The following is a 72,089-nucleotide window of genomic DNA, read 5'->3' as shown; positions in this document are numbered from 1 at the left end:
TTCCCGACCACTACAGCGAAATATATCTACGCGCTTCAACTCAGGAATCTTCTAGCACTGTTTCCTCTTAATCGCCGTGTTTCTTCAGAGCACTAAACCACAACAAAGTTTTTTTAGTGTATGAAGAAACTCATCACGTTAAGCTGTGGTACAAAAATAACAACTGAACGAACTAATGAATGTCAAATGTAAGTAGCTGGCGCTAATTAAAGATATACGGAAGTGAATATTTATGCTACACATTTCAACGTTAAAGAGAAACACTCAGTCAAGTCAGACTGAAACGCATGCTTTTAATCTTTATTTTCGTTAATTTCCGTTACCAGTTATCGTAAGATTTTTTTACTACAACGAAAAGGTGAATATATTCCAAAACTGCAAAAAGAAAAAAGAAACTAAAGGTGTTACGGTTGGCGTAGAACACCCCGGGAAAAAAGGATGTTCCACCACCATGCCTCACCGAAACAAAGGATAGATTCCTAATTTGCCATGGTTGTCTCTAGTGGATGACCGGTCTGGCAGGAGCCCGCTGTGCTTACAGGCCCCTTCGTGTGTGTGCACACCTAAGCGGAACGAAGGATGGATGCTTAATTTGCGGTGGTTGTCTCGAGTGGATGCCGGTCTGGCGGACGCGCCACAGTGTTCACAGGCCCCCTTGTGTGTGTGCGTGAAAACCCTTTACGCGAACCATACAAGAACCCCTGGTTGCCACCAGCAGAGGCACGCTCGTGAATACGTCAACTGGGACAACGGATCAGCCGCCTATCCACAACCAGACGCCCTTTCCACGAACTGTCAAGCTCTACAGGAGAACTTCAGCGAACCGACGTCTGAAGGAATGCCTAGAGAGCGTTGCGCATAAGGAGGAAGAGCGTAAGCGCCTAGAAGAAAAAGAAGAGCGTGAGCGCGCAGCACGTGAGGCCAGAGAAGAGCGGGTATCACGTGAGGCCAAAGAAGAGCGCGACCTCGAAATGAAGCGTCAAGAGATTGAGCTCCTGAAAGCTCAAAATGCTGAGAGACCTAGCACAGAGGCACGTGAAACCGAGGGCAGAATGCCAGACTTGATGGCACCCTACGCAGTAGGTGGGGACATAGGTCTTTTTCTGGTGCAATTTCAGCGCATGTGTGAAAAGGCAAAATTCGCGAGAAACACGTGGGCACAACGCTTGCTGACATTACTGCCACGTGAGGTAGCTGATATCATTGCCCGCATGGGGAAAGAAGAAGCAGAGGACTTCGATAAAGTCAAAGCGAATCTGCTTAAAAAGTATAGGTTATCAGCAGAAGCATTCAGGCGAAAATTCAGGGAAGTCGAGAAGACCGAAAGTAAGTCATACTCAGATTTTGCATACACCTTGGAGGTAAACCTGAAGGAATGGCCCAGAGAAGCGGGTGCACTCGGCGACACCGAAAAGACAATGCAGTGCGTTGCTTTAGAATAGTTCTACCACCGGCTGCCAGTAAACATCAAGTATCGGGTTCAGGATAGGCCAGGCGTAGATACTATCACGAGATCGGCCAATCTCACTGAGGATTACGTAACTCGCCGTGCATTCGAAAGCAGCGAAGCTCCTAAGAAGGAGGTGAATAAATACAGACCCGACAAGCCAGAGCGATGATCGAAGTCGAATCAGTGTAAATCAAAGGAAAGGTCAGATTCGGTGAAAAACAGTGACGAGAACAGCAAGGGAAGGGAGGAGTCACCCGAACAGAGGGCAGAAGGGCTAAAGAAAAGGCTTTCGAGGCCAAGAAACCAATAGTTTGCTACTACTGCCAGCAAACATGGCATATCTCCGTGGGACACAAGAATCCCAAACTAGTGTTGATGTCTCTAACTAGTAACGAGGAAAATATGAAATTGCTAGAGCCATACATTCGAGACCTCGTGGTAAACGGCAAACCGTGTAGGGTGCTTCGCGACTCGGCAGCCACTATGGACGTGGTGCATCCATCGTACGCAGAGGATGGCCAGTTCACGGGAGAATGTGCTTGGATAAGGCAAGCCGTAGAGGCCTCCAGTGTTTGTCGCCCGGGCGCTTTTAGACAGGGCATCTGGGCAGTCGCAAAAAACTAAGGGCCGCTTGCTGCAGGAATTTTACTGGCCCGGCAGCTTTCGGGAAGTGTAATCATTCGTAAGAAGCTGCGACACATGTCAACGCATAGGCAAGCCCATGGATAAGGCTAAAGCGCCAATGAAACTTGTTCCCATTATCACGGAGCCGTTTCGCTGGGTCGTAATAGACACAGTGGGACCACTTACTGCAACGCAATCTGGCTATCGGCATATTCTCACTGTACTATGCCCCGCAACGAAATTTCCAGAGGCAATGCCCCTCAAAGAACTAAGCTCGCTGGAGATCGCCAATGCGCTTTTGTCTATCTTCGCGCGACTAGGGTTTCCCGCAGAAATCCACTCAGATCAAGGATCCGTCTTTGCGAGCGCACTGACCTCGAGCTTTCTCGAAACGTGCGGTATTAAAATTATTGATAGCTACCATTGATATATACCAGCCGCAGTCAAACGCGGTAGAGAAAGTCCACTCAGTCATGAAACGGCTTTTGCGAGCCCTTTGTTATGAGCACAAAGCCGATTGGGAGGTTTGCTTGCCTGCAGCAATGTTCGCGCTTCGAACTGCACCGCACGAGTCCACAGGGTTTTCACCTTCAGAGCTTCTTTACGGTCGCTGCCTTCGCTCCTCTCTTCGCATTCTTCCAGAAGCCTGGGAAGGCGGGGCAGACGATCCTTTGGTTGTGGTCTACGTGCTAGAGCTGTTGGACCGACTGCACACTTCTCAAGAATTAACAGGGCAGGAAATACGTAAGGCACAAAGCAATGCTAAGCGATACTGGGACAGGACGGGTCGAACGTGACGCTTTGAAGTCGGTGAAAAGGTAATGATCTTGAAGCCCTCATTGAAAAGCAAACTACATGTTCAATGGGAAGGACCGGCTGACATAATTAAGAAATTATCTGAAACAAACGGCATAATCAGGGTACCGGGAAAACGAAGGACACCACAAGCATAGCACAGCAATCTACTTAAACCCTACCGGCAGAGGGAGTCCATTGTGAACATGTCCCTTAACCGACCTGAGGAGATGCCTATCAGCTTTCTGGAGTTAACATCAGTAACGGGGGTAAAAGCCATTCACGAGACCATTGACAAACTAGTAGAGCAGGCAGAGTTGAATCCCAATAAAAGGGCAGAACTGAGGGAACTCGTGTTTGGATTCAAAGACATATTTTCAGACACCCCTGGCAGGACCACTGCGATCGTTCACGACATCGAGTTAACCTCATCGGACCCAGTTCGTTCGAAAGCTTATCGCGTTTCACCTCGTCAAGGACAAGTCATGGCTGCTGAAGTGAACAAGATGTTAGAGCTAGGTGTAATCAAGCCAGGAGATAGTGATTATACCTCGCCTCTTATTTTGATTGAGGTCTCAGGAAAGGAGCCGCGACCATGTGTCAACTACCGCCGGCTTAAGTAATCTCGAAGGACCAGAACTACCCAATATCTCATATCGAGGAAAGGCTTCAAAGAGTTGGCAGCGCTAATTTCATCTCTACGCTCGATTTAGTCAGGGAGTACTGCCAGGCTCCGTTGACCGAGAGGACAAGCAGGCTTTCGGCATTTATTTCCCCGATGGGAACCTTTCGGCCGAAAGTCCTGAGCTTTGGATTGAAGAATGCTCGCCATTGCTTCTCTAGCCTTACAGACCAGGTGCTACGGTGAATGGAGGATTTTGCACTTCCGTATCTCGATGACATAGCAATATTTTCTTCATCATGGGCGGACCATATGCAACACATACGAACCGTGTTGTGTCGTCTACCTTACTTAACTGTCAAGGCTCCCAAATGCCAATTGGGGCACGCGGAGGTAGCTTATCTAGGTCATGTAATAGGGTAAGTCCATCGTCGGCCTTCCGAAGTTAAACTGACCGCAATAGACAACTTCCCGCAACCACGAACCAAGCGGGACATCAGATCATTCCTTGACTTGGCGGGTTATTACCAAAGATATACCCCGCGGTATTCCGAGATTGCGAGTTCTTTGACGGATGCTCTCACAAAAGCAGAACCACAAAAGGTAAAGTGGGATGACGCAAAAGAAAAGGCTTTTAGTATGCTGAAGAAAGCATTAACGAGTCAGCCAGTGTTGAACGCGCCCGACTACTTTAAGCCATTCATTCTTCAGTGTGATGCCAGTGACAGTGGTATGGGGGTGGTGCTCTGTCAAAACAGAGATGACGAGAACGAACACCCTATGCTGTAGGCCAGTAGAAAGCTTTCAGTTCGTGAGGAAGCATACAGTGCATCAGAAAAAGGATGCGCCTGCGTAGTATGGGTGGTGCAGAAGCTAGCTTGCTATATCGCTGGTTCAGTATTCACCATAAAGACTGACCCCTGTCCCCTCACATGCCTGCAGTCCATGTCTACGAAAAACGGTTGTATTTTGCGCTGGAGCTTGGCTCTTCAACAGAACACCTTCGATATTCGCTACAAGAAGGGTAAGCTTAACGGCAATGCCGACGGTTTGAGTCGTTGCCCCTAGAGTAACGAAAGCCTCATGCTCACTCGGGTTTCCGCGGCATTTTTACGTTGTTATTTTTTTCATACGTTTCTTTATTATCGCGAGTTGTAGTTGATTGTTAGCTGATTTAGTAACGACGTCTTAACGTTTTCAAGAAATGCCTGTTTTTAGTGTTCAGGGGTGAAGGGCGCGCAACAGGATGGGAAAGCAGTAGCGGCTTTTCTTTCTTTTTTGGTGGGGAGGCTGACCTTGGGGGCGCTCGCTGGTTTGTGGTTGTGCGTCCGGCACTGTTCTGGGGTGATTGCCTGCCCAAACAGGAGACGAAAAGTTTCGAGACCTGTTTGCAAGTCCAGTTTCACCGGACCGGACCAGGGAGAAAAGAAACACGAGTGCCACGAGGACTGATGAAGGACTCCCAGGAATCTACCAGCCACGAACTAAGGGTTCGTCACCCGTGAGGGACATTCTGCTACTGAAACCACCCATCCCTCACCCAGTGGCTGCTGGCACCTATGCGTCAGGCCCTTACTCCTCCGCCGGAGATGCTGTTACGGTTGGCGTGTAACACCCCTGGCAAAAAGTATGCTCCACCACCATGCCTCATCGAAACGAAGGATGGATTCCTAATTTGCTATGGCTGTCTCGAGTGGATGACCGGTCTCGCCGGGCCCCGCAGTGCTTACAGGCCCCTTCGTGTGTATGCATGCCGAAGGGACGAAGGATGGATGCCTAATTTGCGGTGGTTGTCTCGATTGGATACCAGTCTGGCGGACGCTCCGCAGTGTTCACAGGCCCCCTTGTGTGTGTGCGTGAAAACCCTTTCCGCGAACCAGACAAGACCCCCGGGCTGTCGCCAGCGGAAGCACGCTCCAGAAGACCTCAACTAGGACAATGCGTCAGTTGCCTTTCCACAACCAGACGCCCTTTCGACGAACTGTCAAGCTCCAGAGGAGAACTTCCGCGAACCAACGTCGCCTAGAAGAAAGGATAAGCGCCTACGATCCCGGACCTGCTGGTTGCCATCTGCGAAGGCGGGCTTGTGAAAGAGCGCCGGGTGAGTGGGTGGCGCCGCAAAGCACCGTGGAACTCAGTGCATACCATGTGACGTTGAGGTGAGCAAGATCCCGTCTACTACTTTAGTGTGCCTACTTAAAAGACCCTGCAATGTACTTTTCACTTTATTAACTTCTTATCATTCACCTACCATTGAATAAACCATGCAAGTTTCGCACTATAACTCGCCTCGTTCTTGCCTGGTCGCCATGGTCTACCGGACGCCTGCAGCCCGCCGACAACGCCACGCTACCCAATAGTAACGTCGGTCGTGCTTCGAAAAAAAAAAGGCGTCGCAACAAGTGATCGGCAGTGGTGGGGTACGCTACCCTGGATATCGCAACAAATGGCACCAATACCTCGGTTGCGGATTATTTTTCTGAGGTGACGCTAAGAAAGCGCAAAAACGTATGCGAAAGAGAAAAAGCTGAGAAAGAAAGTGGCACGAAGGCTCGCCTCGCACCTGATAAGATTCTGATAGACAACAACACGTTTATCTGGGACGAAGAAAAAAATAAAGTCAAGAAAGAAAGCGGGCAATGGAAGGTCAAGTTCGCGTGAAACAGAGTGACAAAGGGAAAGCATATACAGGGATTTCACTTTGATCAATATCAACGTTCGTAGCTTGGTCAACAAAGCCATCGAATCTGAACACCTATTATTGCGCTACAACTCAAACTCAGAATCCTGCCGTTAACAAGTGTTCTTATTGCTCATATGCTATAAACATGTTTTGATATTACTCTTAGCTCTCATCTGTACTACTGTTGCTTTATACATTGTATAACATCATAAGTGTCTTTAGCAGGAGGTCCCGATACAGTCTTCGACTATGGGACCTCCTTATGTATACTACGCACATGTAATTATCTGTATTTTTACTAATAAATAAATAATGAAATGACGAAATGTCTTTGTCGTGAGAGAAACTTGGCTACGTCCCGAAACGAATGATTGTGAACTAATCCCTCAGGGTTATATCATGTTGCGCAAGGACCGTGAGACACGTAGTGAAGGCGGAAGTATTTTTAAAGAGGACTATGAGCTGATCGTTATCGATCAATGTCCTAACACTGAAAGCATTTGGTGTAGAACAGTGTTTCGAGGCGTTTATTTTGTTATCGGAGCTATCTATCGACGCCTAAATGCTTCCCTTCCATTTTTAGGATGTCGGGAAAATTATATGTGCGACAAAATTCCTCTTAGCACCTGTGTTATTATTATTGGAGATCTCAGTTTACCACGAATAGATTGGGCAGACCTTGCAGTGGGCACAACAGATGCTACACATTGTGCAACCTTGTAAAACATCTCTTTCAGTAATGACCTCACGCAAATAGTTCGTGAAAATACTAAAATTACCCCGACTTCGGAATCCTCCTTACGTAACATTGTTATCACTTCAAGCAATGTAACAGAATGTAGTGTTTCCGTCGAAGACGGATTTTCCGATCTTAAATTGGTTTTCCTTTGTGTAACGGAAAACGTCCCGACGAAGAATTCTAAGAGGCCAGCTACCTGTATAAGAGATCGTGTTAACGCAGACAATGTTAGCATTAAGGACTGTCTCGAGATGTCATTGTACTCGTTCTGTGGGGCAACTGCCGTCAACATCTCCTAAAACAAATTGAAGAATACGGTGCACTACTGTCCCGCAGAGTTCGCGCCAAAACGAATCAAGGCAGTAAAAAAAACGCAATCCTTGGATTAACCGCAAAATAATTCACCTTAAACGAAAAATAAAAAAAAACAGAAGTAACAATATAGAAGGGAACAAACTTAGACTTCTTAGCTTTGCCTAACCCTTAAGCATATGCTCGTGACTGCAAAAGAAAACTTTTACTCGCAGACATTATCTCGTTTTATGAGAAGTTCACCGCAGCGTTTTCGGCCTAACCTTGGCCCGTCGCATGAACAAATACAATGTCAATGTTGATGGCAATATAATTAACGACTGTGCAGAAATTGCTGAAAGCCACTATGACTATTTTGATTCTTTCTTCGCTCTACTGGAGCCATCTTTCACCAACCTTGATTAAAATCGCACCGAGGATATGTTGCTTATGCCAGAAATTGTTTTCGCTGAGGAGCGACTACTTGCACTACTGCTTAACATAAAGAAATCGGCCACTATGAAGGTATCCAAAATGAATTTTTAACACGATATGCGGAATGATTATCTAAGTATCTCTAAATCCTTTTCAAGCGTCCCTAGAGCAGCACAGATTGCCATCTGATTGGCTGACCGCCACAGTTGTTGCTATCCATACATCCGGCGATATGTAGACACAGCATCGAAAATTATAGGCCAATTTCAGTAACTTCTACATGCTGCAAGATTATGGATCATGTATTATCAAAAAGCATGTTTAATTACTTTCAAACTGGTGAAATTGTTCTTCCTAGCCAATATGGTTGTAGACAAAAACTGTCGACGACGGCCCAACTCACCGAAACTATACAAGATTTTTCTAGCCTTCTTAACGACAAAGGTCAGCTAGATGCTGGTTGCCTGGATTTCTCGAAAACGTTAGACTGCGTTCCACACCCAGAACTTCTTAATAAACTGCTTAATAATGGCGTTAAGATTGACATTATCAAATGGATTAAATCACATTTAGTAAGAATACAGTTTGTACAAGTAAACGGTGTGAAATCCGGAGTGTTACCTGTAAAGTCAGGAGTGGTTCAGGGATCGGTGCTAGGCCCCGTCATTTTTCTCAGTCTTATAACCTACATTGCAGAGATGAGATTAGCTCCAATATCACGGCCCGCCTTTTTGCAGAAGACTGCTTAATTTATACGACAGTAGCCATCCTCAATGACCAGATCGCCTTACATTCCGCATTAAAGATAATTAGTGACTGATGCGGTAAGTGGAAAATGAAAATGAACTAAAGTCACACTATGTACATAAGTGTAATGAAGATGATTCAAAATATACACTCCTTCGATTACGCGATAGATGGCAAGGTCATAAACCACGTCAATCATATTAAACCCCTCCGAATAACCATATTGAGTGACCTGAACTTGAAAACACGCATAAACAACATATGTTCTTCAGCTGAAAAAAATCTCTGGTACTTGAGGCGGAAGTTAAAACTTGCTCCAGAATAAAGTAAGTTAACTGCATACTTACCGTTTGTTGGTCCCTCATTAGGGTACGCAGGCATCGGGTGGGGTTCATTTAAGAGAAATCTGATAAATCGAATTGAAGAAATTCACGAAAGAGCAGCAAAGTTCAGCGTGTCAAAATATCGTTTAACCGACTCCGAAACTGAAAAGGTCAGGAAATTCAACTTATCTCCACTTTGACAACCCAGAGGATAGCTAGACTGAAATTTCTCTACCTGATTTGTCGTAGCTGGTTTAACCTTCACATTCAACAGCACATAAAACAGCTTTGTCGCGAACGGTCATAAGCAGCCCCCAAGGCCAAATTCAATTCATGTCAACACGAATAGATGCACAGAAGTACCCGTTCGCCCCCGTAGGCGCCGTCGTCACCCCTGTATATTTATTTATGTGCATTTTCTGGTTTGCCTCCTTCTCAAGGTAAGAGTGGCGTTTTGATAATGTAAAATGTTAATGTGGTAACACAGGTGAAATAATTTATATCCTTATTGTCGCTTTAAAGGACTACTCACATGACATTTATGACTTTTCAACTTTTGCTCCAAACGATGGTCATATAGAACACGAAACTCCCGAAAAATCGCGCTCGCGAGCCCCGAAGTATCCTAACCAGTTTAATAGGTTTTCTGTCAAACTGTCAAGGTTGAGAGAAAAGCTATTCTGTTTTTTGTAACTTTTGTGTCAAGTTTTGGTTTAGTTTCCAGAGATGTGTATGTGTCACGATATCGCGACCCATACAATGTGAGCGGCGAACATCGTGATAGTTGGGCAAGGTTGGCGGACCGCTCTGTGGTCTGCAATGGTGCTACACTGCACTGCAACGAAATCAGCATAGTAGACGGCCGAGAGAGCCCGAGAAAAGTGCCAGAACATCACTATAGGTTCCGCTCCCACGTGACCACACTCTGCGTCTCAACGTCAGGACACATACTTCTCCCGAGATTCTAAAGCGAAACTAAGTGCTAGAACCGGTTTTACGGCAATTTATTTATGGCGCTCTGAGGACCGCGAGTACCTTCTCCGTGGTTCCAAGGTTGACGACTTCATTTAAAGCAGGAAACGAAAGAAAAAGAAATGAGAATTCGGAATTTTCGCAATATTCCTTCTTCATTGCATTTAGTTCATGTCGTTGAGAACGAATGAAACGTTATGCAACCTTTATTTGATAGTTTCCCGCAAGAGGTGTCTGCCAAATTTATCTTACACCACTCGATGCCAAGCACTCCTGATCAGATCACCTAAAGACCACATGGATTTAAAAAAATCGCGTTGTATAGAGAGAAAAGGCAAAAAAAAAATAAGCTTGCGTTTAAGCATTCATGGCCGCCGACAGAGGGCGATGAAACAGACGTACAAAAGAATAAAAGCGACTTGACAGGTACTTGCCATCTATTATTATGCTTCTTGATGCTAAAGGAGCCGGCTTTTCTTTTTGTATAATTGCGTACATTAAATATCTCGGAGATGGGTCGCGTCGCCATGACGACGCAGGGAAGGAATATCACCCAGCGTTTTATTCGAGGCACCCGATGCTCCGGCAGTTTTTATACAATTTACTTGGCCGCTTGTTTTGTTTCCCCGTGTAAACTGGTGAATTAATGGGCGTATTGAATAACGACTACTTCAGTGTACTCTAGAGACCTGGAATGAAAAACACATGGTAACGGGCATGGAGATCAAGCCGCGATTTTAAGGCTTTTGCTGCACCATACAATAAAAAAAGCTCCTCGATCCATTTATACTGACTGCCTTGTAAACAGAGTTGTTTCTCGAGTACTAACCTTGAGGCTTCCGCAAGAAGCCAATACCATCGCTTTGCTCGGGACAGCTCAATGGTACGAGCGGCTTTTCTCCTTGGTGAAAGTGTACGAGTCAACACTGTTGTCAAGGGCAACTGAACGGCATTTCCCATCAGCCATGAAGGTCTCGAGAGGCGCAATGTTGAACGTGTCTTTTTTTTTTACTTTTGCTACAGAAGTGGTTCTTTCAGTTCACGTGGTTGGCATCGTGCATTTCATACTACGTTATTCGGTCTTTTGCCTCTATATTGTGTGCACTTCCAACCTCTTGGTTACAAACGACAATTTTGTGTTAGAGTGAACTGACAGGAACGCGGAACATAAAGTATTAATACATGAACTGAAGCGCAAGATGCCCGGCTCCCCCCCCCCCCTCCCCGACAAAAGAGCGCGAGTGACATTTTGTTCTCACGAAGCCACCAGATATTTAGGAGAAAGGTGTATGGGATGGTGTTCAGCCTCCTTGGGCCTGATTAAAGTCCATCCGCATGATTAATATGGCTCGCATAGCTCCCAAACTCTGTCGAGGGAGGCTAGAGGCTAGCTTAGCAGGACTCTTTGAGGAACTGTGAGACGTTGTTTGGGATATCATTGGCCTTAGCGAGAATATAAGAAATGGTGAGGCTTGTACAGTGCTGTGTAACGGCTATGTCCTCTGCTATAGAGGTCTTCCAGATAAGAAACAATATGGGGTAGGATTCCTAATCCATAAGGACATAGAAGGTAACATTGACGGATTATAAAGAATTAATGAGAGGGTAGCAGTAGCCTTAATCAAACTTAATAAGAGGTATAGATTAAAGGTAGTACCAGCCTACGCTCCAACATCCAGTCACGATGATAATGAAGTAGATCAGTTTTATGCAGATATTGCCTTAGTAATGAGAAAAGTGCAAATCCAGTACACTGTACTAATGGGTGACTGCAATGCAAAGTGGGGGAAAAAGCAGGCAGGTGAATAAGCAGTCTGTAAGCAATCCTGTTCCTTTGGTTGGCTAAAGTCCAGTGTCGACCTTATTTCATTGCAAATTAGCTTGGTGAATATTTTATATAATACTGGGAGTAAGCTAATAGGAATATAATTTTTCAGTTCTTTAACGTCTCCGTTTTTGCGGATTACACTCTAAAAAAACAGTTGCACCCTTTGGGGTGTATATTTACCACACAACATTAATCGTCATCTGTCTTGCCTGCATTTTGTTTCTTTAACGCTGCGAGCCCGGTACTTCCAAGTCACGAACTGCATGCGCGTTATCAGCGGGACAGAGCTTTCTCGGCAGGAAAGAAATGAGTGCTGCGTTTTCAAAAAGGGAAATGCGGGCAAGACAGATGACGATTAATTTTGTGCGGTAAATATACACCCTAAAAGGTATAAACTTTTCTTTAGAGTGTAGTATAATGTTTGCATTCTTCATGTTTTCAGGGACCCTTGTAGTCAATAGACACAGAGCCACCAGTTTTCCGAGCATTATATATTTTCCATCTTTGATTAAATCGACTCTTATTCCATCTTCTCCTGCCAATCTTTTACGTGTGAGTGTCTCTCTCTCTCGAGTCCTTGTCTTTATTTTGAGCTGCGTCCTTTTTCCAATGAATAACTAACAAGCCCAAGCTTCCACGCAGCCTCTAGAGTCTCTGAAGGAGTACGTTTACCTAGGTAAATTAATCCCAGGGAACCCTGATTATGAGAAGCAAATTCATAGAGTGAGTGAGTCAGTCAGTCAAGAACTTTATTGAAGTCCTGAGGAGTTTCAAGCCGTTGGAGATCCCACGCGGGGAACTCCTCCGACCGAAACCGTAGGCGACGCCCAAGTCGGGACGGGAACGTGGCGACGCTCCGCCCGTTCTTGGGCCCTCTGGACGGCCTTGAGTTGGAGTTTGAGGTCCGGGCTTTTGAGGGCTTCTTCCCATTCGGGCTCACTGGAGAGAGGGCCCTTTGGTAGCGCGGTACATTTCCATAGCATGTGCGAGAGTGAGCAGTAAAATTGTGGGCAGTCTGGGCAATTTGCCGGGATTTCTAAGTTGTAGTGGCTTAGTAGGCCTCGTGACGGATACGAGTCCGTTTGTAGCATTCGAAACGCGGCCGCCTGCGCGCGTTCGTGTGTGGCGTGCGGGAGGGGGAATTTGGTTCTGCCTTTTCGATAGTGTGAGATGATTTCTTGGTATGTTAGCAGCGAGTCATTAAATTGAATGTCCAGCAACTCGGAGTCCGGGGGACCGTCGCAGCGGGCAAGTTCTCGCGCACGGTCGGGGGCCGTTTCATTGGGGTGAGTGAGTGAAACAACTTTATTTGGTACATTATAGAGGTAAGCAAACTCCACGTCACTTGGCTAGGCCCAGTCGAGGACCATCAGGTGAAACCTGACGGCCCTTTCGCGAAACCTCTGGACTGCCAGGATCTGAGAGGTGTGATCCTGGGCCCTAATTAACTTCATCATTTCCTCTTGGGTAGAGGCGCAGCCCCACAGGACATGTTCGAAGTCCACATAATCACCACACAGAGGGCAGTCCGGGCTTGGGAACCGTTCGGGGTACATTGTGCACAGCGCCGCGGGGCTCGGGTAAATGCTTGTTTGCAGAAGTTTGAGAGTGGCTGCCTGGGCCCTGCACAGCGAGGAGTGCGGCAAAGGTAGGAGTCTTTTTGCCAGATAATTATATTTGCAGATTTCGTTGTACGAGCAGAGAGGCTCGGGTCGCCCAGGAGAGGACGCGTTACCCAGTGCACGGTCAGTGAAACTTCCTGCAGCCGAGTGCGCCTCCTCATTGGGGTTGATCGAGGCACCCTCAATGGTTCCAAGGTGCGCAGGGAACCAGGCCAAAGAGTGATGTTTCATGTCTTTGGCACTTAGGATGATACGTAGGGCCTGGGGAGCCACCATTCCCATCTGAAAGGCCCTGACAGCGGCCTTGGAATCTGAATAAATCGTGTCATGTACACTGTCCGTCAATGCAGGAGCAATAGCAACCTGCTGTGCAACGCTGGAATTACAAGTGCGGATTACAAGTTTGCAGCTAAGGATTTTAGAATCATAGTCGACGACCGCTGAGGAGAAGGCCTCTTCTTGAACGTACGAAGCAGCATCTACGAAGCATGTTCGGTCCTTGTTCAAGCGGGCACTGGCGAGCAGAGCTTTACCCCTGGCTCGTCTTCGTCCTTCGTTGCAGGGGGGATGCATATTTCGTGTCATCCAGTGTATGTAAATCTTGGATCTTACGTCGCTGGGCTGCTTCACAGCGTCGAGACTGATGGTCGTGGGGTTACGTCCCGGCTTGCCAAGTATGGCTCGGGCCGCTGGGGTACCGGAGAGTCTGACAAACTGGGAAAATTCTTGGGCTTCAATGCTTTCTTCGAACGTGTTGTGAATGCCCAAATTGAGGAGGTCTTTTGGGTGCGTTCGGATGGGAAGGCCGAGGGCAAGCTTGAAGACTTTCCTGATTAGGGCATTGATCTTGTTGCGCTCTGATACGAGCCCGTTGCGTGTAGCTCCTGAATAAGCGAGGTGGCATAGCACGAAGGCGTGGATAATCCGGATCAATTTGTCTTTCCTGATTCCGTGGTACCTGTTGGCAATTCTTCGGATCAGGCCGAGGGCGCTTTCGGTCTTGGCACAAATGCGTTTGAGGGCGGCTCCATTGGCCCCGTTCGACTCGAAAAACATTGCTAGGACCCTGATAGTGTTTACCCGCGGTACTCGGGAGTCCTTACTGGTGAATAATGTAATGTGGCTCTCTGTTGCTGGCTTCCAGGACCGGTGTGAGCCATCTCTGGGACTCTTCTTGTAGAGCAAGAGCTCGGATTTAGCGGGCGAGCACCTTAGCCCGGTGGGGATAAGATACCGCTCCGTCACATCGATGGCCTCTTGCAAAGCAACCTCGACCTGACCCTCACATCCGCTAGAGCACCGGATAATGATGTCATCCGCGTAGATCGTGTGGTTAATGTTCGGCATCTTGTTCAAGGCCCTCGACAGGTGGATCAGGGAGATGTTGAACAGCGTCGGGGAAATCACCGCCTCTTGACGTGTTCCCTTTGGCCCAAGGTGTATTTCGTGGGTCAAAAACTCGTCAATCTTGAGTCTTTATCGTCTTTCAGCGTAAGATCTTCCTCCGTTGCCGCGTCCCATATGTCTCTACCCTTTTTCGTATTGGTACAATAGCCCCTACGCCTGATGCTGGTCATTAAAATTCCCCATGACGACTAGAGGCTCACAGCCGGCCAAATGCACGGTCTTATTGAGAATACCACCAGGCCTGGCCCTGTGAACGCTGGGTCTGCAGTAAACATTGAGTATGAAGATACTGTTTCTTCTTAAGCGCTGCTTAGGGGGGTCGACAAGGAGTTCGGCCATGAAGTACTCGATCCCATTGTCCGCGGGACCAAGGTCTCGCTGAAGGCACGTGAACTTTTTACTGACCAAGGTAGCGACCCCCCTTGCTACTTCAGTGGAAGCCACCGTCAGGAAACCGGGAATCTTGAAGGGTGATTATGTGATCGTTTCTTGCAAGGCGATTACTTGGGGTTTGTCTTTTACGCTTTTTAGGTATTGTCGCAGGGCCGGCCGTTTGCTGACGAACCCTGCGCAATTCCACTGCCACATTGTTATGACGTTAGTTCAGTTATCCATATTTGGGCTTGGGGATGGATTGCGAAAGTGCCGCATTCAGAATTGCACCCTCCGTCGGTGAGGCAATGACGCTGTGCAACTTTGGGACTTGTGCTGTAGATGTGCTTGGCAAAGATCCGTGGCTGGTCCTCTCCAGCTAAAGTATTCTAGCGCTGAGGACGACCAGGCCCAGCTGAGGGTGCGCGATCATTTCTGGTACGTGAGAGAGACCTGTCTGTATGTTGGAGATGGCGTTCTTGAGATTAGATAGGAGTTCTACCATCTTGTCTCCCCTTGAGCCATCCAGGGCACGAAGCTTCACTGCAACCGTCTTGAGAGGGGCCTCCACTGTGCCCATGGCCGAAGAGCGTGCGGCAGGCTGAGAAGCTGGCTGTGTGAGCGCCAATCTTCGTATTTCCGCCATCTCGGCGGCTAGCCGACTGATTTCCTGCTTGCAGAGAGCGTTTTCTTTCCTAAGGCTATCATTGGCACGCCTAAGCTCTTCGAGCTCGTTCGTGAGACGCGGGACGTGCGAGTCTTGAGAGTTGGACGCCTGCGTTTGGTTGCCACGGGCTCTATCGGCCCACGTTAGAGAGGACTTGCCTTTACCGCCGTTGGGGGTCTTTAATCGTGACCTGTTGGACGAGCCGCTCCTAGTACGGGACTTGGAGCAGCTTCTTGAGCTGGAGCGCGCTGGTGAAGGCGATGTGAGCCGCGATCTCGAGGTAGAGGGACTTCTGGAGCCCCGTCGGCTTGTAGAGCGGCCTCTCGAGTGCAAGTGTCTTCTGTCCCTAAGGTTGGTGCTGGATGAGGCTTGCGGATCGGAGGATCGAACGATCGACGGCGTGGGGAGCTGTTCTTGCTGCCTGGCACGCTCGAAGCGTCGTCGGCGAACAATGTACGCCATCTTGAATCTATGCTCACACTCTTTACCGGCTGTAAGGTGCGGACCGCCACAGATCTTGCGTTTTGGGATGCATTGATGCTTCTCATCGGGATTTGGCAGGCTGCATCCCCGACAGACGACGTCGCTCGGTGTTGGACAGACATCGGTGCGATGCCCGAGTCTTCCGCATGCGTGGCATACGTCCACTTGCTTTCGATCTAAGGAACATTTCATCAGGAGCGTTCCGTACCTGACAAAATTCGGTACCCGGTGCCCGTCAAAGGCGATGATGATGGTCCCAGTGTGAGCGATTCTCTTGGCTGCTAGTGCAAGAGGGTTGTTCTGGTTAACAATCTTCCCATCCACCGTCACTGGGTCGTCTTGTAACGCCATGCCACGTATGACCCCCTTGCACGTGGAGTGCGGGGCTGTCTCGTACATGCAGAGTCCGTGGATCGTGCCTGAGATTCGGATTTTCTTGATGCGGGCATATCGATCGGCATTCTCCCGTCTGGGAGTGGGTCTTCTTTGAGAAGAACCGGCATTGAGCTTGCCCTAATAATCTTGGTCTTCAGCGCTGCGCCGCTAGACCTGTCGCTATGGGGAGCCAAAGGCGTTGCCATAGCGTTCAGGTTAGCTTCGCGCCATTTGGCGCCAGCTCTTCTAGCACCCGCGGTTTGCCATCCCTGCTCTTGAGTGACTTCCTCAGGGAGAAAATTTTCTCCCTCTACTTGACATTCCATGATGGTAGCGGACGAGTGGCACTGAGCCGCCCCGGAGGCCAAGGCGTGGTCTCCGAAGTGCTCCGAAGTGCTCGTTAGACGTCGCCAACGGATGCACAGGAATGTCCGTAAAATGGTTAAAAGTCACCCAATGTGGCAAAAGGGGTATCCACGTGGTCCTTACAACTTCACGAATAAGATGTGCACCAGTAAACATTGGCACTCGGCGATTAAATACAAGAAAAGCTGGTAAAATGCGGGAACCGAAGAACGCGTCTTGACTCGCCGCCTTCTTCTTCCCCTTTCAGGAAATTCATAGAAGAATAAACGTGTGTTTGATTGCATACGGCAGACATTGCCAGCTTCTGACTGGAAGCTTACCATTATCGCTGAAATGGAAGGTGTAAAATCAGTGCATTTTACCGCTGCTGACATATGGGGCCGACACTTGGAACTGGCGAAGAAGCTTGACAACAAGTTAAGGACCTCGCAAAGATGCGATGGAACGAAGAATGCTACGAATAACGTTAAGAGACAGAAAGAAAGCGGTTATCCGATATTATATTTGTCATTAACTGAAAAAAGTGGAGCTGTGCAGGCCATGTAATGCACAGGCTAGATGAACGCTGGACCATTTGGTTTCCCATCCCTTCTCTTGGTACAAGAGAAGGGAAACGCAGTCGAGGGTGGTAGAAGACTAGGTGGGGCGATGAAATTAGAAAATTTTCGGGCGCATGTTGGAATCGGTTGGCGCAGGACAGAGGTAATTGGAGATAGCAACGAGAGGCATTGGTCCTGCAATGGGTATAAAATAGGCTGCAGCTGCTGCTGCTGCTGATGATGATGATGATGTGTTGCCTTTGTGTTACCACATGTAATGTGATGGGCTAAACATACCTTTGATGTTACCAGATGGCGCTACACTACCGCTTCAGCATTGCCGTCAACTTTTGCAAGACTAAGTCCGCCAGTAGCAAGTAACATTCTTGCATCATCTACAGGTTTAATCTCTGGGCTGTAATTCTTCTTTTTTTCAACGTACACAGGTGTTATGAGCAACGAACACAACACCGGGAACAAAATGGTCTAAAAAAAGCGAAACGCACCAGCAAATTGGTGACTAAGGCCTCCAGATTCCAAGGCTAGTATTGTCAGTTACATTGGAGCTGACTAGACACCACGGATATTTTATAAATCAGACTTCCGTTAACGCGCACTAACTATTTAGGGATGTTTGGCAATACTTCATCGGCAATTGACTTTGGAGCTATCACACTTTGTACACATCATTCAATATTCATGCGGTATCTTTTCGGGCTATATGATAAGCGTCAAACAAGCAGATTTTTGGTAAGGGTGGCCGATTCAGTGTATGTGATTACAACGAAGGCGCCAAATAAAACAACGGACGAAGGTTGTAATCATGTATAACCAACTCGCCCACCAGCACGTGCTCAATGTATGTGCCAAAGTTGCTAGAATGTGAGAACTGCTATGGGAGCCCAAATAATGAAAGGCTTCAGAATGCAGGCTCTATCTGGCGCCCGGCTGCTCCGTCTTGCGCAGTTCAGAGAGAAAGAAACGAAAAACAAGGAAATGGTGGGAGGTTAACCAAACGGAAGTCCGGTTGACTCCCCTACACGAAGGAAAGGGCATTGAAGTGTGCGGCCTACACTGTGCACCTCTAAACACCGGGTTAGTCGATTAGTCCTGGAAAAACCTGAACATTACCACAATTCCTGCACTGTGAAAACGTTTTCTGCAGTGGGCATTTGTTCTTCCAATCCATCTTTTCAGTGACTGTGTCTCAACATTCGCCTGCACCTACGCTAATTGCAGACAGTTGCGAACCGTAAAACTCGGTTCACGGTTATTGAAATGACTGCACACTTCTCTCAGTTTGTGATCAAACAAGTGAACTTACTGTGTTTGTTCATTATAGAAGACGGAAGCAACGTGCTCCTGACTATAGTTGATGCATTCGAAGAATGTAGCGACGTTCCCTTTGCCCCTCTTTCTGTCTGGTCGCTACGTACGGCGCGACGTCGAACTTTGTTCTCACCGAAAGCTATTAACAAAGTGTAAACCTACTGACTCAATAAACACCACTTTCTTTATTGGTGCTAATCAAGTACATTCATTTGGTTCGCGAAAGCGGCGCGCTCGTTTTCTATCCGACATTTGTTTCAATCGAGCACGGCAACAAGAGCACAGACCAGACGCCACCCTCGCCGTCTTTAGTCGTAGCGCTTTGTCCTAGTTGCGCTGACGCGCACGATGCGCGTTCCATCGGTGAACAAGCGGCCACCGGCGCGATGCGCTCGCAAGCGCACTTGATACGCACGTAATGTCGTCCAGCGTCATGGCTCGTCGGACTGACAGCCGTCGCCAGACCCTACATTGCACCTCCTCTCCACCACTTCTTTCTTCTCACACCGTCTTTCTCTCTCTCTCTGCCGATTCCCGCTACATTTCGCTTTCTCCAGGTCGTGCGCTGCCGGTCGACCTTACATTTCTTCATTAACGTCGGGCTACTCGAGTGCGCCGTCCACTTGTCGCAGCTCGCGTGTAAACAAAGGAGCCTCTCAATAAGCGCCGCTTCTTAGAAGTCAGGCGGCGAGGCCTTAGCGCAGAAAGAACTCAGTGTTTGCCAGTTGTTTGGCGAAGAACGCTTCGAGTCAACAGCGTGCAGGTGCCGGGCCTGTAGGCTCTCGAAGGAGGGCCTTTAAACAACCATTCGGTCGCGCCAACGGCGAACACACGCGAGCGACGCGAACAGGTTCGCGGGCCGAAGCAAGGCTCATCGGGCGTGAAGATCGATTTTATTGTTTCCCGGACAGGGTGAAAAGCGCGAAGGCAGAATTGACGCTCCGACGGAAGATGGGCCTAACTAATCGAAGAGAAAGAAAAAAAAGTTCCACTTTGTTCAGAGCGCCTGCGATTTTTCCTTGAACATTTATTTTGTACTCTTGGAACGAGATTGCAGCGGCTGTCTGTCAAGAAAGCCTGTCAATGGTGGATTTCTCTTCCTATCGTGAACTGCTCACACCGAAAACGTAAGTTCGAGAAAAGGCAACGGAAAATATTGCATAGACTTCGTTCTAGTGTGCGAGCTGACGTGATGCGGGAGCTGTCACACAGGGAGTGAAACGTGGCTAGAGAACTGTTTCGAGAGAAATTTTGCGAAATATTGTAATGTAGCACGACACACGTGGATCTGTGGTCTTCAACGTATCGTAGTGTGACAACTTGGAGTGTTCGAATGGACTAAATCTAGAATACGAATCATACAGTGTTTGGTATTGACACGTGTACTTATCTTTATCGGGCGACCACGTTTGGCCGCCTAACAAGTGTTATCGCACAGCGCGGGACGCGCCTGCATGTATCCGAAGTTTCTGGAAAGTTATCGATGCTTCTATCCGGCTATCTGTTGTCGCCGAACCTTGTGTTATCAGATTTCATCGCATGACGCGAATAGTGAGAACTTTGTGGAAGGCACGCGGGTCCCAGCGGTTACTCTGAAACATTCGACGACTGATCTATAAAAGCGGACGCGCTTGACCCGCTGATCAGATTTTCGACGATCGCCGCCTGTGTTCGCCGCTTTCGTTGTGCTTTACGTGTAGCCTGTTTTGTGGGCACAGGTTCGCCCAATAAAAGCTAGTTCTGTCTTTCACAGTACTGCTACTGTGTTCTTTAACGTCACTACCACGTGACAGTATTGATTTGGAGAATTCGCTATTCGAATTCGTCCAATATTCGTTCTATTGAAATGTTATAAGAAAGAGCAGCGGCGGTTGGAGACTACAGGGCGAAAGATCAATGCAAGTTGATGATCTTTCGAGTGATTCTGCTACACGAAAAGCGCGATTGTATTACACACATACGAACCTACCGAGGTATCCCAGTGGCTACATAACGTTTCGTTGTTCAGCTAGAAGGTCGCAGGTTCGATCCCGGCCATGGCGGTCACATTTCGACGGGGTCGAAATGCAAGAATTTTCGTGCACTTCGATTCAGGTGCACGTTAACGAACGCCAGCTGACTCAAATTAATCCGGAGTCATTCAATATGGCGTGCCTGCATAGTGAGATCGTGGTTCTGTCACCGTTAAAACCAATTATTTAAATTAGTTTTCCAGTATCCTACACGAACCAGCTCCTCAGCGAACGCTCAGAGGAGGTCATTTCCATACAACGGTTTCCCGTCGTTAAGGACGCAATAGCAGCCTTAGGTAGCCTACAAGTTTGCTGCCTCAATTTGGGCAAACTAAGGCAGCAAGTGCTTTAGTATTGCAGTTAGCTCCTTCACTACATTTTGTTACGCGCATCTGGCAATGTGTTGTTCGTTTGTTTTATTACTGTCATTATTATACGCGGTGATCATTTTTAAGTTTTACAGAATTCTTAAAAAACAGCTGATTTAGAGTTAACCAAATTGTAGTAGTTGCATTGGTTTATTCAGAAAGGCGGGCATTACTTGCATGAAAAAGGGGAACACATATTCATCGAATTAAGAAAAATTTGCAAAATAACTTCTTAATTAGTTACTGTACGTCACATATGGCAATCTATGAATTGTAGCAGGTGAGGTTGCAAGGAATATCCAATTATAATGAACTTCCAGAATGACACCAGTCTTGACTTATGCACCATCAAACTCATCGTAAAAATGCATTGTTGTTCCACTTAATCTTTTAACCAAAACGGGCTTTTACTCATTGCGGCACGAAAGTAACTGGAATGCCTATGTATTTTGTCCCGCACATTAAAGAATAACACCTCGAAGCTGGCGCCATTCTGGAAGTTCCTTCCAGCTGGACACGCCTTGCTAACTCACCGGCTGCAATTCATAAATTGCAATATGTGCCGCAAAGTAATTACCCAGGAAATCAATTAGTGAATTTTGGATAAATTGTTGAATGTGTAATTTCCATTCCTCTTGGTAATAATGGCCGACGCTTTCAATAATCTAGCTCAAGGACAAGAATTACGCTTACTTGAAACGCCGTAAAACTTTAAAATGAATACCCCATATAGTCTTGACTGAAATTCAGGTTTGCGGAATGAGGCGTATCGAATGACGCGAACGAGCCGTGGGTAGTGACAAGGGCTTCATACTGCCTTTACATTTCGCTGTGTTTGGTTAGAAATTTGAAATATTCGTTGTGCTCCTAAGCCCAACTTCGCCGGTTAGATCACGGCATTGTTGACTGGGTTTCAAAGGGGGCGAAATGGTTAAAAGCTCGCGTTCTTAGACTTTAGGACCACGTTAAAGAACCCCTGCTTGTCAAAATTAATCCGGATTCCTTCACTTTTGCCGAACCTCATAGTGACATCGTTGTTTGGGCATTCAGCACTTCGCTTACTTCTACCTCTTCTTTTGCCTTCTTCCGGGTTCCTCCAAAGTAGCACTTTACAATATATATTCATATTAGATTTTGTATTCGAAGGTCGTTTTTCTACTATAGTCGTCTCGCTTTACATTAGAAAATTTAACTATTTTAATGCCCCTAATGCGAATGATATAGTTATCGCCTTATGTACAGTAAGCTTGACATTCCTAGAAGAGGACGTAAAATGTGGTTAGTTTTATTTTATTTTCTTCTTCGACGTTGCAGAATCTTTTTCCCTTTAAAACGGGAGTGTAACAGTCAACTAGCCTGCTTGAATACATCAGGTATGGCGTGCATGTTATGAATTACGCCAGCATTCATACATCTCCATAATCTTTGTTTTCTTCTTCAAGACTTCTATATTTACCTTGCACCGCTACCTATGCAACTGCTACATGGCGTGCCACCTGGTGCAATAATACGCAAATGCAATGCAAACGCCGCACGTATTGACGCTACGCGGCGCGAATCGCACATTGCAAGGCAAGTGGCACGAGACGATGCCAATGATGATTAGCATCTATTGGCATCCCCTTTCAAACGCGGCGGTCACCTAGAACAGCTTGATCGGGTACACAATGTACATTTTTTCTAGCATTGTTCTAGCGTATATTTTCTAGTATTTTTCTAGCATCTGCTTAAACTCCTTCCTCAAACCTTCTTCAACTGCCTTTTACCGCTACATATGCATTTGCTACATGGCGCTCTACCTGGTGTAATAATACGCTAGTGCAATGCAAAATGTTCACGCATCGACACTACGTAGCGCGCACGTCGCATCTCGTGTGGAATATAGTGTGGAACTATATCGATACTGGAAACAGCAGATCAGGAAGGAAGCGTTTTATGATAACTCAAGAGGCAGTGCCTTACTCTCTGAAGCTAGGTCAGGATGTCTTAGAACGCGGAGCTATAAAAAGAAATTTAACGAAGAAGAAGACACATGTACTGTGTGTGGTGAATCTGTAGAAACAATAGGACACCTCATACAAAAATTTGATGGTATCCTTCCGGATGTTGATGGGGGCACAGTCACGCTTCCCGAGGCACTAGGGTTCAGAGATAACAACAGTCGTGTAAATAAGTATGCGGTGGAAATTAGCAAAAAGCGACTGGAGGATTCGTGGCTCAAAAGCAGAGAGGTAACATAAGGTTAAATGTGTAGGAAGGCTTATTTAAAGAAAATCGCAAATTTTAATAGCTCACAACACAGTTAAACAAAAATAAAAAGCTGACCTTGGTGGCAACTGCCATCACCCCATTTCAAAGGGGACGCTCCTACCTTCCATCCATCCATCCGTGTCTGCTCGCGTGCTATAGGACGCGTTTGTAGGGCATTTTCCCGCTGCAAGCTACAAAGCGATTGTGTGCCTGAGTGGTAGAACAATCTGACTCCCACGCAGCGGCCCTGGGCTCCATTCAGGCAGGAAGTGGGTATTGGTTTTCGCATTCCGAGAGATAGCTGCTACGGGCACCGGACACCGGCAGTGGCGGACACCATCGCCAACCGCAACGGCTACTGGAACGAGCCCATAAAAAGTTACACCGCGAAATGGGAATAGTATTCGCAAAGGATTACGACAATTAACACCTTCATTGGATAGCCTGGCGTTGTGGGGAAGGCGGAATTGACGAAGACCAGCTTCACAACCTAATCTGCAGCGATGTTGTCACCTTCAGAAGAAAAAAGTAAATGTCGCCATTGTGCATGTTTAGCCGAACACTCACCGTCCCGAAATTGTCCCGTCCCGTGCAGCACACGGCGTAAGGCACTTTGGAACGCGCCATTTTAGGGCCAGACAAGTGTGCGGAGACCGTGAGGGAGGAAGTAGGGACTTTACTTAATTTACAACTTTTACAATTTACAATTCCTACTGGCCTGGAGAGCCTGTAGAGTCGGCAGATGTTTTTTTTTCTCTGAAGGCATACATTATTCAGCAAAGATGAACGCAGGCGGAAATGGCTTCTCCGTCACCTTTTCTCCTTACACCCGTGCACAAAAATAAGAATAAATATAAAGCTACGCTACGGTAAAGTTACCAAACTCTCGATTTGAATAGAGAGGCACTTGAAATATGAGTTGGATCTCCTGAAAAGAAGGGCATTATTTAGAAACGTTTTCTTATCAGTGGCCACTCGCTTTCGATTGACGCAATAGTTGGTTCGAAAACTTTCCCATTCTTTTCCGACAGCCAAGAATATGAGGTTCAGATAAATCGATGGAGAAACGTGCGGTTAGGCGATTTCCGTATTCGAAGACGAAAGCAAACAGAAGACTCCATCGCAATCTAAAGCATTAAAACCACAGGAGTGAGATTAGAACGTTAGCCGAGGAGGACCGCTGAAATAAAAACTTGCATAATAGAGTTGCGTACTTTTGACACTGCTGAGTTTAGTTGAGGTGAAACGAACTGCAGGAATAATTTATCGGACGAAAGTTCGCCAGAACCTGCGCCGCGTTGTTGCTTTGTTTCCCTCGCTACTGTCTCATGCGCAAATCGAGCGATGCATCTTGTTTTGCTGCTTCATATTCGTGGAATCAATTCCTGATGCTTTTCCTTCGCGCAGTCTTTTAAGCATAACTAAATAACCAGTACTCTCTCCTTAAAACAACCACTTCAATTTTTCTCTTACACATTACGACAAATTATAATTTACAAGCTATTCTCGCTGCAATGCTCTAAAGTACATGAAGACCACAAGACATGCAACGCTGCACGCAGAGTTACGTTAAATTATGTGAAACGCGAAAAACGTCTTCGAGTTTTCTCTTCGAAGATATATGCGCACATGTTAGGAAACTTTCCAACTGAACAATAAAAGACATGAGACTCATATTAAAAACATGTTGCTAGGTTGGCACAAATTTGTGGGTCCTTGGGTTTAAAGCCTGCTTTTCTTATTTTATAGACAGCCAATGAAGCCATAAATATTTGCGGTATGTGCAACCTATAGCCAATAATAATATGTGCCTAAACCAACTTGAGTTCTCTGGTAAACTCTTTATTTTAGGGGGTAGAATTACTGAGCCCCGAGCGGACAAGAAAGGTCTCTCCTGCACCAGTTTCAAAGTCTGTCTCAAGCAGCGGAATCTATTTGACAAACTAGCTTGGAGAAGGTGCCAGTATTTATACAGGGCCACTAACAAATGGATTGCCTTATTCTGAAACGAAAAAAGTAAATTACCGAAAGAGAACCGGGTTCTAGTCGTCCATCTCACATTGAATGCAATCATTCAAACGGTTTGATTAATGTGGGTCCTGCTCAGATATCTGTGGAATAACCACCGAGACGGACATTGAATACAGCACGGCTAACTGGCAAGTACAACGTCAAGTGATTGTCGTGAAGCTGTCTTATTAGGCGCCTGATAATTAGATGCGAACAAGTTGGGATTTCCCTCAGTGGTAGTTCCACAGAAACGAAAATATATTGTTATATTAGGCAAGTATTCGCATAAACACATGGGCTCTCTTATTTGCCCATTAGTAGATATGAGAATTGGCGGGCCTGAAATAAGTTCAAGCGGAACCGTGAACGACTTAGAATGCGCCGATCCAAAACCAAGTCATCAAGCTAAGTGATCATGCTCCGTGTTTGTTAAGACACGCGGAAAGTTAGTTATCTATTAGAAATTGGCACATTTTTATTACACTTCAGAATTAGCACTTTTATAAAGTAATATGAATGAAGTCGGAGAAACGCTCAATTCAGCAGCACACTGCCATTATTTAGGCCAAAATCGCGTGAGTTCGATACAAGAGATTGACTAAGGTATCCAGACAGAGCGATAATGGGGAGATCTTTTTTTTCTCCTTTTTTCCCAAACGTTACCTCTTCAGACTACCGTTCCTTCACTCTCGATGAGATCGAATTTCACCATGACAATTGTGAATGGCGAAAGACGCCAGCATCTTTAGTAAAAATTAGATTTCATGAGCACAGCCAGTATATTTGACCTCTAAGAGTTGTGTCGAGCATCACAACATATGCTTCAGGAGTACCTTTAACAATGAATAGAGGAGACTAGAATGTGTAAGTCGAGAAAGCCATATGGCACTGATGCAACGACTACGTGTGTTAGACTACACACTTAATAAACAAACACTCGAGTATGACGCTTCAACATCTCTGCCCATGTTAGCATAATGTTGCGTCTAGTTCCTCTTCGTCAATCTCTCCCGTTCTGATGCCGCCAACACATATTAAAGTGTGGCTAACTAATGATGGCTTTCTTGATGATTTAGTCTTCATTCACCTAACCTATCCTTCACACCTATCCTTCACTTCCTCGCTCACCCTGTCTCTTTCTCTCTCTCTCTCTCTCTCTCTCTCTCTCTCTCTCTCTCTCTCATCTTTTATATTCTTTTTTACCATTTCCGGAGCGTAGGGTAGCGAAAAAAGCGCTTTCCTTATTAGCATTCCTGCCTTCTCCTTCTCTTATCTCTCTAACGTGGTTAGACTAGCAGTATGGTACTTTTTCAAAAAAAGAAAAGGCCGTTTCGCTCACAGGCGAACAGCGATCGCAATGTTTGACGTAGCGCTTGGACTTCTCAGACGGTGTTGTAACTCTATGGCGGTACGAGACGTGCACTCCACGGCGCGCGCAAAGCGACTCCTGCTGGGTAGAAGGAACAGCGTCCTGCCAGCTACATACCAGAAGTCACACAGCACAGGTGTGGACGTGTAGCGTGATTACCAAGCGTTTCCACTTGCTTTGTGACTCGGCGTTGCACCCATTCGTGCCTGGAGGTACACAATTACTATCGCAATGAAAGATTAAAAGCGAGACTTCTCGCTTCATAATATTGCACAACCCTAATGCGAAGAGTACCGCAATATGGAGGACGAGAGTAGGCGCTCGTCAGATTCATTCGACGTACCAACTGGACTTGTGATGGAAGCCGACAGGGTGGTAGAGGCATATTGGAGAAATCGTAGCCGTGACTGCGTCGCAGAGCATTTACCGATGATATTTACTATACGTCCAACCGGAAGTCTTATCTGGGACAAACGGTCAGCACAAACCACGGGACAAGTTTCACGGACGTTTTATTACTTTTCTTAAGCAACGCAGAGGGGTAAAGAATACGGCAACAAAGAAAGACATGCTGGGCGTCTAAGAAAAAGTGTGCTGCTCAGAGCAATGACATGTGACACATTGAGTCCGTAACGCTGTACGCCTCACGCAACCTTATATTCGTCGTCCTCTGCTCGACGCGCGTGTTCGCGCATGGACCACAATTTTCTCGAGCGCGATTGCCAGGTTGCGTAGCGAAAAAAAAAATGTAGAATAAAAAAAAAAGAGCAAAAACATAAAGGGTATCTCTGGGCTGAAGCGAAGTAGGGGAAGGATGCAGCTAGGCTCGCGTTGCGCTCCGGTGCTGACCCGAAACGTTGCGAACATGCTCTCCGACCTGCCATTCGATGAGCGCGCAGGTCGCCGGCGTTTCGCTGGCGTGATGTGCTAATCTTCGCGCGCGGGGCTTTGACCACCCCCTTTCCTACCCCCTTCACTATACCCTCCTCTACTCCTTCCGCGCTTCCCTCTCACTAGAGCTCGTCATTCGCGCCGCAGAAACGCCGCGGAAGCCCCCGTCGCTTGTTTTGCGAACAGGCTCGAAGCGTAAACGAACGAGGAAGTTCGACGACGCACGCTTAGTTGCGCAAAGTTTGTTTTCAGTTTGGCACGGCCCCGCGCGCCACTCTTTCGAACGTGCAGGGCAGCGAGAGGGTCGCTCCCATCGGCGGGCCTGCCTAATTGGAGGGCCGCAAGTTGGCATTTAGGCTAGAGAAGCTGGAACAACGTCCGGGGCACCACGGGAGGATGCACCGAGAAGAAACTGTGGCTCTGACGACGGGAAAGGAGAATGAAGAACACCACGCCTTTGCACTACCCGCACGCGCAGCTCGGTCGTTTCGCTGTCACACATTCCCAGCGCCCCCCCTCCCCCCTTCCCACTTCAACTGCTTTTGCCCTAGCCTACACGTCTTTTTTTTTTTTAACACTCACCTTATTTTTTTGCTTCCCTTTGCACACCAAAAGTGGAACCGCGACCGCGATCGCTTTTGTTACCGGCGGAACCAATCGGAGTAACCAGTGGTTATGCGAGACAGCCGTTTCAAAAGTGCGGGATATGAACGCTCACCACGACGTGACGGACGTGGCAGCCGCCGGTCCTCGGCGGTTGTTGACGGTGCACTGCGGTGACTGGGCACCACTTTTTCACACTTAAACAGGTAGAGCTATGCCTTTTTCTTGCTGGCCCCTGCGGGCGCGTATTTTCTGACGCATGAAAGCGAAGCAAAGCCCCTATGTTTCTCTGTTTCTTTCCCCTTATGCATACTGTTGAGTACGTCTCCCGGTCCCGGTAAGCATTCGTGGCCCTGCTTCAGATGGCTGCCGGGCATAGAGGTATCATTTATACTGAATATCACACAGCGTGCTCTCCCTTCCCTTCTCATGCCCTGGCACTTCCGTATTCGCATTTCTTTGTTGCACCGAACAGCCAATGGCTGCCCCGACGCGCCTCCGGATTCGCGTTCCCCTTAAGAAAGTGTTGTTTGTTCTCGTACGTTCTAAACTTGTTTTTGTTTTGTTCATTTGCCAAAGAGGCGCACACGTGTTGTCGAAATCCAGCACAAGGCGAATTACGATGGCAGCCCGCTCTCGTGCAAGCTGGATAGCCTAGCAACAAGCACTGGCTGTGTGGGTGCCTGGCGAATTCAAAGTGTGCATATATTGTCGACGTCCGGGTCAACCTCCTCACTGGGCTCTTCGAGAACTCCGGGCTTACTTTTGAGCTACCTAGCTTTACGGTTAGCGAGGTAAGAATTATCGCATACGTTATGCTTTTATTGCTTTCTTTAGTTCCTCTTGCTCTCACCCCGCTCTACTTATTTGCCAAAAATACATCAGTCTAAGTTTGAGAAAAAAAATTAAACCTGGAAAAAGGAACATTCCACTTTTTATTACTTTTAATCAGGAGAAAGTAGGTCAACGCATTTGTTCTGTAGATACGTTCATGAGCCAAATATGCTTAATTAAGAATACTAGCATAACACCTACCCCGTGACCATGACTTCTCAAGAATCTTGAATAAGGCAATCTGCGACAATAAGAAAATAAGACCCGCTGTGCATAAGCAGAGAAAGCCAAGCTGAATAACTGATTTTGCGAAGGAAACAATATAACTATTTTTACAGCGACAAAGAGGTCTGTTGTGAGACTATCTCGAGCCATGAGCTCTTCAGCTTTTACAGCAAAGCTTGTCATCTCTAGCCCCCGTATAGATTTCCCGTGCGCTTTCCCAGTCAGCGTACCCTTGGCTACTTTGGCCGCACCGGGGACATTGTGCGCGGACAGGAGTGCGAGCAGCCGAGCATTTGGGGGGAGAGGGGAAAGAGTGTGGCGACGGCGCCTGTGCCCGTGGCCTGTGCTCCTGGAATGGCGAAGGGTAGGGGAGAGGGAGAAAGAGTGTGGTGACGGCGCTGTAGCAATGGAGATGGGTAGGTGCGAGAGGGAAGTGTGTAGCGACGCCAACTGTGCTAGTGGCCAGCGCTTCTGTGGTTATAAGGTCACGCTCGTCGGAGGTGCCGGCGAGGCTGCAGCAGCGGTTGCGGCAGACGCATGTGAGGCGCGGTTACCGCGTGGGGGCTTGTGTTGGCGTAGTGTGGTGCCGCATATACATATATATATATATATATATATATATATATATATATATATATATATATATATATATATATATATATATATATATGCAGCCAATCTGTACAGCCTGAAGAACTTCGCTGGTAATCTGTCCCTATATGAATATTGCGACCCCACGAACATTTCTATTGGCCAGCGTGGTGCCAGTAAACTAAACTCGCCTTTTTCTGTGGTTAAATTTAGCTTTGATCAAGTGTAGGATACAGAGCGAACCTGTAATAGCTGTGCTAAATCTGCAAAGACGCATAGTGCGAACATAGGCTTCCTTCAGATCTGACTACAAAGGATGGGTGAATAGCGAAATTATAGTTCTAAAAATTCACCGATGATTACAATACTCCCTAATGTGAAATTTCAGCGAAGAATTTTCATTTCGTGATAGATTGGCTGGTGCGGATAATCTGTATTCTGCGGCACGTTGCAAACGGAGCGAAGTGTGGCTCGACAGCTTCGCTAATCGGGAGATCGCGAGAGGCAGAGCGTGGGTAGCAGCAGCTGCCCCAGACAGGCCTCCACTCATGCAGCGCTTTGTTTCCATATAAGGTATCCGTGGTGTCATCGGTGAACAGATGACTTGCGCTACGTTGGCGCCATCTCGTAGCCATCGTCTGCGCAGAGCCCGTCTTGCGCGGCACTATGCTTTTCTTCTCCCGCTCCCGCCTCTTCCTGAGCTTTGCGCCTCATGGTTGCCCAGCACAATCCTTCTCCACTTTCCTCCTCGCACCCTCTTCAATATCGCCGTCTTTCTACCCCCCTCCTCCGCGCCGGTACTCTCCACGTTTGCTTTGCAAGCTTCGTGTGCTCGTTCGCTTGGTTCCAAAGGACGCCGATGCCAACGCTCGTTAGAGGAACGGGCGCCTAATAGCTGCGCTCTTAAGGTTCCGATTATATGTAGCCAATAAAACGCACAAAAATTGATGTGGCAATGCCTGTCCTAATTAACGGCTGAGTTCCAGTGTATTCGACCGCTTTACTTTCTCTTATTATGAGGGGCCCACAGGTCCTCCACGCTTCCTTCTGCGCACCACCCCCTTCTCTCTTCCCTCTGTCGCGGGGAAGAATGCCAAAAACCATATCTTTTTGCACTCATAGGTCGCGTACGGTGCAATTCAGAGACAATCAGTGATGCATCAGTGGACTTTCGCAAGAAAGACGACGTACCGTAGAGTACTCTTCTCGATCGCTTTTTCCTCTTGCAATTCGCAAATGACAGGCAAACGAAACATCTTGAGAGGTCAAGTAAGGAGTCACGAATTAAAAAAAAGCATGTCTCGTTGTAGATTTTTCCGGCGAAGTTTGGGTATTCTTTACTGAAGTGTAGTGGTCCAAATTGAGGGCAAGACAAGATGCGATGACTTTCTAGCGCTTCTGGTAGCCTACGCTTGGCAATTTTAACTAGAATTTTTCCACTATGAAAGAAACCAATGACCGAGCTTAATTTCCTTGCCTGTCCATGTCACGGTAATCCGCCATTCAGACATCTAATATTGCCACTTGATCAGCGTGCAATTTTACATTTTCGTTAAAACGACCAATCGTAATAATTGAGCACATCAACGCTGCGCCAAATTTGAATCCCCGACGAAGAAAAGCAGACTGGTAAACTTTGTTGGCGGCGTCCAATAGCTCGCACGATCCCCAGCTTCATCAGACGTTCCTTTCACTCACCGGCATTCCTTGAAAACGACTGAAGCAATTTAATAATCATTAGGGGCCAAATTGCTAGACTGCATTGCTCAAAATTCGTGGAGTGCTTAGAATCTTCTTTTTGCGTCTTTTGCACAACAAAGAGCTTTGTCCTGATACCGCACTAGCGACCTTCAATTGTCTGTGCGACGTCTCCATCTCTGGCCGCTTGGATTCCTACTAGTAAAATGATGAGGCCACTGCAGCTGGAATCGAAACCGCTGCCTGTTGCCAAGCAACCGAACGCTGTAGCTGTAAACCGAGAGTGTAAAGAGAGAGTGATGGAGAGAGAGAGAAACATTTATTTATAGAAAGGCAGAGAAGTTGGGCTAAGCAATACCTTGCTCTAGCCTGCTACCCTTCACTGGCGGAAAGATACGGAGAGGAAAAGGGCTCATGAAGGATGATGATGATGTGAGAAGAAGGTACGTATACACAAGTTCAGAACGTTGAGGCATCTGCAAAGGCGTAAGTACCTATCATCTGTCAAAAGAGCTGTCTTTTGCAAACGAATAAGCGCCAATCGAAAAAAAAATTATATGGCAAGTTACGAGCATTTTCTGATTAATATTTCGAAGGTTTTCCAGAATTTCTTCTTGTGTAGTGGGTTGCGGCTCCAGCGTTAAGAAAGTACCCGGGGCTCACGTTCAATTACCGCCACAGTTCTCATGAATGACGAAGGTATTCAGATCACTAGTGTTTAAACGTTAGCCTCCGCTAGACGCGTTGAAACAGCGGATCAATGCCGCATATGATGGCGTTGACACACTTACTGGGATATGAGACACGCGAATTTGTTCACAAAAAATACATTTATTGAGTGGTTATTGATTTGCTGAACGCAAGAACGACTCCTCAGGTTTTATCATGTCCAGCATGGACCAGCGCTAGCCAAATCTATTGACACAGTTTACATCCGACATCGGTTAAAAAGAAATTGGAGGACACCTAATCTTCCCTTTTAAGACTGGAACGCGATAGCATTCAAAGATCTCTGAGTGGTTCTCACGCTTCGCGGTAAGTGCAACTTATGTAACCTTAATCTTTACGAGGAAACGCTGGCGGCGAACGCTATGCACGAAGGCGAGCTTTCTGGCAGAAACGCGGTCTCTTGCGTGGGCCGATCCCAGAGGTTGCGCAACGCGTCTTGCGTGGGCCGATGCAGGAGGTCGTACACAGCCGCGCCAAAAGAAAAAAAGAAGTAGGAACACCATTTTCAGGTTTCTCTCGTAGTTTTGCACTTGTAATGTTTCAGTCTGAGCAGGTTTCCCACGAAAGGCGTGGGCTGTTGATATTTTGTTTCATATCATTTGTTTGTGGGCTGTCATTCTAACAATTCACTCTTGCAAGAATTTAAGACAAAGTATGAGCCACTTTAGTGATAGAACTGTGTGGCAATGTAATCCGCGTATATGGTATGTCATATACTAAGGCATGGTATACGCGTATACCTAAATATACACGGGAATTATCGCTCACCGGGAAGCCGGGGCGGGAAGCCGGCGCTGACACCGGATTTTCTGCGACACGGCGCTTTCAGCGCTTTCGCGTTAATAGAAAAAAATTGTGCAGGTTGTCGCGATAGACTAGCGGCGCTTGCAATAGCTCCACAGCTTAGAACAGCCAGAGTGGTGAGTGAACAAATTAACACGTGCCCAACTATTTCTTTCCTATGGGTAAAAATAAACAGTGGGGTTGTCTCCGTTTGCAGGGGACAGCTACTTCTTTTCACTTCTTTAATAATATATGGCTGAAAAAATATTCTTGCCGTAAACATTCGGGAAACTTACACCCTCGAGGGTGGAATGAACGTTTAAACCCCCTTTTTGCAATCCTTACTTTCCCTGAAAATTTTGTGAATGGTTGCATTCCGTTTGATGAACACCCTCAGTGCCCAACTTCATAAATTTCACTTTGCCAAAAGGGCGTTTTGTGCGATACGCACACTTTAAGAACTTGAGGGCAAAACAATTTGGGCATTTCTCGGGCCCTTCAGTATTTGAAGCAAGTAAAAATACCTAAATATCTGCATCCAGCGCTTTGCGCCATTTCATTGTTAGAGCACGTCATATAGTCACAGTAGGCGATGGATGTCGGGCTGCTTCTTCATCCGTATCCATGGCGGCCCGAGTTATGAATGGGAAAAACATAGTTGTTTGGTTTTATTTTGCATCCTTCCTTTTGCATTTTACCGCTGTCTTCGTTTATGATGTTCCAGCTTGCTGTTGTTTTATAGTTGACCGGCCAGTAGTCGGTGAATCATAGCCAATCGTGGTTCTTCGGTTGCATGCATGTCTTCCCGGTGTTACATCGGGGCCAGTGTAATATTATGCGCCGAAAGTAAGGCTCTTTCATGCAGCATCGGTTGGAATAAACATTCGCAGCTGCATGCAGAGCAATCTACTATCGATAAGAAAATAGAATTTATTTTGGAGGTGGCGCGCCCCGGTCTTAAAGGGCAAAGACACAACTACTTTGTATTGTTCTCTCCTTCTCGCATGTTCCAACTTGAAGCTAGCTTCGCTTTAGTTGTTTGACCTTAGTGCTGATTTGTAGATAAACCGTAGCACCGAAGAGCCTGCCGTCAACCTTTCAGGGAACCTACAGGCGCTACGCTGTATTATTCCCTCTGCTCGTGTCCGCTGAGAGACGAGGCATTCCGACGAGGCAATCTGTAGGCCGGCATTCAGAATGCAGGATGACATGCTCTCTTTGCTTTCTTCGCTTTATTTTTTTTACAAGCATCTCGCAAAACACTTCAGTATTGTTTCGGCGGACTTCCGCATGGCTTGGGTAGTTAAAGAATAAAAGGTGTCACTGTAAAAATAAAACGTAGTCCGCCTTTCTGCGAAACACACATTCGGAGAAGTGTGCAAATCGAAAAACTCACACTTTCATATGAGTGTATGAGCTCGCTTAAGTACCCTTTCTATGAGCGTTAAAGATGTGTGAGTGATATACACGGGAAAACACCCTTACGGGTGCAGTTTTCCTTAGTGTGTAGGTAATATCTAAAAAAAAAACACTAAACACTACACGCGATACTAAAACGAAATATCTCTCTAAAGCAGTTTTCGTCTCAAACAACTCTGTCTTAGGTAGACAGGTCTTAGATGCTCATATGAGATATAATTGCACACAATTCAATAAAATCAGTATTCACCATAAATGCCAGCGTTTTCAAGAAGCTTTCGAGATTTCGTTCTTCTGTGATGCACTTCAGGTGTCCATGGACCTAACACTTTGGGAAGTGGAAGAGATTGTCATGCCAATTAAAAGCAGTCTTCGTTCTAGGCGGTGTATCAGTATAGTGTGCTTGGCGACAGTCGAGTACTAGGCGGTGGATACACCCTCGACATCGTGAACGCATAGCACCTAGGTGATGGTTCATGCACGCATTTTCTCTCGAGAAAACGAAATATCCTTTAATCCTAACATAGGAGATTAGCCCATCGACAGCCTTGACACGGTATTCCAGTCGCCACGTCATCCAAGCAGGTGTCATAGCAGTCGTCACACAAGAATGACGTGATTATTCCACGTTCCTTCCTGCGAAGCATCTGCCTGCCTTTCCCATGAACACCAGCATTATGGAACAATGAGATCAGTGCAGTAAGGGCGCTACAGGGCTTAGCATGCAGCTAAGCCCTGAGGAGACCTGTAATGTAAGCTAAGACATGTAATGAGGAGGGAAGATAACCGATGGTCATTAAGGGTTACGGACTGGATTCCAAGGGAAGGGAAGCGTAGCAGGGGGCGGCAGCAAGTTAGGTGGGCGGATGACATTAAGACGTTTGCACGGACAACATGGCCACAATTAGTACATGACCGGGGTAGTTGGAGAAGTATGGGAGAGGCCTCTGCCCTGCAGTGGGCGTAACTAGGCTGATGATGATGATGATTAAGAAGCCCTGCAGCTAATCCACTATCGCATAGTTCACTGGCCAGCACCGACCCGGAAGGGTTCTATACTCGGACCGAAATGCAACGCTGTGGTCGCGGCAAAGCGAGAGACGAAAACCCTCGGAGCGACAGCTATCGATGCGCACGCAGCTCACCGTTGTCGCCCACGTCTATCCCTCGAGTGCGAAGAGCTCCGCACACCCACCAGCAATGGCAAACCTTTTGGCCCGACGAAAACGCGTCTTTCGCGGGCAGAGCACGGGCTGTGCGGGGATGTTTCGTCCGATCGGCTTAAGGGCGTAACTCTCCCGTGCACGCGCGCGCGGCTGAGGGACCCGCCGCCGCACCCACGGCAGCAGTCAGATTAAGGGGGGCCTCGCCCGCGTATACACCTCGTCCTCGGTCAGTGCCGCGGCCGCTTCTCTGTTTGACTGATTTCACTCGCCGCGAAACCGGTTTGTAAACGAATTACGGGGTTAGGTTAGCTCGGCTTTTGCTACACATATATACTTTGGCCTGTCGCGCGACCAGGGTGGAGCGAGCAGTAGGGGGGCCTGCGCTCAGGCAGCCTCTATTCATCACTGCCACACGAAGAGCGGAGCGCCGCGGATGCTGCTATGCATACACGAGCTCGACGCGCTGAGAGCAGCAGGCAAGGCCGGAAGGAGCTGCAAGGACGCTGCCGCCGCCGCCGCTGAACGGTGCTCGCGTGTGTGGGCATGCACTGGCCGACAACACTGGTCGGCCGAGTATTCGCTGCTTGGTTTTGAGGGCAGCTGCAAAAAGCGTCACCGCGAGCATGCAGAAGATAGGCATAGTATAATAACGCTGCGATGCTGTTTGGCAAACTATTCAGCGACGCGTGTAGGGATCGCATTTGTTTAAAAAAAATGCTCTAGAGACCAATGTGTTGGCGTGGAACGGGAAAGCCTCGAGGCTACGGTGTGTGAGCTTTGTCGTCACACCCATCTCCTAGGTAAAATTCATTTGCGACGTTTTTGAACATGACCCGGAGTCTGGGAGGCCTGTAAAAAACAAGTAGAGGCGCGTTGAAATAATTGTTGCGCTAGCGCATGGCACCCGCTATCAAAGTTACACGAAGCTACGTAGTTGCCGTTTAGGTAGAGAATTTTAAAAAATTCCTCCGGAGTGAGGCGCAACCTAAAACTTTATTTGTCGCGGACTGTGAAAGCGTCTTCGAATTCTGTGAATGGATTATTGAATATTATTACGGGGGCCGGAGGGGATATTGTGATTCGCACCGGTTTAGCGAATATTTTCATTATTCGCCATTTGTTCGAGAACAGATGATAATGGCTCTTCTACTAGAGATACTTTGATATAACTATGTGCGTTTCAGATATGTTTGTGATCTATGCGTGACAAGATAGTCGGCTTCCATGTTGCGCGAAGTGGTCATGGTTCTGGCGGTTTAACATGTCCTAGGTGAACTCGCAGATTAAGCGAGGATGAAGTAGCCCTCATGCAGGCAGTAGCTTCAAGTCTTGCTTTTGTTTCACTTTACAGAATTTTGAAAGTGCCTGAGAGTAGCGCAGTTTTACGTTTGCCAAGCGTTTACCGCTGGTTTGTGATGCGAGCTACACCACACGTAATCTTTTACATTGGAAACATATTTGGTTGTTCGGCGTGGAAGTAAAACGGCGCAGGCGTTCTAAATATCCTTGAAGTATTTATGATGTGCCATGAGAATTTGACACATGCGTTTTCGTGACAATTTGTCGAGCTCTACTGGTGCCTTACTGGAATTCTTTAGCAGCGCTGATAACTACCATGAGCTGTAAACAAGCTCAAAATACACCCGCGTGCGGGTCTTGACGTTGTAATTACTGTACTCGGCGTCAAACTTCGTAGGCGTCAAACTTCGTCAAACTTCAAATCAAATGCCGCTAAAAGAATAGACAACAGTCGAAATATTCTGCGGCGGTATTTTGGTGAGCGGAGCAGTTCCGAATGTGAAGCGCGTTTTGCACACATCCGATTGCTTTTCTTTCGCTAACGACTTGATGCAGCCATGAACACAACGAGGCAGGAAGCGCTGAAAACTTGGTTCGCCGGGCACCTATGTTATTTGTTACTGGTGCTTCGAAAGCTTTAACGAAGCAATACTTGGGCCTCCAGCGCAAGCGCAGTTGTCGGTGAGTGCAGCTGGATAGCTTCCAGGAAGCTGCACTCAGAGGTCAGAGAGCCGAGGTGCCAAACGAGCCTGAGGTTGTTTGGTCTTTATTTTTTATTTTTGCCAAGCGTGCACTAGCACTCGGCGTTGACTGTTTAGCATTCCGCCGTGCTTTCGTCAGCGGTGCCCAATATTGCCTGCCGCGAGAGCTGTTCAAGGGAGAAACAGTGCTCGCTCAACGCACGTGCTTTGACTAGAAAGTTTCTTTCATGCCCTTCCGGCTCGGTACGGCCAATGCTGGAGATTGTGCTTGAACGAGCAAAGACGATAATTGGGGCCAATGAATTTGCCGGCTGCGTGTTCTGCACTTTTGCCATATATTGAGAGGTCGCAGGCACGTATGTCTAACCGCTTACGTCTGCAGAAAATTTGCAAGTCTGCTTAAAAAAAAGGAAGGAAGAAAAGAAAGGTTTGGTACTTTATCACGCAGAATTTATTTTACAGCTTATCTCCCATATAACTGTATGTCAAAATTTATGTGCAAACTTTTTGTCAAGTATGGGCTTTGCCTGCACTCTCAGTTGTCAATGTCGTGCCCTTGCACTGTTTTCAAAATTTTAAAGAATCGCGTTCTTTAGGTTACACTGGAGTCTTTCCACGTAGCAGTGGTGGTTACGGGTGTAGTTCTTTTATGGTGAATGCGATGAGAGCACCAGCATTTATCGTACATTGCCATAGCACGTTTTGCTTGAGACCACGAAAATAAATCGTCATCGCGACGACGCTGGCCAGAATTTAATCATCATATTTCTTATACGTCCAAACAGAACTGTTGTGGAATGAATAACAAAATACAAGCGATCTGGGCTACCACAGCTCCTAGTGGAGGCCACACGGCTGATTTTCGAATTTGAAACAGTTTTGCTTGTCTGTGTACATTCCTGTATTAGCCTTCACATAATAAAATGTTACTGAGGACGTCGGCAGCAGAAAAAGCGCTGATAGTGACATCTTGTGACGTTTTGTCCAACAACAATGCGTTAGAAATGTTCTCATATTAGTAGATATTCTCATGGAACTAATTCAAGAGATAGAACTGCACGCTGAAGATGACGTCGTCGCCGATGCTTTATAGAAGCAGAATAGTATAGCTGGTTACACTCTGGGTGAAATCTGCACCACAAGATGGGGTCACCAATGTACGGCTGCTAACATCTGCGGCTCCAGTATCCCGGTCTTCCGTGATGGGCGATGTGTATAAAGAAAGCTCAAATTTTCTATAATAATGTGGTTTCCGCCACTGCGAACAATCCTTACGTGTGGTGTGACGATTTCTTTCCGTAGAAGAAACAAATAGTGTAGTGCCGCTGTGGAAAAATGCCGTGCTCACGAATTCTGGTTACACATATGCCACAGACAAAGTGAAAACGATCCTGCAGTGCTTCAAGTGGTTGAGGTCTTCGACTTTAAGGACGCGTAATATATAATAACGTTGAAACAAACACAGAGGGGACAACAATCGGTCATTGTTTGACTATATGTTCAACTAATATGGTTGATAATTGAAGTGATTATTATGCTATACTGGCTTTAAAGTAGGCTCCGTGAAGCTAAGATAACAGACCTGATAAAGATAAGCAAATTCTTCGCCACACATCTGAGTGCGCAACGGTGAAGCCTGACATGCAAGACGAATCAGGCGTGATTTCAACTGGCATGTGGCATGTGGACAGTGGGATTCAGCAACGTGCATGTTTACTATATAATCCAGGAATTTCTTATGTAGTCCAACCGAATGCCCTGTAAAATTTGTATCTCTTCTTTTTCATTCTTTGCTTTTCAATAAATTAAGTGTGATTATACCTGCTATTATTGCTTTCTTTCAAACAAGTAAATTCGTGTTTGAACAGCACTTGCCTATTCTGTAGCAGTGCGGAAAATTTATTTGCGCTTATAACCTCGAGTAATGCATACAGTTCTTGATAAATTACCCATAGTGGGAGTGAGTCATGGGTCTCATGGGTAACAAAAAAAAAAGAATACGAGTCCTCGAACGGTGTTCAAGCTATGCATGGGTGCCACATATTGGCGTGACGCTGCATGCAAGGCCAATCCTGTTGGGTAGAAGAAACACCGCCTTAGCAGCTATGATGGGTTTCTTTTCTCGCATGTACGAAATTCTTGATGGAGTTCTATTCCGCCTGTTAAGCCAAGCACTCATGGACTAACGGTTACAGTATCATGGTCCTTTCCTAGAGGTCCTTGGTTGGGAATCAGGCTGTCTGACAGTTTTAGATATCTTTATTTCATTATTAGTATATATATATATATATATATATATATATATATATATATATATATATATATCCACAAAATCATGTCAACGACAATGCCGATGGTGACAATTCACCTGGAGTGTTCATATTGTCGCAACATCGGAAACTCTAGGGACAAACGCACTTTAGTGAGCAGGGACAGTACCCAGAACGGACGGTTTATTACCATGCGCTAGTGAACTCTTGTTAGCTATGTTTCCTTTAAATGCCGATATATCTATTTATAGTCATCGCCCTTTCCGCATTCCAGGCGCAGCAATATGAAATTGGAAAATCAGTTGTGCGGAACCCCGCAAGGGGAAGGACGGTTCTTGAATGGGATAATGGTCATCGAACCAACTATAGCGTGAAGCTTCAAAGTAAGTCCATGCAGCTTTCTCACAAACAAAGCTTTACAATTAAAGAAATTGCCCTTTTCTGTAGGTCAAACTGAGGATCTAGGTTGCACAAGATGTATGCAAAGCTCGCTTTCTAAGAAACCCATATATGTTTTTTTTTTTGTGGTATCATGTTAGAGTCGGGTGGATGAGTACTGATAATAAATTTAAATCGTGCACTGAATAAGAAATTACATAGAAAATGGCACTAGGGACATAGAAATGTCCCTAGTGCTGTCAGGCAAGGAAAGAGGCTGTGGGGCAAGGCTGTCAGACAAAACAACAATGGAAATAGTAAAAAAAAAATCTCTTCCAAAGTATACATTGGCAAAATATAATATATAATGTGACGGACAAAAGGTTTTTCTTTAGAGAATACGTAAACGTAAGCGGTGCAAAGATAATAATAACTTCGGAATAGTCGACCAGAGTGCTTGCCATCATTTGCTTTGCCATCATTTCATTTCTCGTGCTTTCACCTCACACAGTGCCCCGATCCTCTGCTGTGTGATACGTAGTATCTAATAGCAAACATTCTGTTTAACGCGAGTTTTCCTAATACTGTACAATATAAAGCGGTCTAATGAATAAGCATGTGGCTCTTAAACAACAACAAATATATTCTGCCTTAAACACTCGTTCTTTTCTCGGTGTTTATTAGTTAATATAACTACAATCGAACTGCCATAGACAAGCTTTCTTATCAAATACATTTATGAAACACTCCGTCAAGGCCGGTGCTCCCTAGAAAATTGACAGGAACAGAGCAAGCGCTGATGTTCTTGTGAACTCTTTTTTTTCGAGTTCCTCTCTCCCGAGAGGAGGTGACGTGGCTACATTTGAGGAAAGGCGGTAGCTAGTGTATATGCTAATCCTGGCGAGGATAAACAGTTATACCGCGTTAAAAGATGGGACCTGTCATCTCGAGCGCAACTGTAGTACGGTAGCGTCTTCTAAAAGCCACGGCATGACAGTATGCATTTCCCGAGTGCGTTAACCTCATAAACATGAGTTTCTTTCTTCATATATTTGCGACAAGCGATAGCTGCAGAGCGAAAAGAACGTATTAGTAAAAAAAAAAAAAGAAATACAAGGAGGCAGGCGTGTTCCCCCTACCCCTGTTTGATGGATGCGCTAGCTGGTGTAATTTCCACACCGCAGATGCCTTGGCTCGCTCGGCGAACCAACAACCGGCAGCCATGCGGTCGAACATGCAACGGACGTTGAACTTTTACGGCCCTCAGAAACTGTTAAAGTCGGTAATGTATACATGAAAGCACAGTTTTCTTAGCCGCGCAGATAGGATAACATCCGGGCTCCTCTTCTTGCACACCACGTGTACAGTGCTGTAACTATAGCACGCTTGCAAAAACATGGCGACATTGCATTCAAACAAATACTCGCATGCGCTCTCGAGATGCGAGCGGGCGCGAAGCTTGGGTTCGGGGCCTCCGAAACGAGAAAGCCTACGATTCTTGACACTGCCACCGTTCCATGTCCGTGAAACGCGCTCGTATAGAAGAGAACGCCGGCAGCCACTTGGAGTGATTTATGCGGCTAATTCACGTAGACATGTTGACAGGAAGCATTAGGGGGCGCTTAAGCAGATGCACAGCGCGGCGCGCATTCGTCGGCGCTTAATTATTCACAATTCTCTGCCCGCCCTCTCGCCAGCATCTCGAGCTGCCACTTACAGCGGAATGCCCGCGTTCATCTGCTCCAATTCTCTTTCTCCCCGGCCACGCTACGCACAGCGCGTCGGCGGCTGCCCCGCAGGGCAACATTACTTACAACGGTACATTTCAGCTGCAAATTAAAAGCCTGCTTGTTAGGCCTCTGTTTTTCCCTCTAGCTTCCGCAATACTCTCGCAAATATTGTACAAACGTTGCATCCCTTAAGTGTGTGTACCGTAAGGTCCGTCGTAGCAACGCCATAATTAGACGAATCGTATAAGCAATCATCGAAAGATACCCAATAATATTTTTTTTCCTTTTTAGAATGAGAACAGTTCAACACTAAGTACAGATATATTAAAAGGACACGGTGCACGTTAACCATCAGTAATATAAATATCATTTAATTTTTATCATCTATCGTGTAGGCGCCTTCTAGTTTAATGATATTGAAGTACGAGTGTATGGGCGTAAGCTCATCGCAGAGCTTGTGCTAAATATACACGGTGCATGCAACTTCGGTAATGAAATAATAATGCTTCGAATTGATAAAGAAGATTAAAGGCCGCGAACCCATGAGGTTGGGCAATCTCATTAGCATGAAAGACTCCGAAACTGCCGGCATTAATCATGCGCAGTAACGTGCTTTCATAAGCTATGCCAGCACTTCTGCGCCTACAAGAAAACATCTTTCTTTTTGGACATATCACAGGGATGTAACCTGACAGCGTACAAATGCACTTGTGGAAGACAAATGAGATATCAGCGCACAATCGATCAAGAAAGTTTGTTACTGTCATATGTTTTCTTTATCAGTTTTTTTCTTGTTTCATTCAATGTGGGCCGCCGAATGCTGGGAAAATGCGAAACACTTGTGCAACTAGTGCGTTCAGGTCGGTTGTGTGTTTTGTTGTTTTCTCCGTTGAACAAGCCCCATTAAACTTGAGTAAGTTGTATTTTTCTCTTCGCTTAAGTGCACTAGCTGTGAGTGCAACATATTGCAGAGAAAACTGAACACAACGCATACATTAATTACTCGCAATCTACACTGTCACTTCCTCAAGCGAAGCCGATTAATACCAAATAATCACCGTGAAGGCCAAGCCCTGGCGCCCTGCTACTTGTGTACGCCCGCGAATTTCAAACTGTGTCGACAGGCCGTGATTATCTAGAGCGTAAGTAGGCATGCAGAATCGAAATTAAAAAATACAGAAGGGAAATCCTATTACTATGACAAAATAAGACAAAGTTAAATAATGCATTTTCTACAATGTGCAGGGCAAAACGCATTACGCTAGGTTACTTAATGTTTAACGTCATAGTCTCCATGCTTGTGTACAGGATCAGTCTAGCTTCATTACATGAAGGCATAGATATGAAAGTGCTGATATGCGACTATTTTTTTAACTTTTCCCACTTAGCAATCGATGACGTTTTCTATGGATTTCGTCTTTATATGTTCTTTATAGAAGCCTTTCAACTCCATACTCCCTATGTGAAATTGAAGAACAGTAGCAAGTCATCAGAAACTATGCGGTGCTTCGCAACTGCCTTAAATTATTCTCGCACTGCTCGGCATTGTCATACATTTTCTTCAGAGTAGATTCAGTCAGTTATAATTATAAAGAAGTCGCAGGTCGCCGTTGTGAATTGAAACTGAATATGCCACCCTTGGCGCCGCCTCAACGAGCGTCGGTTGCTTGGTGATGCAAGATTTCATGGGAAACACTAAAACGATCACAATTTCGCGATTAAGTTTTTCTGGTTAATCTGCTTGCAAAATTGGATAACAGGAGAATGGACAACATTTCTGTTATGGTGATCTTACATTTCGGAATCTTGGGTTTCGGATGCTCATCACTGAATGTGTTCGGCCGGAGTAAGATGTACTTCTGGTACTTCTTCACGGCAATCCTGTGCTGCTTGAACACGTCCGAAAGCTTTCGGCTGTCTGAAAGAAAAACAGGAAAAGTCAAATCAAATAAATGTAGAGATCCAAGGTGTGAAACACCGGAGTCTACAAAAATGACTCCGAAAAGTCATCAAGAAGGGTTTCAAGCTTTAAAGCACGCCCACAAGTTTTCGGCACCTAGCTTCTATGTCGGGCCACAAAGCCAACAAAAATCGAAAATTTTTGTGGAAATCAACCAGATTGACTGTCACATTGGACATTGGGAGTGACCGAAACGCACTGAACCGAGGGCCTGAGGCCTGTATTGAAGTAGCGCTCCGGTGGTTTACGCTCGAATATATGGTTTTTGACGTGATTCACTGCGGTGAAGCTAAGATGAAAAATATTCCGACTGCTGCATTTAGGTAGGTTTTACTGTAAAAAAAACACCACAGTTTTTTTCCCCAGATTTAAATATATTGTTGCACCTAAGCTGATTTCGTAAACTGTACTTTATTAATACCCACGGAACTACGCAGATGCTCTATGTACTTAACAGCTGTTACCCATTTGTGGAAATGTCCGCCACCAACTATATACAACGGTGGATGGGAGGACCAAAGACAGAGACAAGTTTAAGCACAGCCCACAGCCTCCAACGGCACCACGCAGGGAAAATGGACGTAAATTTATATACGGTAAGTACTTTACTATTACCGTTACCATGGGTCCCTACGCAAATTGATGAAAGGCGCTGTCATTGACAAATACCCAGGGAGAAGAGCAAGCCTGGGACAAACTCGAGATAGTTCCTGCCATAATGCAAGGGTCGGCTAAAGTACTTCTTAAAGAACGCCTAATGTTTGATTTTCCTTCTTCTTTTAAGCAGTCTTACAAACAAGATCTGCGAAATATTGCGCAAATCGGCCTCTTCTGTCACGTTACCTGAAGAAGGCGACATTACTCGAGCGACGTATCGCAACATTCCGATAGTTAACTCACCAATTTCTAATAGTTATGATAACTAACGTTAAGGTTATACATATTTAGACCAGGCTTTCATTACTAACTCGCTAACTTTCTCTCTTATTGTAGAATAAGTACATGAGCTTACATATTGCAACTCAGGCAGAGATGCTGGACTGAACTAGTAGCTATAGCTTCTGACAGGGCAGGCTAACGCCTCTAATACATTCAAGTCGAATTATTTGTAGAGCACGGATGTTCTACTAAACCTCAACATGCTTCGCACTTTTACAGCGCACCGGAAACGCGGTTACGTGCCAGCATCAATGACTCCAATAACTTTTGGTAGTGTTGTCGGCAAAGAAAAAGCCCTGCTGTTATTTGTGAAGTTCTTGGTCATCAGTTTTCGCATTGCCAGCTGAACCTGTTACCGCATACCACACATAGGCTACTGCATAAGTATAGTTTTCTCGCTCCGCTGTTTTGTCTAGGGCGTGGGGCACAGAATGCACAAAAGAAATTCCAACGTGCAGACTCGGTCTCATGGAAGTTCGTTTCCGTAGTATTTAGTGGCTGCACCTGAAAGTTTAGCACATGTGAAACTTCAGCGCATAATGCGCCAAAACTCACTGGAAGCTCAAAAGCACGATGAAAACGAGGGTAGCCCCCCCCCCCCCCCGATGATTGCGATACTAACTAACGCGAAATTTGACCTCAGATTTGTACGTGTTTTCATTTCGCGATATATTGGCGGGCGCGGACAATCCGGTGCGGCACGCGGAAACAAAATGAAGTGTGGCGCGACTGCCTGGCTAAACGGGGGCACGCGAAAGGCAGCGCGTGGATGTCACCTGCGCGCGATTCAGAGCAACCACCGCAGACAGACCTCCACTCACGCAGTGCTTTGTTTCGTTGCGCTCGCCGCATGCCTTATCGATGGCGCCATCGGTGAACAGATGTCGCGCGCTACTCTGGCGCTATCTCGGAGCGATCATTGCTGCAGAGAACGCCATAGACGCTAGCGGTAAAGCACGTGCTGTGCGCCGCCGGCGCTAAAACGCAGCTGCAGCAGGGTGGCCGCACCACCTGGCGGAGAGCCGCTGCGGCAGTCACGTGACAACATCAAAATCTGGCCTCATCTCTGTAAGTGCCAGATGTCGCGCGCTTTTTCCTCCGTCTGTTAACAGGTTGGCGCTGTGTTTACGTTCTTCGTCCATCGTTCTGAACACGAGTCATATCTTACGAAGATGACGACGTCGTTGCTTCCGATCATAATGATGTTAGTGCGCTTTCTTCTGTTGCGGCGTAGCCGGGTACCGAAGTCAAGTAGAATGAGGTACTGAGTGTCGTCACCGCGTCCTTTTATTCATGGTCCGTCTTGTCGTACAGAATCGAATATGACGGACTGTGCCCCATAACCTTTTCATCAGGATGTTTCGGATTAAACTCGCCATTGTAAAAAAAAAACAATCTCAAACCGTGTTAGTTAAAACCAGTGCGAAGGAGACCAATCCAAGCAAACAAAAAGAAAGCAGCAGTCCGGCTGAGACCACATACGAGAACGCATCGAGCGGTCGGGCAGGCCCGCATGACACCAGTTTCCTGCGCACACGTCACTGAATGGGCCGCTCTCATTGGTCTCTCTTAGCCCGCCGTGGCGACGTAGTGGTTTTGGTGTCACGCTGGTAAGCCCGAGGTCGCGGTATGAAATCTCTGCCGCGGCGGCCGCATTTTGATAGGGGCGAAATGCAAAAAACACCAGCAGTACCGTGCATTGGGTGCGCAGTATAGAAGCCCAGGTGGTCTAAATTATTGTGGAGCGTCCCTCACCCCCTTCCTCTATATCAAAACTAAATGCTGGGCGAGTTGCTGTGGCTCCACCTTAACAAAAAAAAAAAGCAGCGCGAAATTGACGCAGAGGAGGAATACGTAAATCAGGAGTATGTACTGGTTCCATTGCTGCGCCTCTTTTCAGTAACATATTTCCGGTTTATTTCAACATAAAACTACTACTAATAAAAAAGACATCCGTGACCTGGTTGTTAAGGTTGTGCGATATATTGATGATATTCTTGTTATTTTGAATACCTTCGAAGTATAAAGAAGAGTCGCTGATGTGTTAAAGGTGTTCAGGGAACGTGGTGAAGGCCTCAGCTTCACACGTGAGCTGCCTGTTCAAAAAGAGCTACGATTTCTGGACCTACAGGTATTATTTTATGCAGCAGACCACGTTTGCTGAGAAGATGCAACATAGTTTTGAGATACAAGGAGCCAGACTAAATGAAGCAGAGTAGAACGTTACCGCTGTTATCACAAGAACTTGTGAAAAGGGGGCAATACCAGTTATAGGTAATCCAAAAAAAGAGTAACAGCGGACGATGATCCTGCGTGGAGAAATAGCTTAGTAGCGCTTCCTTGTGTGCATAGCGCGGCACACCGGCTAAAAAATTTGGCAAGCAGGTATAAGGTTGATGATGTTTTCCGTGCCAGCCATAAGCTTGGTCAGTTTTGTCCAGCCGTCCCTCAAAAAGATGATTGAAGTGACTTGTCACAAACGTGGAAGATGCGGCGTCAAACATAAGGAGAAGTACATGGATTGTAAAATTAACGTTATCTATAGAATACGGAGCTCTTGTGGAAAGGAATGGGGATGGTTGCTTGGGCTAGTTGGTAATTCATGACAAAATCGACGTACAGTGCAAAGGACACGGACTGCGAGAGACGACATACACTGTGCTTACTGGAAGTCAGCGCAGTGTATATGTCGTTTCTCGCAGTTCTTGCGCATTGCGCTGTACGCCGTTTTTATCTTGTGGAAAGGTTTACATAGGGCAAACTAGTCGATGTTTAAACATCATGATCCAGCAGCATGCGCTCTACGTGAAGAATGGCGCCGGTTCACATTGGGCGGCTCACTGCCGCACAGGTTGTTGTAAACCCCTCTCTCATAGAACTGAGATTTTGCACCGGCATAGTGCTCCAAAAACAGGATAAATTGTGGAAGCCTTTTACACGCTTTTGTAAGGTGGCAGATGTACCAGTCAACCTTCGATAGCTACGTGACAGACAGCTAGTGCCATACCTACGGGAGTGTCTGCAAACCAGCTCTTGATTAACCAGCCACGGCGTTACGACTTGTTTGCAAGTTTCTTTTCCCTGCACACGTCAGATGGTTTCTGTTCTCCTGTCTTTGTGGTTTTCTACTTATTCTGCTGTGCTGGAAATAAAATGTTAGTTGCGAGTCAGCGCCTATGCTTGTCGTTAATTTGCTCGTCTACACTTTTTCGCGTTGGTTCTTTTGTTAAGATCCGCCACTAGGGCGTGCCTCATAATTATAGTGCGGTTATAGCATGTAAAAACCCAGAATATAATCTCTCATTGACCTCCCCCGTTCGCGGTTGGCGTCTTTCATCTCCCGCTCCACGTTCTTTCTTTCATACTTCGCTGTTGCGCTCGTTCGCTCGATTACGCCAACGCCGATGCCGACGCTCGCAGCAGGAACGGGCTACTAAGAGCTGCGCTCTAACTAGAAGTGATGGCAACCTGGCACACACTTGGCGAGCCTGTTGATTTCACCACTCTGCGAGGACAAATTACGACTTTTTAGCAGCATCCAGAACCCGCCGCGCATAGTGTTGTGTTCTCGTTCGGCGTATGCGCAATAATCTGCCTAAGCGCTGCAAAGCTTTCACCTGTAAAGCCAACGAGCTACTGAGCACTACTGGAAGGAAACCGACACTGCGTTGCTCGTAATGTTGGGAATGCGCGCTGCCCACCGTCCGAATTCCCGCGACGGTGCTGGAGAGCAAGTGGAACTGCGACAGGTCTGCGCGCCGTCGCATTCACGCGAGAGTAAACGAGACACATTCATAAAGCTACGGTACACGCTGGTTCGCAACTGCTCTTCAGAGCAGGATTTCAATACAGATACTCGGTGCCGGAATTTCTTTCGCACTCTCGGCGAGCATAATACGTGCTCAGCAAAGGGCACTAAGAAATTTATGTTTTACACAGTCTACCTTATCTGGAATATTGGATTCAGCTGTAGAAAAATTTGTCGATACATGTTAGTAAAGATAACTGCAGTATTCCCTAGCTAAAGGCTTTCACGCCGCAGTAGCCTCAGAGCGAAATGCAAAAATGTTCGGGTACTTACATTTAGGCGCACTTTAAAGGACCCCACACTGTCAACGCTAATATGCAGCGCCCCACTACGGCATACCTCATAATCGCACCATGGTTTCGGCTTGTAAAAGCCCAGAACTGAACTTCAGTTAAAACCTCAGTTACGCACTGGGGGACCTAATTGAACCTAATTGAACCTAGGCTCGTAATGTTTTTAAATATTCACCCATTTGTGCTTTTCACTTTCTCTTTTTCCCTGGCACACTTGTGCGAAGATACACGTGCCCGTCACTCAAAACTAATCACGTACGTAGCGCAAAGTTGGGCAGCCGTGTGACTCGTTCCTAAATTCCATGCGATGAGCATGCGTAGACACATGGAGAGCTCACCAGTACTCACGGATTCCCCCTGCTCTGGTTCACTGTCCTCGGTGACACCACACGATAACCGCGGAGTGTGGGCCGCCGCCTGGCCACGACGACGTAGTTTGCGTTCGCGCCGAACGCGGCATGCCGCCCAGCGCATCTGCCGATGGTGCTACGCAGCCCAAAGAGGATGCGCATCTGCAGTTACCTCCATTTCAAATTTCTAAGTGCACATAGAGGAAATATGCCTATATATATACCGGTCCCACGCACTGTTGGAATGGATGTAAGCGAAGCTTTCCATGCTGTTTGCTTTGATTGACGATAATTACTGGCGATGCTGACGGCGAGTGCGTAATTTCTTCAGCACTTAGTCCAATACCAGAGCGGTGAGGCGGTGTTAAACGTTACCTTGCGTGCACCGCTGATATTTGTCTGCGAAGTATACAGGACATGCAGAAAACGTGTCTGCTTGAGGCGTTGTTGCGTGCTATTGTTCATAATCTCTGAGGGAATTGAGCGTCATCACTGCCTCACATGACAATCACATCGTGGCAGAAGCGTCAGACTTTATTTGAATTATGGGGCTGTACGTTCCAAAACCACGATCGGATTATGAGGCACGCCACCGTGCCGGACTCCGGATTAATTTTGAATCCCTGGTGTTGTTTAACGTGCACCTAAATCTATGCGCACTATTGTTTTTGTGTTTCGTTCCCGTCGAAATGCTGCCGCCCAGGTCGTCGTTGAATCCGCGACCTCGAGTATTCTCATAGTCATTCAGCTACCGCGGTGGGCACAGAAGTATTGATTAGACGTGCGACCAGTTCCGTAGTGTCACATAGACCCTACGGCGTTTTAATGGGGCTTTGCGCCTGCAGGCCCCTCTTGACAACTTTGCACGCTGTTCTTTTACCAGAAATAGCGCAAGCGTAGCGTACCGCAACTTCAGTTTGCCCGCAACCACTGTTTCTTTGCCGTTTCACGTCGTATTTTCCCTCTACCACCCTCTCCCCCTATATCGGAACTGCGAAAGTGCCAAGACGGTTGTTCACTCATTTTGCTGTTGCGTCGGTTGCACCCATTCTCCGCCTCCTCTTCCTCCTTATTTCTACAGTTCTATCCGCGTCCTCTCTGGAATTGCACGTTAGTAGACAGGTAAGCGCTGCAGTTTCCGCAGTTGTATTCAGGGGAGTCGCTGATGAATACAGTTGTCGATGATGATGATGACGATCTAATGGCAGCCCCTTTGAAACGGGGCCGGAGTAAAATAGCCACCTAGTCTGCTTGATTTAATGAGGTATGCTATACATGCTTTTTATCTAGCATGTTTGTGTACATGTCCTTAATCTTTATTTTTCAGTATTTACCCTGTACCACTAGCTAGCCATGACTGTAAGAGATCCGGTCGTGTCAATCTCTTCCCTAATTTTATTCCTCGAATACTCTGAACGTATCCTGCTTTTCTCGACTGCTGACCAGTTGATGCTTGCGGGCTTATAAGAGGCTAATGTGGTGACATTCAAGGAGTTCCAGAGGTCATTGCGCACATACCACGCGATGGAAAGGTCCAAACTAGTTTCTCGCGTCGACTTCACCCCCTGACATGCTCCTGCCATGTATATACATGCTCTGAACCAACCCCCACCGCGGTGGGCTAGGAAACAGCAGCAGCAGGAGCGCAAAGTCGACGGTAGAGGCCAGGAAAGCTTCGCTTTATAAATTGGAAGTTTTGGCCGAAGGTTATAACGACATTGCGATAGCATTACACAAAGTGTAGTGCTCGTAGTTCTATGGTATGGTATGAATAACTTTATTTAGGTCCTGAGGGATCAGTCTGGGACTGATGCGGGCCGCTCCCACGTCGGTACAGAGAGGCCGAGCCCCTCTGCCGTCACACGGGCCCTCTGGACAGCCCTGAGTTGGTCCGCCAGCCCTTCACTGTGCAGCATCCGCTGCCACCACTGTTCACCTCGAGAACCATCACCGGCCAACGCCAAGCAGCGCCAAAGCATGTGTTCTAAATCGAGCAAACCTCCACACTTACTACAATAGAGTGAAACCCCGCAGTCCGGATTAATGTTATTCATGATGACCGGGTTAGGGTAGAGCAGTGCTAGTTGAAGTAAACATTCGCTCACGAGCTAAACAATCGTGCTTTTGTGCGCACAAACACAAACATGAACAATGTTCCCTCCAGGATCTCATACAAACACTTATCGTCACTGCACAGCTATCATGAGGAGCGCCATCGGCGAGGAGCACGGAAGTTCCATGCTGCCTCAACCCTTCACCATTCAGTGACGCACCTTAAGAACTCCGCAGATCACGCGCCCTCAAACACCAGGAACGTGGGAAGACAGCGCGCGTAAAGCCATGAGCTTTCGCGGCTTGCCCTTGTGTGTTTACTCTTCACACTGGAGGCTGCAGTATACATCAAGTGACTTCTAACACAAGGCGCGCGGGCTGCGTATGCGCTCCGCCGCGCAGATAGAGCGGCTCGATCACGTGATCGACCTTGAATGCGCGGGAAAAAAGCGCGCATGAAGCCGCCAGCTTTCTCGTGTTCACCCTGGAACTTTGAGAAGATTATGTGACCTCAAACGCACATTTCGTGCGTAGAGCGAGCAAGCCGCGCACTTGCTGCCATACCCCTGACAACACAGCGGTGCCACTGGCAAGAACTTGCCTCGAGTGACTGTATAATTGGCGTCGCAGTAAGAGAAAGAACACTATAGTTTTGCACGACGAGTCAAGAAATCCAGACGCCGTGTAACTGCTCTAGCTTACGATGTTACATGTGTGCCACAAATGCAAAGGTTAGGTGATCGAATGCTAGTGTGCATCTTCAACACTGTTAATTATATGCGCGGTCTCCTCATATGTGGAACGTATTTTTACAAACGAAAGGAACAGGAGAGTGAATGGAAGCGCGAAGAAAAGAGGAATTTCGACATGCGGTGGAGAATAGCTCTGTATATCGCTTTCTTGCAGCAGCTTGCGATTCGAACCGTCTTGATTAAAATCTATTGAATACATCACAGTTCCCCAGCGACTTTGTGTACGCGTGCACAACAGTATCATGAGAATTCTCATGCGCTGTTTGTAGACGAAGAATATGTCAGTCCGTCCCAGGTAGCGTAGTTAAAAGGACGTGCAATTTCAACATTTGTCATTCTATCTTTATAACCCAGTGTTATTATCTAGGCGGGTCCCACAAACATTTCAACGCAAGTGCTGAGTGCCAGTTAGAGGATCCAAAATAAATAACACTTTACACTCAACAAAATAAGTACCGATTACGGAAATCAAAGCAAGATGATGAAGCCGATACCGAACGGATAAATACGACCCACCAATGCGTGCAGTCATCCAATCCTGCTAGGCGTGTCACAAATGCATGGTTGAAGAGACACGTTTACCTCCCTCTTTGTCAGATGTATGCATGCAGCACCTTGCCTAATATAATATATGCTCGTCGGCCGGATCTTGAGATGCACGATGAACGAAGTGATCTCACTGACGTGCTCCAGGTGTGAACCACCGCATCAGTTGAACTATTTTGTTCCGACGTTCAATTTTCTCTCAGTATATCCACGCACTGTTTCAGTTGTTTCGAGGATAAATGAATTGATAACTGAATAGGCTTCACATCCTCGTTTTCTCCAACCTGCCGCTACAGCCCGATGGCTTTGGAGTCGCGCTGCTCAGCTCGAGGTCGCGGGTGCGATTGTGGTCGCCGGCCGCTGCCGCATTTCGATAGAGGCGAAATGTAAGAAGGCGCCCGCGTATTTCAATTTATGCCCACTCTAGAGAGCCCTTCGTGCATGTCACAATTATTCCGGAGACTCCCCGTGCGATGTGTCTCATAGGACATCGTGGTTGTGGCACTTAAGACCCTAGAATTTAGATTTAATATGATTTCTTATGCAGATACACAGAAAAAAATAACCTATATCATCATCAGCCTAGTTACGCCCACTGCAGGGCAAAGGCCTCTCCCATACTTCTCCAACTACCCCGGTCATGTACTAATTGTGGCCATGTTGTCCCTGCAAACGTCTTAATGTCATCCGCCCACCTAACTTTCTGCCGCCCCCTGCTACGCATCCCTTCCCTTGGAATCCAGTCCGTAACCCTTAGTGACCATCGGTTATCTTCCCTCCTCATTACATGTCCGGCCCATGCCCATTTCTTTTTCTTGATTTCAACTAAGATGTCATTAACTCGCGTTTGTTGCCTCACCCAATCTGCTCTTTTCTTATCCCTTAACGTCACGCCCATCATTCTTCTTTCCATAGCTCGTTGCGTCGTCCTCAATTTCAGCAGAACCCTTTTCGTAAGTCTCCAGATTTCTGCCCCATATGTGAGTACTGGTAACACACAGCTGTTATACACTTTCCTTTTGAGGGATAGTGGCAACCTGCTGTTCATGATTTGAGAATGCCTGCCAAACGCACCCCAGCCCATTCTTATTCTTCTGGTTATTTCAGTCTCATGATCCGGATCCGTGGTCACTACCTGCCCTAAGTAGATGTAGTCCCTTACCCCTTCCAGTGCTTCGCTACCTATCGTAAACTGCTGTTCTCTTCCGAGCCTGTTAAACATTACTTTAGTTTTCTGCAGATTAATTTTCAGACCCACCCTTCTGCTTTGCCTCTCCAGGTCAGTGAGCATGCATTGCAATTGGTCTCCTGAGTTACTAAGCAAGGCAATATCATCAGCGAATCGCAAGTTGCTAAGGTATTCTCCATCAACTTTTATCCCCAATTCTTCCCACTCCAGGCCTCTGAATACCTCCTGTAAACATGCTGTGAATAGCATTGGAGATATCGTATCTCCCTGTCTGACGCCTTTCTTTATAGGGATTTTGTTGCTTTCTTTGTGGAGGACTACGGTGGCTGTGGAGTCGCTATAGATATCTTCCAGTATCTTTACATATGGCTCATCTACACCCTGATTCCGTAATGCCTCCATGACTGCTGAGGTTTCGACTGAATCAAACGCTTTCTCGTAATCAATGAAAGCTATATATAACGGTTGGTGATATTCTGCACATTTCTCTATCACTTGATTGATAGTGTGAATATGGTCTATTGTTGAGTAGCCTTTACGGAATCCTGCCTGGTCCTTTGGTTGACAGAAGTCTAAGGTGTTCCTGATTCTATTTGCGATTACCTTAGTAAATACTTTGTAGGCAACGGACAGTAAGCTGATCGGTCTATAATTTTTCAAGTCTTTGGCGTCCCCTTTATTATGGATTAGGATTATGTTAGCGTTCTTCCAAGATTCCGGTACGCTCGAGGTTATGAGGCATTGCGTATACAGGGTGGCCAGTTTCTCTAGAACAATCTGACCACCATCCTTCAACAAATCTGCTGTTACCTGATCCTCCCCAGCTGCCGTCCCCCTTTGCATAGCTCCTAAGGCTTTCTTTACTTCTTCTGGCATTACCTGTGGGATTTCGAATTCCTCTAGGCTATTCTCTCTTCCACTATCGTCGTGGGTGCCACTGGTACTGTATAAATCTCTATAGAACTCCTCAGCCACTTGAACTATCTCATCCATATTAGTAACGATATTGCCGGCTTTGTCTCTTAACGCACACATCTGATTCTTGCCTATTCCTAGTTTCTTCTTCACTGTTTTTAGGCTTCCTCCGTTCCTGAGAGCCTGTTCAATTCTATCCATATTATAGTTCCTGATGTCCGCTGTCTTACGCTTGTTGATTAACTTAGAAAGTTCTGGCAGTTCTATTCTAGCAGTAGGGTTAGAGGCTTTCATACATTGGCGTTTCTTGATCAGATCTTTCGTCTCCTGCAATAGCTTACTGGTTTCCTGTCTAACGGAGTTACCACCGACTTCTATTGCGCACTCCTTAATGGTTCCCATGAGATAGTCGTTCATTGCTTCAACACTAAGGTCCTCTTCCTGAGTTAAAGCCGAATACCTGTTCTGTAGCTTGATCCGGAATTCCTCTATTTTCCCTCTTACCGCTAACTCATTGATTGGCTTCTTGTGTACCAGTTTCTTCCGTTCCCTCCTCAAGTCTAGGCTAATTCGAGTTCTTACCATCCTATGGTCACTGCAGCGTACCTTGCCGAGTACGTCTACATCTTGTATGATGCCAGGGTTCGCGCAGAGTATGAAGTCGATTTCATTTCTAGTCTCACCATTCGGACTCCTCCACGTCCACTTTCGACTAACCCGCTTGCGGAAAAAGGTGTTCATTATCCGCATATTATTCTGTTCTGCAAACTCTACTAATAATTATCCTCTGCTATTCCTAGAGCCTATGCCATATTCCCCCGCTGACTTGTCTCCAGCCTGCTTCTTGCCTACCCTGGCATTGAAGTCACCCATCAGTATAGTGTATTTTGTTTTGACTTTACCCATCGCCGATTCGACGTCTTCATAAAAGCTTTCGACTTCTTGGTCATCATGACTGCATGTAGGGGCATAGACTTGTACCACCTTCAATTTGTACCTCTTATTAAGTTTCACAACAAGACCTGCCACCCTCTCGTTAATGCTATAGAATTCCTGTATGTTTCCAGCTATTTCCTAATTAATCAGGAATCCGACTCCTAGTTCTCGTCTCTCCGCTAAGCCCCGGTAACACAGTACATGCCCGCTTTTTAGCACTGTATAAGCTTCTTTTGTCCTCCTAACCTCACTGAGCCCTATTATATCCCATTTACTACCCTCTAATTCCTCCAATAACACTGCTAGACTCGCCTCACTAGATAGCGTTCTAACGTTAAACGTTGCCAGGTTCAGATTCCAATGGCGGCCTGTCCGGAGCCAGGTATTCTTAGCACCCTCTGCAGCGTTACAGATCTGACCGCCGCCGTGGTCAGTTGCTTCGCGTTGCTGGGGACTGAGGGCCGGGGTTTGATTGTTGTATTCATATAGGAGGTTGTGGCCAAGTACTGCACCAGGGTGGCCAATCCTGCTCTGGTGAGAGAGTGCGTTACCGGTTCTGGTCACCGGGATCAGACCGCACTCCAGGCCTCTTTGTGCAATTTTCTCAACACACGGTTTTTTTTTGTATTTCCCGGTGGAGAATTGCGCGGCACCGGGATTTGAATCACGGTCCCTCTTGCACTGGAGACGGATACTCTACCGTCCCCGCCGGAGTTAAATTAAAAATTGAATTATGGTGTTTTGCGTGACAGAAACCACTTTCTGATTATGCATGCCGTAGTGGAGGACTCCGAAAATTTCGACCACCTGGGGTTCTTTAACGTGCACCTAATTCTAAGTACACGGGTGTTTTCGCATTTCGCCCCCATCGAAATGCGGCCGCCGTGGCCCGGGTCCGATCCCGCGACCTCGTGCTCAGCAGTCTAACACCATGACCACTGAGCAACCACGGCGGGTCCCGCAGGAGTTGTACGCCTCATTTAACCTACAGTGGTGCTCTATTTGATCAGTCAGGGTGGACCAATCTGAGCTCGGTTATACCGCATGGATGGCACTCGGCTAGAGAACCTGGTATTTATGACCTGCACATGTGTGGCCACACATAATTGAGGATATATAATTTTTTTTAGGAGGGTTTCCGTACAGTGATAAAAGGAAGGAAAATACATTAAAAGAAAGAAAAAAAAAGGAACATAACATGTGATTTGAACTCGTGATCCTTCAATGTTGCCCGGAAAGGTAGCTCAGTCGGTTGGTTCGTCAAGCCAACAGCTACTTTCAAGCGCCAAAGCTACTGCTCCGAGCCTCATACTTATGTGGAAAGGGACTGATGATGTCCGCGCTGTTGGTTTTAAAGCGCAACCGTGGTAGGGAAACGGAAGGCGATATAAGCATGCGTGTCCATGATACGCACACGACAAACTGCCTTACAATATTTAGAATTGATATATATATATACACACACAAAAGCCAATATAGGATGCTCGACACTATCTCGCGCGTTTTTATAGCGAAGTACATCAGAACCGACTCGTCGTTCCACAACAACCATTTCCTGAGTGATCGCCAGATATATGCCGAATAACTTCCTGTCATTCAATAAGAATGTCTCTCTTTCATGCAGCCTACCTATTCGCGCTGTTTCGGTTTAGACAAAACAATTTGTCATTCGAGGCGCACTTGCCAAGTTTGCCTCCAATTAAAACTGCCTGCGATGCCTATAGTGCAGCTCTTATCTCACTCAACATACACAGTTCTATATACGTGCATCCGGTGCAATGCTTTCCGTTGTATCAGCAATTTCAATGTCATGGCCGATCATGTAAGGAAAAGTAGCTGTTTACTATTTACAATATCCAGAATTGATCAAACGTGAAGTTGTCACCGGCATTCTGAGTGGTTGGAAGGCATAATTTCTTGGAAAAATGGCCGCCAGAGGAGCAGCGTGAACTCGAACGGCTTTATAGACTAGGAAAACTGCCTTAAAATATTTAAACCTATATAATAGCACAATAACCTGCGTAGAACTATTGTTCATGAAATTAACGCTTACTCAATTAACTCTTGAAATGTTATAGTTGCGCGCTGAGACGTAATAGCGCGACTAGAGAGTATCCTGCACGAGAGTATCTCCCCAGCGCGCCAGAGCGGAAGTATGGTTGAGAGTATCGAGGGCGAATTCCAGCCTACATCTGCGTGATTACCTGCAGACTGTTACATTCGAACCGGTAGAAAGGGTTACAGTGACGCGCCGACAGAAAGCGTGTCATTGATTCCTGGAACGATACGTGGCTGTGGTATACCCAGTATGGAAGCTGCTATGATCAAGAGAGAGATGAAATGGGCTTCAAAAACTTTGCTACATTATTGTGAAAATAAGACACACGATAACGGACCCTAATGGCTTAGAAATGATGTTTCAACAACAACAACAACAATAACAACAACAAATTTTTCGCGGACATTGAAAAAAACACTGAAGAATATAGGTTTATTGGCGTGTTTTAAGCGATTGTAGATCGGCTAGAAATATAACGGCTGCACATTGGGAAACCATAGCAGTTTAGTTCAAAATTGTGTTTTCCTGCAGGGCAGGAGTCGACTCGTTTGGTTCTAGAATGCAGCTGCCGCATTGCAGCGGCGCTTTAATTGAAAAGCGATCATGTATTCAGCACTATTTACGTGTGAATAGAAGACGCCGATGTGATCAAAATTTATCCGTGGCCAATATCGTCTATGATAAACCCAATACTACCGATAGGCGTTTCACCCGTGTAATTGTAAACAAAATACATCAATTGCGCCTTTAAGTAGCACAGCTTAAGAAGTTGCATGCAGATAAACAAAAGCGGGATATCTTCAAGTGCTACTCTTCGGCATAAAATGACGACGTATCTTTGATGTTAACCGAAACACATACATTCACACCACTGAGAGCTGTGGCATTCTTCTTGGTTAAATAAAACCAAAACACAAAAATTTCATCGTAATATATGCTGTGTATTGCCGCATCGACAGTCCCAGGTAGCTGAAGTTAATGGATTTGATGTAGAATCATAATTTTTTCTCACAACGCCGCTTAGTTCTGGCGAACGTCAAAATTTGTGCGATAATTGTGAATGAGATATGACGAATACGGTAGACAAACTTTTGCCATTTGCCTATTATTGATTTTAGGAGCAACTGTGTAACTGCAGAAGTAAAATGAGTTGCTGATCGAAGCACGACTTTTTACTGGAAACTATGTGTTTTGTGCCAGTTTTATGAAGAAAGTGCAGAAACTGTACAGAAAATTTCATGTTATTCCAATTCATATTTCAGCTCAACGGGAGGAAATTCCATAAAGCAAACTGTCTAATCAACAATCTAATGACAACTCATTCTGTGTCGAAATTTCTCGAAACTGGTGCTATGTGTAGGTTGGCGGTAGAGGTGTGGCAATATTCAAAATTTCGAATATCAGTCGAATAGTTTGTTGAATCTGATTCGTATTTGATTTCGTATTCGGATCGAGAATTCAGGACAGTGAATTCTGGAATTTTCGCTCCTCTTAAATGCAAGGAATAGCAGGATTTATTCGGATCTCGAGGGAAAGAGAGCGCTTGAAGTGGCGTATTGTTATGAATTATTCCACTGCAGCGGAGCCGCGAATGCTGCTGAGAGGCACAAATGCCTGAGTGAACGCACGTGGCAGATAACTTCTGCTCATTGATTTTCGATAATTCGATAAGAACGGCCCAACCTTAGGCAGCCTATATCCGAATTGTTCTCTTGAATCTTGCTTGTAGAGCCTCGCCATATTTGCATCCATTAAAAAATGCGCAGAGTTGTTCTATCACATTGATATTCCTTGACGAACACAACATTGTACGTGAAGCTTATGGCATGTTCTTGCCTTGTTTTATTCCCGATTCGTCGTGGTGCGCCAGATAATCGAAAGCAGTCGTTTCTGATTTACAATATTTTTAGTTGTGCGGGCAGCCAGTTGCGAACCGCATTACCACATGTTTCAAAATACGTAATATGAGGTTCCATTTTGATTTAATCAAAGGGACTCCTCGCGAACTTTACGTTTCGGTTTACTTGGAAATGGGGGAATGTTCAATAATGGATTCAATATATCATGTCTACCCTTCTTTATTATATATATATATATATATATATATATATATATATATATATATATATATATATATATATATATATATATATATGTATATAGTAGAGACTGGCAGTAATGCAAATTAATACCTAAACAAATGTTTAATTGAGTGCGAAAATTTCGCTATTCAAACACACCCTTATTTTGTGGAAACAGCTTTTGCTTTGAGTACAAACTATCCTGTACAAATTACAAGATATCTATAGGTTCAATACATAATGCGTTAACTAGTGAACTTTTCTTTACTAATTATGGTAGTGGTGATCACAGCGCAAAGATCGGTATCTGCCAGTGCATATTATTAGCTACTTGATGCATGTGATCACACCTTTTAGATACCTCATATATATATATATATATATATATATATATATATATATATATATATATATATATATATATATATATATATATATATATATATATATATATATATATATATATATACACAACTTGTTGCTATAGCATTTCACAATGTTGCTAACTGCGCAGCTAATTTACACTGTCATCCGACAGAAGCTGGAGAACTTAGGTTGTCGCCTATTTGTTCCAGCCATTCCTCCGATAGCAGCCGGATCCGGCAAGTAGCCAGTCGTGCCATCCCTCTTCCTGACTGGCGAATTACGGACAAGTGACCAATACCCTTCAGCGGCTCCCGCTTTCGTCACGTCGCGCACCAGTGCCGCAGTCGCTGGCCGTCACAATTCGTTTGGAGTAACGAAAATATCCGTCGTGAGCGAAGGGCCGTCCACATCGCCTTACTCCTGACGTGAACCGTACATTTACGTACATGGGTTAGATGTATGTGAATGCGAACCACCGTGATTGCAACGCTGCTTTGCCTCATGTTACATTTGGTTATATTGGTGACGACATGATACCAGGCTACTCACCGCTCTATTTATTGTGCGGGGCTGAACCACGACTCCCAATGGACGCATCCCTGCCTGCCTCAGTATTCTATAACAGTGCAATCACCCGGGCGGCCGCAGCGTACCACGTCGCACGTGAGCGACTCGTGACATTGTAGGCATCTCAGAAATCCCTGTGCGGCCACTGCCCCACAAACCCTCGTTATCCTCGCGGTTGTCTCGTACGACTGCGTACTCTGTCTGGACGGGCCGTCCTATCAAAAGAGGTCCTGTCCCGCTACGGCCGTCTCGTACCACGTTTTGCACTAGATCATATATGTGACTTATGGGATTTCTGCTGTCTTACCAAAGCCGGCCTCTAATCACCCTACGACGGACATTGCTTATAAGGTGCGACTTAAGCGCTACGTGTCGTCCCATAGCACCGGGTTCTTATTGCCGCCCCTGGGGAGTATAGTGTCTCAGGGAAGAAGCGGACAAAGACCCTTTGCTGTTTTCCAGAGGTGGAGAACAAGTAGAGGAGAAGTGGCGTCAACTATAACGCCACATTTACCTATGTCTGTTTTGCACGTCGAGTCCGCTTGTGAAGTGTACATAATTGTAAGCTAACCTTTCCTCGTAATAGTGTGCTTTGTGAAGACTGTCCAATTACGGTCATTAACTTCGAGAACTAATTTTTTTATCATTAGTTGACACGCCCTTACGTTGATGAGCTTGAGTTCGAATCTGAATAGCCCAACTTCATTCATCAGAGACACTAGCCGCGGAACATGCGGTAGGATCACCTCAAGATAGCCTCGAACTTTATTGAGACCCTGTAGCAATAGAAAACCATTATTATGCTATGCGGGCTCAACGGCGAGGATATTATTTTGGCTGCCAGTGGTAGAGAAGTGGACTCCCAGCGCTAGTGGGAGTCCGTGCGCTGAGTCTTGGTGTTGCGCCAGTTTGTGTGAGGCAGCATGTAATCTGCACCAAGCATACACACACAACACGAAAATTAACATGTATTTTCCAGGGCATTCTTTGCTTGAAAGCTGTTTGAAAGCTGCGCTGTAGCACTCTTTGGTTACGTCAAATTTCAAGGTGTTTCGTCGACTTGCGCACGGCCGAAACTTTGCGTACAACCAAGTGCAGAGCTAATTGCGGGGTATAAAAGAGCGAATTGTCTGCGAAAGTGAGTATGGGAATGACGCGCTGCATTATACCAAATATTACTCGCATGGCATTGAGGAAGTACGCAGTTACCCAAATGCGTAGTAAGAAGCCATAATGTTCCGAGTGTGTAATTTTATGGTAGCGCACCATGCAAGTCAGCTCCGTAGAAAGCGCGAACTCGGGGCCTATGTGTCGAGTTAGCGATGCGCAACTAGATTTGGCGAGGTATTATATGTAATTTTGAAGGAATTACTGCGGCCGAATTCTAAATGTTGAGTGGAAGAAAAGAAAAGAAACTTTTCGTGTGAGCTAAGCGAGCAGAACAGCTCATTTACAACACTCAAATGGCCTTACGCGTGATATTTGTTACGAATGAAGAAAATTGTTCTCCCCCACAACCACCACTACAATGGTCTCAATTTGTGCCAAAGGGACTCCAGGGTCGAGTAAGAATGATCAGACTCATTGCGCATTTATTCCGATTCCATTGCAGGCCATCGAACTGATGTCATAGTCCATGCTCTTGTACTTTACAACTTTCTTGATCCCTGTTAGTGAACGTGCTGCTTCAAACAATGGCCTCGCACGACCATTGGTCCTTCTGACTCGTTAGACACATTAGAGGGTATTAAGAAGTTAGGCTGTGACTGTATTGATCTCTGCCTCCCGGTACTCTAAACTGCAAGTCACACGATAATGTACAAAATACCCTCAGATGTGGAGGCCGGGAAGGGTACTGGGGTACTGGGGAAGACCCCTGATGCACCTTGCCGAAACTTGAGGTCTCACCGACCGGAACTTGTCTTCATGATTTAGTTCTTCTGTCACTCTTAACGTCATCATGGTTAATGCCAAGTTAACCCTCTTATTCGTTTGATTTACGGTATTAGAAAAAGAAATCGACTTGATTTTCGTTACTTGAACATTGACTTCATGCCTCGTGCGTGTACTAACGAAATCCTAAACCTTTCTTTGTATTAATTTAGCGTAATAGAAAAAATTATTTTTAAAATTTATGCTATAACTTGGCATTTGCTGGCTGTAGTTGCGTTTAAAGATTAGGTGCTTGTTCGACGTATTGTGTGAAAGAAAGGAAAGAAGGGAAGAAGGAAGCCTTGGCCACTGATACTCGGCTGCGATTTTTTTACCCCTTTTCTGGCTGCACACGAATACTTCTTTCCTCGGTATACACGTGGAAAAAGCTGAGAAAAGTGTATGTAGAACTATCTGCACAACGGGCACATATGCAGGGGCAGCCAAGTATCCGTATCCTATTCTTGCCTTCTCCTTCGACTAATGATAGTAGAACGTACCACCTTTTTCCTCCTCAGTCTCTCCAACGCGGAATACATGGGTCGCTTCTCCCGGGTTTGTTTTGTTTTTTCTCTAGTTTACGTTTATTCGCTGTAGATTTAGTATGTGTGCGTATTTCTGGCATGTGTGTGCACCTTTGAGGCGGAATGGGTAGTTACAATTTCTCAAACGTATATTGAGATCTAACGTAGCCGACCTTTCCGTGTGTCTGTAGTTATTAGGCAAACACAGTATATATGATTACGGCAAGCAATTACTTTCCTACAATAAATACCGCATAGCTTATATAAACTTATTGCCCCGCTGAAGCGAATAATTTGGGTATTCGCGATGACTGCATATTTAGAAAGTTACCCACAAATCACAGCCTTCTGCACTTAGATAATTGTTCATTGATTAATGTTTCTAACGTTATTGGAAACGTTTAGAGCGCCAAAAACACAGAGGACGTAGAAAAAGAACACACACCCCACGCACTGGAGCGTATGTCATGTGTATTTCTTTTGCTACGGCCTGCGTTTTTATAACGCTCTGTGTTTTTCCAATAATGCATTACCAACTAGCCCACCTATCCGTCCTTTTGCTGTGTCTAACGTCCACTAGTGTGGACTGCCAGACTTAGTTAGAGTCTCGCTTCAGGTGAAATGTGGACAAAGTTGTCTGTTGTGAAAGGTGACAGTGCACGTATCGTGAGCGCAGATTCTGGATATGAACCACCAGCGTCTCAGGCATCCTTGGTAAACCACCGAAGGAGCTCTCGATATAGAGTGGTGCAATCGCTCAGTAATGCAGATGCTCCGAACTGCTGCCTACGATTTTCAGCAGATGTCGCAAACGCGCGAACCGCCTTTAGGAGCGCTGGGGCGCGCGGCCTGGTCGTTAAAGCTCCCGTCCATCGTGTTTTCCAGGACAAAAGAAGATTCTACAGCGTATTCTTCACGACTAAAGATTTGTTATGCGCATTTTTTCGCCTTTCAAGCAAAGAATGATAGGGTCTGTCTTATACTTAACAATATGCTGCATGCTCCCGAGACCATTTTTTCGGTACATGTCGTTACAGAGGTGGCCGGACATGCTCATTTGTATTGTCTGGTAACACGTATCACTACTGTCAACTATGTGGGCGGGTGAAAGCAAGAATAAAGGGGAGGACATGACTGATTGCGATAGCATGTAGCTTTCCTGAGTTGAGCGCTATTTTCGAGGTAGTTTAAGCCTTGCCTGGCAATATATTTATGGCGGATCTTTGTTGAACGCTGCTTCTCACCTGCAAAATTCTCGACTGCGTTATCTTGTAAAGAAAGAACTAACAAATGATTTCTTTTCGACCCAAACCCCGCAAGATATAAATAATGCTTCCGCTTCTTATACTGCGGACACTTCTTATTGTATGGTACTGAATTCGTGACTTCGCACTTGCTATTTAATGCATCAGGAACCAATGTATGGATCATGCCAGCGAAGAAAATTCGCTGCTAGTGAGAATACCTGCCACTTATAGGAACCACTCGTTTTGATATGCACCACATCACATCCTGGTAGAATATCAGAAGCACCACGAGTACTTTTGTAGTAAGGTTCGTTACAGCGCAACACAAGACCAGGACAAAAGAGTACTTTTGTCCTCGTCCTGTGTTCCCGCTGTAACGAACCTTACTTTGAATCTCAACCAACGGGCCCAACTTGCCGTCTTGATGGAGTACTTTGGTCTTGCGTGGTAGCCGCTGATACTGCAGCGCAGAACATGTTGAGGGCACCTCAATTTTTTTGTTCTGACTTCTCGGCAGCCCAAAGTAGAATGAATAAAAAGCTCAGACTGTTGTGCAGTATGGCATGTGATAAAAAAAGAAGTTTCTACTGTACTGTTAAAACTGCAAATTACAGTGAATTACGTTTTAATGAAATATGAATGCATTCCGCTTGCGCTCAATAACCAACTTTGCCGAATGTGGTTTCTCGCGTTCATGCAGTCCAGGGTCTAACAATGGTGCCAAAACGCTGTCTGATGTATACACATGACGTCAATGAGAGCTACGACATTGTATAGTCACTCGTAGAGCGACATAATCCCGATGAGCGGGGTATGACGATGACCGCCATTGCATTACGACGGCGACGGTATGACGACGATACTGCGACAATCGCGACAGAGTGAAGAACACAGGGCGATTGAAAACGTTATTCAAGCCATCGACGATGCCTGCATGAAGTTCACGACATGTAGATGCAGCGGCATGGCGACAACGACAGTGCCAAAATGACGGATAGCGTGATGACGCTGTCGTGCCAGTGACGACAGAATGACAACCCACGGTCACAATGACAATGAATATTATTGAAGACGACAGCAATGATGACAGCAATGTTGGCTGAATTACGCACTGTCGATGACACCTAGATGAAGATGGCGTAAGATGCCCAAGATAATAACGACGACGACGACGACGATTATGGGGACGATGACGCCCGCTATCATGAACCCTAATGACACACGTAGTGACAGGGGACATTAACTACCACGTTAACTCTACCAGAAATCGGTTAGCGGAATCAGTGCAAGATAAATTCGCGTATTGTATCTAGTCAGCTGAGAACAGGAAGAGTGACGAAGCGCGTCTGCGTAAGTGGCACGAAATATCTGAAATTATGTACAAACGTTCCGCACTTTATTGCACATCATTCCACTGCAATATACAATGTGGAAACGGGTATAGAAAGAGTAGTGTCATGAAATAAACAAGTGAGCGCTATGTATATAATTCAGAAACAGTTTTCTGGTTAGTGTTCATTCAAATGCTCTCGCACTGACACCTTTTGATAGATGTGTTCCAAAATATTTTCCTAACTCATTCAAATTTTGTGGGAATTATTGAAAATTTAGTGCCTATATGTTGCCTAGGGGTTCTCTCTTTCTCTGCAGTCAAACACCCGCTCTTCAGCCTAATCATATAGAGCAAGGTCCAGTACCGTTGTCTTGCACATGAGAGCTACTCTTCTCCAGAACGTGAAGCCTAACCCCAAGAAGTACTTTTGCCTTTTCGCGAACTAAACACATGTGCAAGTTCACCAGGATATCTTCACAGTGCCATGCAGTTGCCACCCGGCAAATGCATCGAGACACAAACCCACAGCAGTGATTTCTCCGGGAGACCTCGTTTCTGCACAGCTATTATTTAATTTTTTTGTCACTGAATCTTCAAACTGATTTCTCTCTCGCACACTGACTCGTTTTAAGCGAACGGTAAACAGTGTCCAAGCAGAAGCTCCTGCCTACTTCCACGTGTACGTGACTTGCGTTTGACTGCCAGATTAAAGTTCCGTTATACGCTCCGGGTGAATCACGAATGACAATTGCGCGCGCGTGCACGAAAGGAGGCGCACGCTGAGTGGGTTCGCCTGTGTTACGTGGTCTTACATAAATGACGCCCGGCCTGCGAGTGCTTAATATTTGTCCGATAAAGATTTTTCAACCACTGCTCGTTTCTGCGGCGTGCATCAGTCACGCACGCTTCCCCGTCGTGTAAGGGGCTTACGTTCGAAAGAAGCCTCCATCTCTCCTACATCAAAAACCGAAATTTGAAGAGAATACGACGTGAGCACAAACGCTCGCCGCAAATCAAAAGCGGCGCAAACAAAAGGAACTCCTACGTCGGAGTGGTCGTGCGAGCAATCAAATACGACAGCGCGTGACAGAAGAGGGGACCAGATGCCTTAATCGACCGTTTCCTTCGATGGCCGAAAGAAAGAAGCCATTGTGGACTTCATCTCTCATATGACCTGTGCACGTTGTGTATAGAGAAGGCACGTCGACGTTTTGCCCTATGCGTGGAACGTTCGATACGAACGACGCGAGCAACCATTCTGCCTGCATTGTACTGTCGCGCCTTTAAGCGCCGCCTGGAGCCATTGATTTGGAACCAGGTGGCCAAGAACAGCTTGTATTTTGGGGCCAAGTGCTTTTGTCTATCTTAAAGCGGGAATGAGCGCTGGTGAATCAAGGCGGAGAGACTTCATGACTGCGCGTTCTGTTGTCTGTTGCTTTTGTCCGTTGGCATAGAAACTTATTCTAATATGTCATATGAACGTGGCTGGCGCTGCCTGTGATAACATTTTTTCCAGACATCGAGGTCACGCGAGCTGTGAATATGCGAGACAATCCAGATTTTGCTGTGCACGCGTTAAATATACGTCTTAGACGGAACAATGTGACTGGAGACCACGCTCCACGAAGGTTCCACGACAAAAGAAGCGACAGGTGAAAACATACTTTTTTTTATTGAAATGGAAATAAAAAAAAGAGATGCAGTCACCTTATAATAGTGACGGCTGCTCAATTTATCATAGCAGAAACAACAATACAAAACATATATGTGGTAAGAAAATGAAAAGGAACCGCGTCATAGGGCGAGAAATTCACAGCACACAGTCCCATACAGTCATGAGTATATAAATATAAAAGTTAAATGCAAGGCGCACCACAATGAGTTTGTCAAGCAAGGATGGATGTGATATAGACTGCGATGAGCATATAAACAGATGAGTAATTACACCGAGTTAAAATAATGCACGCACAGATTACGAAAATATATAACACGTACGTAAAATACAAGCGCTAGTAATTACAAATAATAGAAGGAACTTACAGTTACATCGTACGACTATTCACTGCAATATCTAATACTTATTAACGATGCATGCGTCTTCTTAAAAATGTTAAAGTGCGTTAGGTGCTATTCGCTGTGCCATTTTCCGTGGCCATTGACCCAACAATTTTGCCAGTGAGAAAGGTGTGTGGAGTTCAACGAAGTGTAGCTCTTGTTCTAGCTGCCGTCTTTGCGTCGCGTATATGGGGAATTCGAGGTATAAATGGCGAACATCCTCATCGTTGTGCCACAGGAGCAACCCGGGGAAGCAACCCGTCTTATAAGATATAGTAAATGTTTCGTGTATGCTGTCCGAAGGCGCAGTCGATGAATTAGTGTCTCGGTACTTTTAGAAAGTTCTAAATCCAGCTGTTATATGAGTTGAGGGACGACTTCGTAAAGAATCAATTCCTTAGTGTTTTCATTAAACGAGTTTGCCATACGCTAGTCCTTCTTTAGTACTCTTTACATGCTTTGCGCGCCCATTGGTGATAAATGAGTGAGCGGAATTTTTGAATCTTTATGGAAAGATTTTGCCAATGAGTCCGCGAATTAGTTGCCTGCTATACCAGCGTGCCCCGAGACCCACTCTAATATCACTTCATGTTTTCTTACTATAGCCTGAGTTAAACCGTTCAGTACAGCATATGTTTTTCGTGCGCGTAGTTGGCTGTCATCAATATTTTCAAGACATGTCTTTAGCCGATAAGAAGTCCGTACAAATTACCCTCTTTTTTGGGTGTCTCATATGCTTTGTTAAAATAAATGGCTTGGAGAATGGCCACTACTTCCGCCATTGTTGGTGACGTCGTGTATCCTAGTCGACAAACGTATTCTACCTGTGAGGATGGTATAAAATAAGCTTCAGTAGCACTTTCTTTGATTCGAGAACCATCCGTGTAGACGCGAATACATTCCTGGTACTTGTCGAATAGTTGATGTAACTCTAATTATTTCGCTGCAAATGTGGAAGCATCACTTTTATTTTTAAGCTCTTCGGCTGACGTTTCTACTTTCAGTGCCTGCAAAAGCCATGGTGGGTAGCAGAAGTCTGAGTGCCAAAAAGCTGATCGTGACTTATGCTTTTGAAACATGACATGTATCTGTGCACCCGGAAGGTTCTCTATCAGGGAGAAAAGTGGGTGGGCAGAATGCTGGGTTGAAATTCTGAAGAGATGCCAGCATGTTTGAGGCTACGAATTACGCTGAAATGTTGTTTCCACGCTTCTGCAATAGTGAAGTGGCTGGATGTAGCTTGCGCGACTCCTAGACACACTCGTAAACTCCAAGCTTGCAACAGCTGTATACGGTGGAGGAACGTCGCAGATAATTTGTGCAATACAGGGGCAGAGTAATGAATTCTCTGACAAACAAGTGCTAAGTGAACGTGAAGCAGGGATGCAGTTGTTCCACCCCATTTCGTACCTGTGATTCTGCAGAGGACATTTATCCCACAAGTAATTTGGTCCTCCAGGGCGGTCAAATGAAGAGTCCATCGAAACTGGTGGTCAAAAGTGAAGCCGAGAAAACGATGCTATCGAACGAGCTAGATCTAATGGCCGTCTTTTGAAAGACCCAAATTTCTAACCTTCTTGCTCGTGAAGGGTAAAATCGCTGATTTGGCATAAGATATCTGCATGCCCCATTCTTTTAAATAATCACCTATTGCATTTAGAACTTCCTACAGTCGATGTTTGACAACCTTTAGTGAAACTTGTTCTATGTCCATATAAAAATCTGATGACCATACATAAATATGTTTATGTCTGCCGGAAGTACTGCTGGTAAGTTTGCTATTGCTGCATGCTGCATTCAAGAGAAGTGTACTTAATAAGCTTCCTTGCGGAACTCCTTTGTTTTTGGTGTATGCATCGCTTTGTCCATCATTTGTATTTATATATATATTTCTGTCTTTCAAGAAGTGAGCAATCTATTTGTGAGCTCGGTCAAGCACTCCGTATGTTGAAAGTCCAAGAAGGAGAGAAAGGTGATTGACCGAATCAAGGGCCTTTTTAATATCAATATGCACAGTAAGAGCAATGTTCCCACAACTAATCTCGTGGTCAATAAAGGTTAGCGACTCAAAGATGCAGTCTATTGTGCATCTATATTTGCTGAAACCACCAATATGGTCTGGTAGAGAACTGCTGGGTTCTATTCATCATTGCAGTCTAATATCAATAATCTCTCCCATCACCTTTGAAAAACAGCTAGAGGTGTTTCGTCAGGTTTTAGCAACGGGACCCCGTTAGCGATGCCCAAGCTCACGGGAACCTGCGCTTGCTCCCACTTCTTGTCGAAGTGGACTGGCCTGTGGGCCCAATGTTATTAAAGGTGCAGCACTATATGGTTGTCAGGACCAGTCGCTGTTCTTTGGCATGTCTTCGAAAGAGGATGCTGCAGTTGATTGAGAGAGAACAGGACGTCCATCTCGGCATGAGGTAACTTGCAAGCATCTTCAATCTGTTGCACCTAACAGGCAAATTGATCTTGAACTGAGACAGGCCGTGCGCAATTTACTAGTGCTGCACAGAACGTGTTTGCAATTGCACGTTAAGATGAGCCGAGAGCTGTAGCAATGCTTTTGCAAGGAGTGCATTGTGATACCGGATGGCCAAAGGCGTTTATTAACCTCCAGATGTGAGGTAAGGGAGTGAAGGGGGTAAGTGACGTACAGAACTCACGGCACCATAGTTGTCCCAGGTTTTTTATGTCCCGATTTGATTTTCTATGTGCAGCTTGGCTCTCTTGGAAATCTTCAAGCCGTCTGCAACGACGACACCGACGCTCTGATCTTCGTCTAACTGCTCGTAGTCGCTCATAGTCTGTGCGGACGCTGTATCGTCCTTCCGAAACTGCTATGTATCGCGTAGCCCTTGAGTAATTACTGTGTACCGCTGACATGAGCGTGTTCAAGTCGTCTATTTGGTTGAGTACCGCCGAATTATATTCTAGACATAATTGCCAATTAGTAAGTTTTGTGACTCTAGGAGATCTTCCCGGATGCATAAGGGTATGTGCTATGAGTATTTGGTAGCGGTGATTACCCCGTGTCTCACAACCTGTACACCATCTAATACCGCGCGTAAGGTCAGAGGATGGTATGGTATTAGAAGGACAACTAGCGCAATTGCAGCATCATAAAAATGTAATCAATCCATTATTAAGCAACACAAGGCCGCATACGTTTATAGAATTTTCAAAGACCTGCCTTTAGAATCAGTGTGGCTACTTCCCCAAGTAAGCTTATGAGCATTCAACTCACCGCAGAATAGAACTGATCCTTGAATCTTTAAAAATAAAATGCGCTAAACCTGCTTCAGTAATTCGCGATGCTGGTTGCATACAAACAAGAACAATGGTCAGCCCCCCCCCCCCAGCAGCTTTTTTCATTCAACTTTACAGGCAACAAATTCAGCCACATCAGGGTCTCCGAATAGAAGACAATACAGGGAAGTAGATCGCGTTCGACGCATCACATAGTTCGGCTAGGGCTGGGAGTTCGCGAAGGTGAGTACATTACATAGTTCGAGAGATGAAAATCATGGTCTACACAGGCTTCGTTAAGGCGCACAACGGGGAAGCTGTATTGCGAAACAAGCTCCCTGAAGTCTTCACTATTGGATCGAACGCCATTTGCATTCCATTGAAAACGATTGTGTTTCGAAAACATTTATCCATCTGGCGAGCCCCTATGCCATGTTGTAAGCTACTTCTGTAGTATCAGCGGTTTTAACGCAAGAATAGCGCTCACTTCTGGAAGGTTGTTCGCCATAGGAAACGCCGCAGCATTGCTTTCAATGGAGCAAAGAACATAGACATCAGCATATGCTGTTGCGATGATTACGGTTCACGTGAGACAAGAGCGTGTGAGACTAGTGTTCTAAAAGGGATTACTGCCTTCTGAGACTCATGTTGGCGGTCAACAACACGCGGCGACATCTTTCCTTGGTGGTATTTCCTGCTTGGTTTGGCTTTTGATCTCTTGCAAACCATTAGCCATTATCGCATACGCTTTGTGGAGCTTTGTTGTAGCGAAGGAGCTGCTTTCACTGGGATGACAGCAAATAAGTTCGGAGGAGGCGAGCCTTGCTTTGGAGTCCGACCATGTATTATCTCTTGTCGTCTTAGTAATGAAGCTGCTTGATGCTTGGGACATCCAGCGTAAGAGGCTGTATAATCTACGTTGCAGTTGGTGCACTTGG

The 72,089-nt window shown here is 46.1% G+C and overlaps 1 long non-coding RNA gene across 3 annotated transcripts; it reads left to right on the top strand.

Moving 5' to 3' along the window:
- Positions 1-19,280: 19,280 nt before the first annotated feature.
- On the top strand, positions 19,281-60,829 carry LOC142581985 (uncharacterized). Of its 3 annotated transcripts, none has more exons than XR_012828342.1 (4): positions 19,281-19,796; positions 40,162-40,270; positions 44,393-44,551; positions 59,057-59,105. It is a non-coding gene; the product is annotated as an uncharacterized LOC142581985 (long non-coding RNA). The 3 variants fall into 3 exon arrangements; XR_012828341.1 differs by lacking the exons at positions 19,281-19,796; positions 59,057-59,105 and adding exons at positions 31,879-31,963; positions 60,451-60,829; XR_012828340.1 differs by lacking the exon at positions 19,281-19,796 and adding an exon at positions 31,879-31,963.
- The last annotated feature ends 11,260 nt before the right edge of the window (positions 60,830-72,089 follow it).

The sequence above is a fragment of the Dermacentor variabilis genome, chromosome 5 (genome assembly GCF_050947875.1).
Source record: "Dermacentor variabilis isolate Ectoservices chromosome 5, ASM5094787v1, whole genome shotgun sequence".
In the NCBI taxonomy this organism is placed as follows: Eukaryota; Metazoa; Arthropoda; class Arachnida; order Ixodida; family Ixodidae; genus Dermacentor; species Dermacentor variabilis.
The sequence above is the reverse complement of the archived record's forward strand: the minus strand, read 5'-3'. Positions and strand labels throughout refer to the sequence as shown.